At 36.8% G+C, this 72,089-nt stretch overlaps 2 protein-coding genes across 2 annotated transcripts in view; both read right to left on the reverse strand.

The window, feature by feature from the left end:
- LOC149068706 (protein obstructor-E-like) overlaps positions 1 to 3,951 on the reverse strand; it is a 4,652-nt gene extending 701 nt beyond the window's left edge. Inside the window, exons 1-4 of the mRNA XM_089251202.1 lie at positions 3,849 to 3,951; positions 3,649 to 3,705; positions 2,587 to 2,769; positions 960 to 1,145 (exon numbers count right to left, since the gene is read on the reverse strand). Coding sequence (XP_089107328.1) covers positions 960 to 1,145; positions 2,587 to 2,769; positions 3,649 to 3,705; positions 3,849 to 3,951 — 529 coding nt within the window. The remainder of the gene's footprint in view (positions 1 to 959; positions 1,146 to 2,586; positions 2,770 to 3,648; positions 3,706 to 3,848) is intronic.
- An 11,360-nt stretch (positions 3,952 to 15,311) lies between these two features.
- LOC149068707 (uncharacterized) lies at positions 15,312 to 44,527 on the reverse strand. The gene is made up of 6 exons (XM_089251107.1): positions 44,462 to 44,527; positions 39,580 to 39,651; positions 28,075 to 28,104; positions 24,939 to 25,172; positions 22,435 to 22,599; positions 15,312 to 16,322 (listed from the first exon to the last, which is right to left on the reverse strand). The coding sequence occupies exons 2-6, from the start codon at positions 39,614 to 39,616 to the stop codon at positions 15,745 to 15,747; spliced, it is 1,044 nt and encodes a 347-aa protein (XP_089107233.1). The 5' UTR covers positions 39,617 to 39,651; positions 44,462 to 44,527; the 3' UTR covers positions 15,312 to 15,744.
- Between the last annotated feature and the right edge of the window lie 27,562 nt (positions 44,528 to 72,089).

A 72,089-nucleotide genomic window follows, 5' to 3' on the forward strand; every position in this document is an offset into this window, starting at 1 on the left:
AGAAAGGCCCGTGCTAAAATCCCAAGCTGGGGACACGCCAAAGATTCGAGCCTATCCCTTTCAGATCCTGCATGCACAAATGTGGGAGTTGCTTTTTCTCTCAAGAATTTTTTTTTTAGCCTCAGCGAGTTAAGCCCTGACTTAAAGGATTGTTTAAGTTTTGAGTTAGATGTGTGGTGAATATGAACTTTGGGGTTCTCATCAGTGCGCAGCACTTAATGTTGAACTTTGAGGGTTTTCATAAGAGGGCAGCTCTTAAATTTGAACTTTGGTGGGGGGAGGGGTTTAAGATGGCTTCGAGGGAAAAGTGTGATTGTTTTTGCATGAAATTTAGGAATTGAATTCTGAAAAAAATTGTGTGAGAAGATGAATGTACCTTGCATCATTTTGGCTGAAAAAGTTTGAAAGAAGTGAATTATTTCTTCACAAAATAAATAAATAAAAATTGAAAAATTAGAAAGAGATTAAGATTAGCTGACATTTATGTTTTTAATATATTTTTTAAGCATCAAAAATGCAAAATATCTTGAAAATTCCAGGAAAAAAATATGAATGTTCAAGTCTGAAAGGGCTATGAAGGGCAGCTTGAGACATCTATTCTCAGTTCCTCTGGCGTATAAGCCACAACAGGAAAATTCGTGGATTTATACACAAAAAATCATAAATTTTCCGTTAATTATTCCATTTAATAAGTTGGAATATTTTACAGAACCCTTTGATGGAATAATTAACATGCAATAATTACATGGAATAATTACATTCTTTCCCAATTTTGTTTGCAATTGTTATTTTTTATTCACCCCTGATTTGGTGCCTCTCCTAAAATAGTTCCCCGTAGGGTCGCACGTGTCGCACAGCCCTAGAGCCGCTCTCGTTTGAACTTATTATTATCCGAAATTCAAATATTTTCCAAGAGGAAATGATAGGCCGTGTATCGACAATATACTATGTAAACTCACCCGGGCAGTTGACATTCTCTGGATATTCGCATCGTTTGCGTTTCAAGTCAAAGGACAACTTGAGTGGACATTCATATTTGAATGGCCGGCCGTTTCTGCATAAGTAGAAAACGCTGCAGTCCGTCGGGTTGCGGAAAACTCCATTGCGTTCTGGACAAACGAGGACGTTAACGGCACCTGGAGATGCTGATTTTAAACATCAAAACAAATTATTTCAGAATTTAATACAGGCTGTCCCAAATTGTTTGTAATTCGGATATTTCTGCAACCTTGTGTGAATTAAAAAATATATTTACAAAAAGTGTCTTAAATTTCCCAAAGCGTGATATACATAAAAAAATCATAGAAAAATAGATTTTCTATGTAGACCCTGTGTGCAAAAATTTCTAATTAGTAAATACGGCTCTGTCTGTGTGTGTGTGTGAAAAGTCAATTTTATAAAAATCTTTCATATTTTTAACGTCAAAGATTGAGGGTGCGGTTTACAAATTGTGAAACGTAAATTAAATTCAAAGTTATAAAAATTCTGCAATTTTGGTCAAAATAATTGTGGAAAAATGCAATTGTTATTTATTAAGTGTAAAAAAAATTAAATGGTTGAGTATAGTCCTTAAAACTGGCAACTTTTGAGCAAACAAAAACTCACCAGCACAGTGATAAGTTGCCAAAACATAGTGATTTTATACATTTAATATACGTATATATCTCGATAAATATTCTAATAACATTTTTTTGCGAATGTCTTTTTCGGTTCGGGATTTGTATTTAAAAAATTATTAATTTTAGCACACGGGGAGTGTAAAAGTTAATTTCTTTATTTTCGTGCATACGATCCCTCAAAGAAACCAATTTTGAGATTTTAAGTAATCACACGTTATTTGAAAATTTTTTGTAATTGTAAATGAATATTTCTAAAATCAACGGTTGTAGTGATACCTGTGGTGCGAACAATTTCGCACATCCTGTACACACATACACGATGCAGATTTCATCAACAAAATTTCAATAATCATTATTGTATTCAATTCCCCATCGAGAAATACTGGTCTTGAATTTAAGCGACTGCCCTCTTTCAAATGATGAATTTCGTCAAATTTGTTCATTCGAAAAAAACAGCAGTTATATTGGAATTTAAAACAGTGTCATTTTCATCTCTACAATAACTAGAAGCGAAGTCATTGCTAATTAAATAAAACGAAATTAGTGCTCTTAATCTTTGAAATAAAATCTTTGAATGCGTTTCCTGAAGATTTGTGTTTTTTGCTTTTTCATTTCACGAAAAAAATCTTGATTTCTCAAGAATTTGTCAAAACATATCCATGAAACTTTACCTGTATCTTAAACGGTTCTGACTGTGCAGAGAACTGAAAACTAAGAAATACGTTCACAACTTTTGATTTACGTTATTTTGAATTAAGAATATCAAGTATGTTTTTTAACAACAAATGTGTATTTTTTCCCGTATGTAATCATATCCCAAAATGTTTTCATACTATTCTGAAACGTTTAGTTCATTACACAGAAAAATGGCATAGCAGTAATCTGTGAAAAACATATTGATACAAGCAGAAGTTTTTAGTGTACAATGTTGCTTCAAAATAAATCCATTAAAAAAAAATTTACTTACGATCACATCCAACTATATGAGGAAAATCACATCGATTCGAATCCTGGTCGAAAACCAACCCCGGCGGACATTCCTGCATAATTGGTTGACCACCGACGCAGAACAAGAACGTGCTGCAGTTTTTAGCATTTTTGAAGACTCCGTGGAATTTCGGGCAGAGGCGATTCTTTTTTTGCTCCTCATCTGTCGGGAAATATAACGACGAAAAAATTCATAATTAGACAGATTCAGAGATCTCAGTTAAAACCGTAATTAATAGCCAAATATTATCATGCCAGTGTTTCTCAACATATGATCCGTGGACCAGAGGTGGTCCACGGTGGACCGCAAGCAGACTTGATAAAATTATTCACCCGTTGTGTAATTGATATTAGTAATATCCTTATCGGTTCAAATAAAATTATACCTTCATAGTAGGGTTCACCTTACTTCATTGGGGAGAATGCAGGAAAATCCCGATCCTAAATACGGGATGCCACCAAATTTTGCAAAAAATTGCAATTTATTGCCTTAAATGATTTTTCTAATTACTGCTAAAATTGCCGATGGATGGGGAAATAAATGGGCTGCTAAAAATAGCAGTAAACATAAATGTATTTCGCGAAAAAGAATATTCAAATGATTTGATGACCATATTTCATTGACAAAGATAGAGTAATCAGATCTTAAATAATAATCCGTAAAACACGGGACATCGCCAACTGTCATCAAAAACCTTGTGAGAAGTAGGCACAATCATCAGTCATTATGGAAATTCCAAAAAAATTGAGGACAAAACGTTAAACCTGACAAATAACTATTTATAATTATTGCCGTAATTGTCATAAAAAATATATATTATGAAAATGATTTTTATGAATGTGTATTTACGACTGGTAGATGTTACATATACAAATAAGTATCATTGAATAAACGGAACAAATGTATAAAAAAAATTCGAACGAAAATTGTAGGATGATGTCCCGTAATACGGGACATCAGTGATCCGTCAAATTATATCAGACATTTTACTGGTCCTTGTTTTCAGAAAGATTGAGGAACACTGTATTATACGACTCTTACCTTTGGCTGAACTTTCTGAAGATAAAGAATTGGATTTAATGCCTTTTCCTTTATTTTCTAAGGGAGGGAAAAAACAGCTAATTTTACGATAACTAAAAACACACCTAAAAAAAAGATAATTTCAGGCAGAATATTGCATTTATGAAATTGAATTAGTTTTTTTGCATGAATTGCGAAATCAAATCACTAATTTTACTCACTCAAGCAACCAGCCAAGTGCGGGAAATTACATCTTTTCACTCTCTTGTCGAAATGCAGTTCTCCTGGACATTCCTGGACTTTATACTCTCCACCAATGCACATGTAGAAAGTACTACAGTTATATGAATGAGGGAATATTCCATACGCCGTCGGACATTGCCTCGTCGGTACGTACGCTGCAAAACAAAATTCCAAACAACATCATGTAACTCATATAAATAACTCACAATAAATAAATAAATTATTCATCTCATTTTCAATAAATTTCAATCAATGATAACTTATAAATAACTTATTTTTAATTAATAATAACTCATAAATAACTCATTTTTGAAGAAATAACTAATTTTTAAAGTAAAAACTTGTATTCAATAGATAACTCATAATAAATAATTATTTCATGAATTGCTTATAATAAATAAATGACTCATTAAATTGCTAAATAAATAACTCACGAAATCACTAAATAACTAACTCATGAAATCACTAAATAACTAACTCATTAAATCCTTAAATAAATGACACTAAATCACTGAATAAATGACTCATTTAAATCACTAAACGAATAATTCATCAATAACTCATAATTCTCAAAACATAAATAAATCTCTCATAAAAAAATCTCACAATCAATAAATAAATTATTAATCTCATTTTCAATAAATTTTAATCAATGATAACTTATAAATAACTTAATTTTAATTAATAATAACTCATAAATAACTAATTTTTAATCAATAATAACAACTCAAATAACTCATTTTTAATCAATAATAACTCATAAATAACTCACAATGAATAAATATATAAATCAAAAATAACTGAAGATAAAAAAATAACTGATTTTTAAAGAAATAACTAATTTTTAAAGTAAAAACTTGTATTCACAACAGATAACTCATAATAAATAATTATTTCATGAATAGCGTATAATAAATAAATGGCTCGTTAAATTGGTAAATAAATAACTCATTAAGTCACTAAATAAATAACTCATTAAGTCACTAAATAAATAACTCATTAAATTTTAAATAAATAACTCATTAAATTTTAAATAAATAACTCATTAAATTTTAAATAAATAACTCATTAAATTTTAAATAAATAACTCATTAAATTTTAAATAAATAACTCATTAAATTTTAAATAAATAACTCATTAAATTTTAAATAAATGACACTAAATCACTAAATAAATGACTCATTAAATCACTAAATAAATGACTCACTAAATCACTAAATAAATAACTCATTAAATCACTAAATGAATAATTCATCAATAACTCATAATTCTCAAAACATAAATAAATCTCATAAAAAACTCATAATAAATAAATAATTCATAATAAATAAATAATTCATAATAAATAAATTACTAATCATAATTAATCTCATCATATTTAATCATTCATTCAAGTAAAATTTTCGTGGTTCATAACATCCAAAGTATTATTTTAATTTCCAAAAAATGAAATAAATAACGCGAAACAATTAATATAAAATTCATAATAAAAACAAAACTAATAATTTATCTTGAAATAAATATAAATTTCCACCGCAAATAATTTATGGAAGAGACTTTGAACCTCATAAATTTTTAATACATTTTATATGGTACGCGTTTTTTTTATTCTGTGTTTAATAATGGAAACATGCGCATGGCCGGGAAGTGTTCATGTTGTTTCTTTCCGCATTTAATCCTACATTCGTGTAGTTTTTCCGAGACTTCCTTAGAATGGCTGCCGAGGGAATAATGCTACTTTATTTATTTATTTTCCTCTTTTTTTGTTTTTAATGCTCATGAGTAACTTGTTGCTCCGGGAAACGTGCTCAGTCGAAATCCCGCTACCCCGGGGAAACATCCCGGAGAAAAAAAAACATAAAATTTTTATCCGTTTTTCTAAAAAATAAAATTATGAAAAACAAAGAGGAAAAATCTTTTATTTTCTTAAATCCCCGAGGATTCAATGCTCATAAATTTTTATATAATTTTTTGGAATAAGTATAATCTGAATAGAAATTCTATTGATTTGAGAATTGAAGGAATTGTTTTTTGAGAGGATCGTAATTGCAATAAGATAAATTTTTTGAATAAGTTATAGAATTTAGATTGACGATATTTATTAATAAATATAGCATTTATATGTATTGGTGTAAATTAGGGGTCTTCAACGCATGGTCCACGGGCCACGTTTGACCCTCTGAGCTTTTAGTTGTGGCCCAATGATCATTTTCAAAAAATGTGTAAAAATATTAAAAAATAATAATATTGAAAAACAATTAATTTTTTTTCTAGAATTGATGAAAGAAATAACTTTGGAATTTTTGATTAAAGAAATAATTCTAGAAAATTATTTCTTTTCGAAATACAGAGAGTGACCGAGCTGGTCAAAGGAGAAAGTGGGTTAACGAGAGGCTAGCTGAGTGAGCGAGTCAGAAAGTCAGTGAGTGAGGGGTTGAGCTAGCCAGTGAATGAACAAGTAAATGAGAAATCAGGAGAGTGAGCAGTGAGTCTTAAAACAAGTGAGTGAGTAGGTGAGAAAACGCTTGAACAATTAAGTGAGAGAGCGAGAAAGTGAGTGAACAAGTGAGGAATTGAGATAGCAAGTAATTTAGAAACTGAGCGAGCGAGTAAGTGAAGGTGTTTGAGAGAGTGAGAAAATAAGTGAGCAAGTGAGGCATTGAGAGAGCGAAAAAGTTAAGCATTGGGATAGCAAGTTAGAAATTGCGCGAGCGAGTAAAAGAGTGAGCAGTGAGTCGTAAGCAAGTGAGTGAGTGGGTGAGAAAACGAGTGAACAAGTAAGTGAGAGAGCGAACAAGTGAGAAATTCAGCGAGCGACAAAATGAGTGAGCAAGTGTGGAATTGAGAGAGAGAGAATGAGAACGTTAAGAATTGAGAGAGCTAGTTAGTGGAGAAATTTAACGAGTGAGCAGTGAGTCGTCAGTGAGAGAGTGAACAGTGAGTTGGTGAGCAAGTGAATGATAGTAAGAGAACAAATGCGTGAACAAGTAAGTTAGGAACTGAAAGGCCGAGAAAGAGTTAATGAGCGAGAGAGAGAGAGAAATCGAAAGAGTAGGAAAGAGCGTTAAAAAATCACCCTGTACCAGTTTTGAGAGGGAAAATACAATGTGTCACAAAATAAAAAAAATCTAAATTTTTATACGGTCCACATCTTGTCCTTTAACTTCCAATTAGAAAGTTTTTGCCCTGTCTCTTCCGAGTCCAAGAGAAAAAAATTCTATGTGTCTGAGCGAAATATTCGTTAAGATATTTTTGAATTCAAAAATCAGAGAAAAATTGTGAAACAGCAGTAAAAAATAACGGACAACGCTCCTTTCTTTCATTTATGCTGTACTTCCCCCCCCTTTTTGTTCTCCTATTTTTAAATTCGAATATCTCAGCGAATATTGCAGTTAAACACATGTAATTTCTTTCTTTTCTTAGGCTCAGAAGAGACAGGAGGCAATAACTTTCTAATTGGAATTTAGTGAGTACAAAAAGTGAGGTAAAAATTAAACTGTTGAAATTCCACTCTATTTTCCACTTTTAAAACTGCTACAGAGTAATTTTTTGAACATTTCGAGCATTTTTTTTAAAATTGAAACTAAATGTATATGGTTGACGAAGTCAGCATTAGCGCTTAGTGAGTGAGTGGCGAGAAAACGAGTGAACAAGTAAGTGAGAAATTTAATGAGTGAACAGTGAGTAAGTGAATGCATGAACAAGTAAGTTAGGAACTGAGAGGCCGAGAAAGAGTGAATGAGAGAGAGAGAGGAATCGAGAGAGTAAGAAAGAGTAAGTCAGAATTGTGTAAATAAGAAAGTGACTGACTCACTACTTCACCAAACACCACCTCTAGCGATATCGCTATACTGCAGTTTACTGCCATTAGTGAGATGGGTGGAAAGTGAAGGCGCTGTCTATCGGTGGTCGCCTTGAGTTCGTTAGGGAAAATATCTTACCATATCCTACCTTGGGTTCGAACCCGGGACCCTGACAACAACCTTCACGATGGTAGACGAGCATCTTACCATCATACCACTCGGGCACCAATCACTAGCTCACTGACTTGCGCACTTGAACACTGACTCCCTGACTCAGTCACTTATTCGGTCACTCGATATCCCGGTAGTTTCATATGTAATTATCGCTTCATTAATGCTTTAATATAAATATAATGTAATAATTTATTCTCTACGGCAGGTAATCTAGCTCTATCTCCATAACCTGTTGTAACATATGGAATAAATACTCATATAGGTTCGTACAAACAGTACAGTGTCCCGTACGTAAATACCAAACAGACTGAGAATTATTGCGGTAGAATTTATGGGCTATTAAAATTATTTCGCATATTGTCTAGTTATACATCATACTGATGTCGTCGTAAATGTTATTAATAATTATGAACTACTATCCGGTAGTTTTCCAGGTGATTTACTTCAATCCAGGATTTCTTGGACAAACGCGTACATTATTGCATTAACAATCGGGTTATTAGAATTAAATTTTAAATTCACCAATACACTAATTCTGCGCTTCGGGAATTCTCATATAAAACTAATCAAATCTCTATTTTATTAGAACTAATAATAACTTACTTATCTCATAAGCTCGGTTGAATTTAACGTTACCCTGGAAAGAATGTCGAGCCTAATTAAATAATAGGCGTTGTGTTAATTTTATTTATAGGGGGTGATAATTATAATTGGATATACAGGGTGTCCTATAAGTGCTAATGCAGCCTTTATCTGGTCACTCGTCGGTCGTAGAGTTTCAATTTAAGAAATGCTCAAAAGCGTCAAAAATTACCGTGTACCAGTTTTGAGAGTCAAAATACACCGTGCAAAGGTTTTTAACAGTTGGCTGATACGAAGATATATTTTGAAAAGAGAGAAAGTCAACTGCCCCTGCGGGGAATCGAACCCATGCCTTTGACCACTAGACTACAGAGGCAACGGATATCGCAATCTGTCCTTGGAGCTCGTGTGCACTGAACGAGACCGTACATGGACGGTCCGACCTAATTCAGGCAAAGCTCACAATTGCCGATAATGCCACCAGATGGAGACTTATCCGAAGATGATGTCACTCTCCGCTATCCATACAAAGGTTTATAACAACTGGCTGATGCGAAGATATATTTTGGAAAGAGAGAAAATTCAACTGCCCACTGCGGCGTGGAAAGTGAAAAGACGTGGGTTCGATTTCTCACAGGGGCAGTTGAATTTTCTCTCTTTACGAAATATATCTTTGCATCAGCCAGCTGTCACAAACCTTTGTATGGAAAGCGGTGTGTCACAATATAAAAAAAGTCAAATTTTTTTACGGTTCCTCCCCGTTTCCTATCTTCCAATTAGAAAGCTGTTGCACTGTCTCAACTAAGGTCAACAAAAAAGAGTCAAAGTTTCTGATACAATATTCGCTGAGATATACGAATACAAAAATAGGAGAAAAGTTGGGAAAAGACAGCATAAATGCTGTTGCCGTTCTTTCATAAATTTTTTCTCTGGTTTTCAAATTCAAAAATATCTTTGCGAATATTGCACGTAGGAACATGGAATTTTTTTCTGTTGCCCTCAGGAGAGACAGCGCAACAATTTTCTAATTGGACGTTTGGGGACCGTATAAAAATTTAGGTTTCTTTTATTCTGTGACACTGTATTTTTTCTCAAAACTGGTACAGGGTAATTTTTGAACTCGTTTTTGAGAATTTTTTAAACTGGAATCATACCTCTACAATGAATGGTTGATAAGATAAAAGCCGCTGTCCGCGTGGCCAGATGAGGTACCTGAGAAACCGGGATAAATCCCGGAATTCCTAATTGAAAACTGGGACAAAACACGGATCTATTAATAATAACCGAGACATTTTAGAAACTTTTCTCTGGGAGACATTGGAGTATAAAATTGCAATGTATTATCACACTACTTCGATACAAAGGTGCCGAAATGAGTGAAACATCATCGACAGGGCTATGAATATCAGACGTCCCGTATATACGGGATTGAAACGCGTACGCGGAGGGGGGGGGATTTTTTTTTTATAGCATCCAAAACTTTTAATTAGTTGTACAAATAAAAATCTTTCATTTTCGCGATCTTTTTCCAAAATTTCAAGATATTTCATGAAACTGACATTTATACAGATTTTGTGAGATTTTTACTTTTATTGAAAATGTTAGCTCCCTCTATATCAGTGATTCCCAACCAGTGGTGCGGGAGAGCATTATTGGGGGGTGCGAGATAGAAAAAAAAAATTACAACACGTTGATTGATTTTTCAGGAAAATTAACATAATGACGAAAATTGAATTTTTCAATTCCTAAAAAAAATATGAATTTACCAATATTTTGAAGCTTCATCTTCCGACTTCTAATACAAATACAAATACAACGCTACAACAGGCAAAATGCCCAGCGAAGTGGTGAAATGTGGTGAAAGCGATCATACTCGCTTTCCGTTTCGGTTGAGAAAAATATCTTTTACCTGAACTATTTCGTGGTTCTGTTTATACATTGACACCTCGTGTTATTAGCATGTTGCACTTAGAATACTTAGAATAAGTTGTATCCATACTTAGGATAAGACAACCATAAATACATTTTATGGCCATTGCATAATATTTTATCACGTGTATATATTGTTTATATTTGTTAATTGCATTTTTAATTGGGTTGCTGTATTTTTGAAATATATGACATCCATATTTTCATGGGCATCTTTTTCTCAGCCACCTCGTTGGGCATTTTGTCTGTTGTGGCGTTGTATTTGTATTTGAAACAGTCGTGAACGCACACTACTCAGGAAACACGTCAGAAAATTCAGTAAAGTGTCAAAGAGACATTAATGTATAGTTGTTGTGGCCAGGGGCGGATCTAGAGCTCGCTTTTGAGAAAGGCGATTTCATAAATTGTAGTGACCCTACGTCCCGTATTTTGTCCCGTATTTTAGGGGAAATTTCAACTTTTTTTTCTCCATCCCGAATTTTCCCAATTTTTTCCTCGAAGTTTTCTTCAATTCATTATTTAATCAAAAATGTTGATGCGGATAGTTTTTCAACGGATTGATTGAATACAATATTATGGTATAGAAGTTGCGAAAACTTCATGAATTTCGAGCATTTTCCGGCATTGGAGCAATATTGCATATTTCGATTGGTGGCGCTCGCCCTTGCCCCCATAGAGTCAAGAACTATTTAATGAATATTTTTTACAAATCTCAGAAAATGTTGAAAAATAGTAACTTTATTTTAGTTTCGTTTTTGAATTAATTTTCTAAAAAATGAATCCAGAGTTAATACTGTATTTTAAATATTAGTCATAGCCGAAAAAGACATTAAACAATAAGTAAAAGAATTCATAGAAATTAATTATTAGATAATTAATGTAATTGAATCAATTACAGAAAAAAAACCTGAATTTTCTAACAGATAAAATACGTATTATCCGCCGACAGTAAGCTAAATAACGAAAAATCGGGACGTCTGGTCACCCTGTTGATGTCTCTTATTTTTGAATTTATGGATCTTATTCGAATTTTCAGCAAGTGCACAAAGTGAGGGGTATAGAGAAAAGCATTCCAATGGGAAAAATAAACATTACAAAATATCTGGACTTGTCAATACTAAAATAACATGCTTTTAAGGAAGCGAGATACCTAGTCAATGCCGTTATGAGATGGCTAGAGTAGAATTAAGAAGTCGAGCGCTCTTTCAGACTATTGGAAAGGAACACTGTCGAACAGTTTTAGGATTTTATCTAAAAATCTTCCAAAGGTTCGGCGCATACTTGCGATACGGCTATTCAGGCAAAATTCAGATACTATTAGCCGATTTTTCGTTCTCGCGGCGCTTTTGATGTAGTTATTTCCTCTAGAAATTATGGTGGTTTGTAAGCTGTAAATTTTAAGTTTGTGATAAATATCATATAATTACACACAAAGCACACAGATGAGTAGGAAAAAAAGCGCAGTTTATTCAATCATACAAATCATATTGATATCCTGAAAACAAGTTAAAAACAATTTCAAACACGAATTTTAAATTTAATATTAATATTTGGAAATAGTGACAAGACACATAAAAGTACTATTAACCAGGTTGAAGGAAATCGCGACTCGTCGTCAAACACGACAGAAAATATCGATAAAAAAACATCCATACATTCATAATTTTCAATGGATATATTTTCGTGAATAACGGTAAGACTTAAACATAAAAAGGCTATTAAATATTTTCCCTCCATGAAAAACCGAACATTCTACAAATGCATCAAAATCATTGAATGGATATAAGAAATTTTAAAGCAAAAAACGAACTTATTTAGTCAGAAAAATAAATGAGAAAATAGTGTCTTCATCCGTCATTGTCAGGATGTTGTAGCGATTGAATAGATACCGACGGGAATAAAAAGCACGTATAACATTTTAAAATTGACAGAAAAGTCGAGAAAATTTATAAGAAAAAATTATAAAGAAGGAAAATAAAATTAGTTTTTTTTTTTTTTTTCCCTATAAGAAGTTTTTCAATTTGAAATTATGGAACGGAGACGATTCAAATGCACGAAGAAGCACTTAAAATGAACGTTTAATGACAGAATAAGATAGACGTCTTATATATGAAATTTTCATTATAAATAAAAGTATAGCTAGGTCTGTATGTATGCTAAATTAGCTATTTATGTAGAGATACACATTTTTGAGAAGAAAAATTCACCTCTGCCTTTACGGGTACTTGAACCCACCACCTTCTCGAATTTTGGATGAGTGGGCTGCCACTACACTATAGAACCAGATAGAATATTTCTTCCTTCTAGGGTATAGTTGGTGTATATACTATATATATACACCACCATATTGGTATATATACTATACGGTATCGTGAAATGATTTCGAAAGGGTTGCCAAACGAAATGTTCTATATATAACTTACCCTCCTCCAATAAACCCTATAGAGCAGGGTTTCTTTTACCAGGAGGTTCATTAATTCAATGGGAAGATTTTATTGAGTCCATAAGCTTGTATGAGAGGAAAAAATTAGCTCATTTGTTACTGAATATTATATTTAAATTGCGGTAGGTAGCATGTGTTTTGATGGCATAATAGGTCCGTGGGAAATCCATAGCTTTCATTTCATAGGCATAATGGGTCCGTGGACTGATAGGCAGGTGTCAGGGCCTTTATTTTGTTGGCAAAAGAGGTCTGCGGCTCTGCTTTTATAGGCAGAAAAAGTCGGTGCCTTTTTGTTATTGCTGCAAGGGCCCGAGCAACACAAGGGGGGGGGGGGTAATAACCCCTGCTATAATGATTAATGAGGACCATGACAAAATTAACTTCAATTAATATGACAAGTTTAAGTAAAATGAGAGATTCTCAATTTCTTTTGAGAAGCTTGTATTACAAAACACGAGAAGAAAAATTAGAATCCATAAAATGTCTAGAGAATGTACAACAGGTAGTTGCGTTTAAACATTAATTTTTTTAATTGGAACATCCCCCCCCCCCCCCGTCTTCCTTTCTAAGAAAATGTAGATAGATAGGAACCTCATATGATCTATGGAAATGTTTTCTTGCAGATTTGAGAAGATGACCAAAGCAATTTCAAATGCACAATTGAGTAAAACAGAATACACAGGGTGTCCGGTAAATTGTAATGCGGACTTTATCTCATGAACCGTCCGTCGTAGAAGTATTGTTTCAGTTTAAAAAGTGCTCAAAAGGCGTTCTAAAATTACCCTGTATCAGTTTCGGGAGTAAAATACAGTGTGTAACAAAATAAAAAAAAATCTAAATTTTTATACGATCCCCCGTGCTCTAACTTCCAGTCAGAAAGTTGTTGCCTCCTGTCTCTTCTGAGAAAAAAAAAACACACCCACGTATTTAACCGCAATAATCGCTGAGATATTCGCATTCTAAAATCGGAGAAAAGTTGAAAAAGGACATAATAAATGAAGGACATAACTTTTCTCCGATTTTTAAATTGAAGCATCTTATCGAATACTGAAATTTCAAACATGGAATTTTTCTATCGGCGCCCCAGGAGATACAGGGCAAACAGTTCCCAATAAGAAGTTAGAGGATAAAGGGACGGTATAAAAGTTAAATTTTTTTACTTTGTTACACACTTATATTTTCACTCTGAAAACTGGTACAAGGTGGTTTTTGAACGCCATTTGAGCATTTTTTAAATTGAAACTATACTTCTACGATTGATAGTTATGAGATAAAGGCCGCATTAGCACTTACTGGACACCCTGTATACCACGCTGAAATAATTAAATAATCACGATTCTGACGTATTTTTAAAATTTATACTCGAAAAAAAAGAAAAGTAACGGGAAATATTACGAATGATGCTGAATTTCTCTGTTTAAATATTCAGCCAAGAAAGGAAAATACTTGATTCTTTCAGAAGTGGATCGAATAATTTTTGTTCAAGTAAATAACAGGATATTATAGAAATATATATAATCCAATAATAACGGGACAAACGATCGCGTGTTTTCCGTTAATCCATAAGAATCCATGTTTGTTCGACTTGCGATTCTTCTTTTTTATTAGGGAAAATGGCTTTCTTCGACTCCATTCTATCGAGCTCTGTTTTTGAAAATAAGACACGGATTTGCTGAACATTTGTTTTTCTTTCCAACGACAAGTAAATTTAATGAAATTCTTGCTCATTGGAGCCAGAGTAATTTCTTAATTATCCTGCACACGCTCTCACAATAAGTCTGCAACGAACAAATTGCGTCTAACCGAAGTAAATTAAGTCAATAAATTACCAACAGTTGCTGTTAACGTTCTTAAATTGGACAGTATATCAACGGTGGTGGTGGTGGTGGGGGGGGGGAAGGTGAATTATCCAGCAAATTATAGGAAATTCAACTTTGAGTGTGAGAAATTATGTAATTTTTTTTATGGTTACCGTCATTATAAATTATCTGAAAGATGAATAATATGCATAGTATATGGATGAATATTACCAAATCTTACAAGGTGTCTTAGAATTCTACCACCAAAATGAGAGGGATGGTAGAAAAAGTCAAGACTAACAATTTTCCCAATGGAACCCAGGGTGCTTGACCCTAACGAGAAAAAAGTCTTTGCTCCTGACCAATCAGTAGAGTTATTTTTTCTGAATGTTCTGTTAGAAATGTGCTACCATCAGTGTCCATCATATGGTACTATCTAAAGTTCTGAAATTTTGAGAAAAAATCTTCTCCCACTATCAACATTTTCTAGTGGTAATTATGAAATATTATTTTCTGAGAAGACTAATATTTGAGACAAGACAGACCACCAACTATGCCAATCAGAAATTGTACGAAACAGTAGCTTACTAAGGCTCCCTTTTCTCCTCCTTGAGGTCTAGTCCAAGGGTCATAGTCCGCTTATATGGGAGATATGAGAATTTTCCCCCTTCATCAGTCGCCAAAAATGGCAACCTTACACAGAAGGTGAGGGTTCACAGTTATATTGCTTCCAGTTATAGGCAGTTATGGAGGAAACCTTTTCTCTCCAACGAAATTATGTAAGTGGGCATGAAAATTTTTTTTTCCCCTTTACTCTCAGAATTACTTTGGAGATTTTTCCCTCTCTTTGTTGGTGCCAATGGCTTAAATTCCATGTTGAAATACGTTGAATTTACGACCTTAAGTTCCATTGCAAATTAATTATGTCTTGAGTATCTATCTTACCTCTCATTTCGACTGTAGAGTTCTGAAACACTCTAAGTATATATAGTATGATGATATGACGACAATAAATGTACACTGCGCTTTCTCCTATGCACCTGTATGCTTGTGATCGAAGAGTTATCGAATTCCAATCTTTTCGATGGCCTTCATTCGGAATAGTTCAGAATTGTAATATTTTGCTTAAAAACATTTATAGAAGCTAGAAATCCTCTGGCAAACTTCGATCCCCGCAGAAAACCTCACTGTGATGGACGCACCTCGATTCTTCGGTATCAAATAACAGTCCGTTTGGACATTTTTTCAACAACACTTCCTCGTCGTAACATTGAAAAAATGCATTACAGAGTTCTTTGTGGGGGAAAAGTCCCCGAGACTTTGGACAAACGGACCTCAGATTCGCTTCGAAACTCTCCTGCGAGTCGCCGTGGCGTCCAGAACTGTCCAAGACAGTGTACGGACTGCCAGGCCCACCAGAGTATTTCTGGCCCGGTTTAATAGGCTTCGATGAAGAGCCCTTTTTCTTATTACTCATGGAATAACCCACTTCCTCAGACCCTTCGCCGTGTTTTACAAACACGTATGCTTCGTGGTGGCCATCGTCGTCATCGTGGTCTTTTTTGTAACTGCCATCGTCGTCATGGCCGTGATCGTCGTCGTCATCGTCGTGATTTCTCTTCTTCTTTCTCCTGTTCTTCTTCCTACGTTTCTTATTTTTGTATTTACCTTTTGAGTGGCTGTCGTGGTCATCGTCGTCATCGTGGTACTTCCTGCTTCCGGCTGTTCACGGAAAAAGACAAAATAAGCAAATTAAGATAAAATTCGATTTTCACTTAAAAGAGAACAACAAAACGAAGATGCTGTAAAAAATGAAAAATAGATATGTTTTAATTTCTCTCTCTAATAAATACAGAAAGAAATTTGAATTTTGAATTAGTGACTTAATCACTTTTGAAATAGAGGTTTTCACTCCAAACTACGCGGGTGTATAGCAGGAGATTATAGCAGACAACTTCAACCCAGTGGAACGAATGGGGCTTGCCAATTAATTCCATCCAACCCACGAAAAATGTTCCACTAGAAAATTGTCAATACGTACACACAACAACAACACGATATATACCTAGGTTGACCATATTACATCGATAAAAATACGAGAAATCGGGATTCCTTATTATGTGGCAAATGAAATTGCCATCTAGAAAGAAATTTTTTATATCTGGAACCAAAAGGTAGAGAGCCTCCATCCAGAAAAGTCTTTCCATTGGTCTCTATGTTTTGGTCCCAACGGCTGAAGACTCTGCTTGGAAAATGCAGATTGCATCGGCAATGTTCATCGAACATAAGGGGCCGTTCAAGTATTACGTAAGCAGATTTTTAGCCATTTTTGCCCCCCCCCCCCTCCCTGTCAGCAAAATTTCGTCAGCAGCTTAGAATGCTTCATATCTTCAAAAAGGGTGGTTGATGACGTAAGCAACCTTCAAACTCCCCCTCCTCCCTTGTCATCAAAGTCAGCAAATCCGAAACCCCCTCCCTCCCCCCCCGATGCTGACGTAATACTTGAATGACCCCTAATGAATATATCGGTGGTACTTGGAGGGAGGGGGGGTGTTTCGTGATATCTGATGATTGCATCTGATACTGATCTTATCAAAAGAGATTGTGAAGCCGAGCTGAAAAAAAAGAAAGGCTGATCAAACCAGCTTCTGTCGAAATAGCGATCAACTGATGGTTCAGGTCCAATCAAGATCTGTGCCGGAGAATTATCAATTGATAAGTCTTGATGCATAAGATGCATTGCCAAGAAAAAAGATGGCCATAGAATACAATGCATTCGTACGATATCAGCACGCGTTTTCACATATCGCCCAAGCAAATACGCATGTGATTTTGCGATTGCAGACACGTCCCGTTTTCCTACCCGTAATACGAGAATTGAACTGTTCTACGTTTAAATAAATCAAAAAAGGCATACAATACTTATTCAATCAGGTTGATGTAAATTTGCATGAAAATATGCATGTAATAATCCGTTTTAAGTCGGATATTCTAATTTTTTGAAACACAGAGGAAAACGTAATTTGACTCTTAAAGAAACATTCAATATACTTTATGCAATTTTTTTGGCGCCGATGTGTTCAAGAAAACCACAAAGTAGATGGAAATGAAAATTTCAGCCATACTGTAATTTTGACTTTCTAACGTTCATTTCATGAACTACGGTCGTAAATTTCTGGGATGTTCTAATTATTTGAAAAAATCGTGTATACCAGTTTCCGGTTAGCCAGTGGTAGCAATATGACATATCTGGCCCGTGGACTGAAAAGGTTGTGTGCACCCCTGGTCTATAGCCACTTTTATGATCCACAAACAAGTTATTACGATTACAAAAATTGCAAATTATGCTACTTCTATCTCCATGGTTAGGAAAGATGACAGTTCTTCGAAAACATAACACCACATCAACACATCTCAGATTTTGTCAATATCTCAAGCCATTGGTTCCCAACCCTTAGTAATTAAACTATTCACAACTACTCATAAGAAAGAGTAAATGACAGGCGTGTCCCCGTTCAGGGCTGTTTGAACGAGTTAAAGAGTCCACAAAGGGGAAGGGTCCTTTTAAGCGGTTGTCCGATTGCTCTCACGATGAATAGTTTGAGTGAAAAAAAATGAGTTGATTGTCCTAACCCTAATGTCGGAAACATAGGCCGTTTGCTTTAATCCCCCGATTTCTGAGCATTGCAGGCAAATTTTATATCTAAATCAATTCTGTGCTCAGATGGCAAAATGTAATGTCACTTTTTCAAAATTTCACGAGAGCAAATTTGTAAACAATATTTTGAATGCGATACTGTGTCTTTTTGATTTATTGCAATTTGCCTCCGTTGGTTCCTCGTGAACCGGAAGAGATGGAAGAAATTTTGTCACTTTCCAAAATTTTGACGATCGATATACCAGAATGCGAACAACTCAATTTTTTGGGAAAAGTGACTTGTGACATTTTGCCATCTGACCACAGAATTGTTAGTAAGCAGATTAGAACTTCTCTTATTCTGAAATTTCCTGATTCTGAAACGTTTTGCAAAAAAAAGTATACCCGGTCAAAATTCTTACATGCCCTGAGTATGTCGGACAATAGATTTGTTCAGCCCATGTTCCAACCTTCAAAACAATACGAAATACATTGCAACGGCCATCAAGTTTTAAAATGCTATTTCATTGGTTCAGGCACATGAAGTCCAAAGAAACATCTTATTAACCGATATTTCACTATATACGATTTTGAAAAAAAACAAAAACGAAAGGTAATTCCTGTAAAATATTGAAGTGAAATATGGCTAACAGAATTTTAAACTGCTGCTATCTGCACAAATCGCTAATTCCAAGTCACAAGATTAATCGTGGCTAGTATTATCACGCAAATACAAGATTTTTGCTGATCAAGATTCAGATGCCAAGGAAGCCGTAGAAGAAAAGACGGACATAGTAGAATCCGTGTTGCGTCTTGTCAAGCCGCTATCTGCTGATGCCGTCATCATCTCGGACATTCCACAAACAAGAAGAACATGCAGGGACGATCTACTGTTCAGGAGGGCCTTCGAGATTCCAAGTCACATGAAGAACCTGGAGACATCCAAGGATAAGGAAAGGCTCTCTGATTATGTCTTTGAGAGCTTCCTGACTCTAACGACTGTCTGCCATGAGGACTCATGTAACATCGTCCGGAAGAAGAATCCGAAAATGAAGACGTAACCTGTTAAAAAATTTCTGCGATTTTTTCTCCAGTCCCGTTTTCTTCGCCAGGAGCAATTGAAGCAAGTGAAAGCGATCTAACCATCCCTCTTCAGCCTCTGGAACAGCCTGCAGTGGTACCAGATCAAGTTGCGGCGAAGAGTGACGAAAAAATCGCTGATCCAATTCCCTCGGCCGTGATAAATCGAGGTCAAAGAAGGAAGATACCCCAGTTCACATCTCCAGTCAGGGAAATTGGAGAAGAATTTCCAAAGACTTGGATGCCATATGCCCCTCTGGTTTTCAAGCAAAGATCGTGAACAGCAGAGTCACGGTAATTCCAGGGTGTGCTAATGATCACCGCCTCATTACCCGTTACTGTGAGGCAAATAACATTGTCTTTCACACATATCTCTTGGATTGTGACAAACCTGACTCATACGTCATCAAGGGCCTGGAAATTGACTCCTCTAACGAGGATATTTTGCTCTCATTACAGGACTTAAATTTTCAGGTATCCAAGGTCCAGCAGCTGAGACGACGTCGTGACGGGAGGAAGCTACCCATTTGGAAGTTGGACCTTCCCCAAGTCCCGGAGTCGGCGAGGATCCTGGACCTAAAGGTCATAGATCATCACATATAAGGGTCGAGAAGTTCAAGAACAGAAATGCACAGAAGAATATCATCTGCTACCGCTGTCAAAGATGGGGGCACCACAGCTCTGGATGTGAGGCGCCGGAGAGATGCGTAAAGTGTATTCTCCCACACCCGTCCCGTCTGTGCCCCAATGCACGCGGATAGGATACACCCCAGTGCACGAACTGCTTACTGTTCCATACGGCGAATTACAGAAAATGTAGGTTCTCACCGTACAGCAGGCAGTACAAGCAAGCCGAAAAAGAAGCCCTTATCTTAGTCTAATCAGGGACCTTCTAACAAGCCTAAGGTACGTATTCAAGACAGAGCGGCCGCAACCCCAACCCATGTGGGAAAAAAAATTGAAAAGGAGCGTAACTGCTCAAAGAAAAATGCATCTCCTAGTTACTCACCGGGTACAAGCTTGGACAGCGTCGTCGATCCAATTGACGAACTGGCTACAGATATTCAGCCCTTCATTATGAAGTTTATGAGGGCCAACAGCGAGCTAAGCCTAACCGAACTCGTTCAGCGGTTGCAAGCCAGCGTTGGGAAAGCGGTTTCGGTCATCGAGAAGTCGTTGTCAATGATCAAGAAGGACTAATTTTCAAGAACTTTGGGGTTTTTTGCGTTACAGCCCGCAAGAGCTGGTGTTTTTTCCCCAATTTCCACCCTGAACAATCGATAATTTCGACTAGTATCATGTTTTTCAAGTGAAAGTGCTCCTCAGCCAATGGGGAGCAAGCTGCAGTTTGGACCAATGGGGGAACTCCTGCTGTGACGTCACAGACTTAAAGAAGTGTTGTGGCGGCATTTTTCGTGTCTCCGACCAAAATTTCACCAATTTCTACCGGATTAGACAAAATTTTTTCTTTTTCTCACTTACACGCACGCATTTACTGACATCCACTTTTTTCCCTTCTTCATAGGCTCGTCTTGGGCCCGTTCTTAATCCCACTATCAGCCTCTCCTTGAGCTGGGCATGGGGGTAAAAATTTGATTCTGGTCTGGATATCCGTTTTGTCTTATAAGATGCACAATTTATGAAAATGATCAAGTATTCTGTAACTTGTGGAGAAATTGATTCCTCGAATAAAAGAAACGATAGAAAGTGAAAAAACAGTGACCGGATTTCATACGCATGTAAAAATACAAAGTAATATTCAAAGTCAAAGATAGATGTCGCTAAAAACAAAACTAGTCTATTCTGACACGCAAAATCACCGAAACCAAAACTGAACAAAATTCGCTCACCAGAACAGAACTAAAAAAAAAAAATTATTATTAATCGATATTTGAGTGCATGAAATATTTCTAAAATTAAGCCCATCTGTAATAAATTTTATGAAAAAGACAACTCGCAATATAAATTCCTCCACAAAAAAAGATGAAAACATTAAAAGCATTGCTAAAATACGCATCTGTTTAAAAATTAGTGTCACCATCAGATGACGCTAGTAACAATTTTTTCCGCAATGTGTTTTGATACCCTTCCATGTAGCTTGATGAATTTGGTTACACGTTTGCAAAAAAATTTGTGTAAGCACTACAGTTTTAAGGGGAAAACACCCTGTAATGGTGGATGTCTGAACTGATTGAAGAGATCAATAAGGTTTTCTCAAAATGCTACGTAGACAAGAACCAAACGATTTTCAGAATTGTGTGGAGTTCCTTCCTCTCTAGAGAAAGGCAACATCATTGGCGTACGCAAAACACAGGGGAGGAGGTTGGGATTCTAACCACCCCCCCCCCCCACTTGAGCTGAGATTATAGTGTTATTTTGCAGGAAAAAATGTAACACCCCCCTCCCTTCATAAGGGGAAAAATTTAACCCCCCAGAAAATGCTGCGTACACCTTTACACAACATTAAAAATGAAATACGAAAACACTTTCTATTCACATATATATACAGTAAATTCTCGGTAAGTCGTCACTCCGGTTAAGAGTTGGCATTTTTCTTCTATCCCATCTAACTTCATTAGACAAAAATGTTATTAAACCCTCGTTTACTCGTCGATAATTTCGGTTAACTCTGCACTACAGAAAGAATTGAGAGAGAAAGGAACAGATGATTTTTCTATGGCTCCCTAAAGAAAGCTTGATAACATCAAAACGTAACATGTTCAAAAGCGACCACAAAAAACTTTTGTATCTGCTGTGATCTATTTCGTTAGTAACTAACTAACCCATTTATTTAGTTTGGATCCTATGAAAGAATATTTATATTATGTATTTATACCCCGTGTACTGGTATGTAGTACGACTGTATATAGTTTGTGCCGCATAAGATCAACTGGAAACAAAACACCTCAATGTAAATGCACGAGCCCCTTTGCAGAATGTAAGAGTGTACCCACCATACTTTCCTATGAATAACTGACCACCAGAAACATTTCTGTTTCTTTTAGCCAAAACTAACAGCTCTCGAGGTTTTATTTGCCACAGCTCGTATTGTGTTCACGTATTTATTTATGCGTCGCCATAAATTTATGGTGCAGGAAGTATATAGTTTATACTTACGCAATGTACATATGACGGCATCTTTGTAGTTGCAGACTTGCAGATTAGCATCGAAGTAGAGTCCTTTCTTGCAGCGGTATTTCTTCGCCTTATTATTATTGCAGAGAACGAACTCGTCACAGCGGTGCTGACTTGGAAAGAGACCATCTCTACCTCTACAGGGGCCTAGAATAAAATAAAATATATAAATATTATGTCGCATTCACATACAATAAAAATAATACATAATCAACTGCATTTTGATAAATTTGGAAAACCATTTTTTTAAAGACACTATTTTGCCAAAAAAAAAGGTTTAAACAGAAACTATCTTCGCAATCGTTGATTCAAGAAACACGCTTTCGATTACAAAACGTTTCCAAATGGTTTATTTAAAATTTCACGAATTTCTCAACGGGTCGTATAGGAGAAAGAAATAAGAAAACATAACTTTTATTAATATTTCTACGCGTTAAATCTTCAATTAGTAGATATAAGTGGTACTGGCAGAAGTTATTTACGAAAAATTCCATGTTTTTGAATTAATTTTTCACCGAGATATTGCATATGTAAAACTACGAATTTTTGAAAACTTCTATGAGGACTGTATTTTATTTTGCTTAGTAAGTTTTTTCGGTTCCTTCGTTCCAATTTCGCGTGATGTTTGGGTTGCCATCCACATGAAGCTCTCATATAATACTTTAAGTTTAAACTCAAATTATACTGCATATATACATAAAAGTTATACACTACAGTTTTTTTTTTTTTTTCAAGAATCATGTAGAAAGTCCATTTTTTGAAAAAATTAGTTTTGGACTTTCACACGTCGATGCACATGCTACTACATATCATATGCCAAAAAAGAAATTGCTCTGTTTTGTAAAAGATAATAAAAGATATTTCATAGCTAAAGTTTCAAAATTTACGCAGAAGAGGTACATTTTGGACAGTTTTTTCTTTTGCTGCTGTTTTCCAGAAAATAGTTTTTATGAATAATTTTTGAATGAAACGATTCGTTATTGTGTTCAATACTCTCGTTATCTGCGACGAAATTATTTCGAGTTGAATGACACATACACCAATAATCGTTATAAATCATTTGATAGTGAAATTATGACAATTAATTTTATATTTCACTCTGTATTTAATTGGACTTAATTCAATGCATTTAATTAGCCGTAATTTAATGCATTTTTGGTATTAGTTGAATGCATTAAATTCGTAATGTATGAAGCATACCCTCAATAATCTATGATAAATACTTAAAACTTGGCAAATGATTAATGAAAACTTGAATCTAATATCTCGGTGAATTATAATTCGAAGGTTTTTAACAACTGACTGTTGCGAAGATTAATTTTAGGAAAGAGAGAAGATTCAACTACCCTTGCGGGGAATCGAATCCAGGTCCTTTCCCTTTCCGGGTAATCACTTTCCCATCTTCGTAACAGGCAGTTGTTAAAAGCCTTCATTTGGTTGCGGAGAATGACGTCATCCTTTCATAAGTCACCATCTGGTGGCAGCGCCAGCAGTTGTGAGCTTGGCCCGAGTCAGGTCCGGCCGTCCATGTACGGTACCTTTCAGTGTATAAGAGCTCCAAGGAATGATTGAGAGATTCGTTGCCTTCGTAGTTTAGTGGTCTAGGGCGTTCACCCGGAAAGTGAAAGGACGTGGGTTTGGTTCCCCGCAAAGGCAGTTGAATTTTCTCTCTTTCCTAAAATTAATCTTCGCAACAGCCACTTGTTAAAAACCTTCGTTTGGTTGCGGAGAGTGACGTCATCCTTTCCTAACATTATAATTGTAAAATATATGGTTTCGTTTCTTAAATGACTTTTTTTAGTCATAAAAAGTGAACAGGAGCCCATTTGATTAATAGGAAGATGTAGTACGCACAAGTCCCTGTTTCATTGTTTTGAGTGTTTGTTTGTATTCAAAAATTGTTTTGAATACGTTATTTGCAAATAAGTGCAAATCTTGTAGTTATGAGCCGCTATGCGATTGCGTGGGCATCATGCTGGACTCTCATCGTGAGGATCTAAGTTCGAACCCCGTTGACGCACTGTGGTGGCTAGAGCGAGCCTCTCCAGCATGGACCAACTCAGCTAAATAAATGTCTTATATCCCTAGCGGGACAAAGCCAGGACCCTGCCTGGTACTTCAGTGGTGACTAGCTGCAGTTGTTTTTCCTCGGTTTTCGAACTTCAAGGCGCGAATGCGCGAGCCCGTTTGAAAAAGTCCGTAGAGAACAGGCGGACCTTCAACATGATACTTACATAACATTAAAACTCGAAATGCATATACATACACTCACACAACACGTTCCGACATGCGCCGATTCGTTTGAAATTTCTCAGAGGAATGTGTACGAGGTGCATGTTCGGTCAAAAGAAGAGGGAGAAGTTGGAAATATGTTTCTCAAGTGAACGGCTCGCGGTTCAAACAGTTTGGGGGCAGCCCGTATAACTGATACAATCGAATTTGCTTAATACCAGTCATAACAATTTTCTACTTGTCTCACAACTTACTATGACATTTAACCTGCCCGGGGAAGTTGCACATTTTCTTTTTGGGATCGAAGAGTAGTCCCGGAGCGCAAGCCATCACGTTCGGTGTTCCGTCCACGCATTGGTAATAAGACGTGCAGTCGTTCGGGTTCGGGAACATCCCGTTCTTCTTCGGGCAATAATCCGGTTGGCCGTCATCGTCGTAATCATCTTCTTTGCTGTGGTCATCGTCGTCATCGTCATGGTCATGGTGGTCTAGAAAAAAGACCCATCAAAGTGATTATTGTGTGAACATTCGCAAATAACGGCTGGTCATTTATTTCATTCTACAAATTTTGAATACTATAGTTACAGGAGGAATTGAACGAAAAAAAGGCAAACAAAAGGAAAAATTATGAAATTCCCAACGCGTTACGACACAAACAATGGGTGCGGTCTTCAGAAAATAAATATAACCACGACCCTGCCGACCGAGGATCCCACTTAAGGCGGTTACCAAAATTCTCACTCCCATTTGCTTTGCGAAAAAATACGACTGTTCAAGTCAAACTACGTGTGGTCAGAATGGAGCTGAGGGTCTGCATGAAATCAAAAGCAAAGCTCTGATTTTGTGCTTTAATATTATATACAGGCACTCAACTTCATTCTGACCACACGACGTTTGACTGAACGGACGTATGTTTCAGCTGTGCAACCTGGAGTGCGAATTTGGCAACCAAACCCAAGTGGTATCGTCGGCCAGCGTGATTGTGGTTTCATTCTTCTGAAGACGTTACCCATTGTTTGTGTCCAAACGCGTTAGCATTTGATTTATTTTTTCCCTTCGTTGAATTCCTTCAGTGATTATATCAGGCAAAGAATAATTCATAATCTTCCTTAATAGCCACGAGGGGACCGTTCAAGTAGTACGTCAGCAGATTTTAATTTCTAACCCCCCCCCCCCCCCCACTGGCAGCAAAATTCCGTCAGCACTTCCCCCACCTCCTAACGAATATTGGGATCAGAGACGTACACGGAGGGGGGAGGGGGCACGAGTTTCGCTATGCCACAACCTTCCCCCCCGCCCCCGATGATAAACAAATTTTTTAGAAACAAATTAAAATTTCGGAAGGAAATACCTTCCGAATACTTAAGCGGTCTGAGGCACATTTAGACACGCGCTTTTTGTGGCACAGTTTTGGAGCACTTAAACGGCCCGCAGTGCAGTTCCGAACCACTCAAGTTATCCGCGGGACATTCCCAGGTTATTTATGTGATCAACGGCATACTTACAGATCATTTGAGTGACGCGCGGCACAGTTCCATTGTCCTTCGAGCAGCCCGGACGCATTTTTAAATCACTTGAAGTATCAGCGAGGCATTAACGGCCGTATTCACCAACACAGTTTCAACTGAAATTGCAGGTGGAAGGATTGAAGATCGAAACGGATTGGTTAAATTAAGGATTTTAACCAATCCGTGTCGATCGCTGATCGTTTAACCTGCGATTGCAGTTGAAACTGTGTTGGTGAATACAGCCGTTAGAGATCACTAAAGTGGTTCTATAGAGGACTTATTAATAGAAAGAATGTTAGTTGAGATGCTCACAAACAATAGCGGAAGGTTCTCGTTTTTGGTACATCCAGTAAGATGCCATTAAGAAAAACTCATATTTTTATAAAGGGTGGTTGATGACCTAAGCATCATATTCAAACCCCCCTCCCATCTTGTCATTAGAAGTCAGGAAAGGGGTCATTCAAGTATTACGTCGGCGTCGATGGAGGGAGGAGGGTTTTCCGATTTGCTGACTTTTGGTGAAAAGGGGTGGTGGGGGGGGGGCTTTGGATAATGCTTACGTCATCGACCATCCTTTATGAATATATGAAATATTCTTAATGGCATCTTATCGGTGTCCAAAAACGGAAAAAAAACCCTTTCAATAGTTATTGGGCACCCCTGAACTAACATACTCCCTATTGATAAGTCCCCTACAGAGCCACTTTAATGATCTCTAAATGTTTCACGGATACTTCAAGTGTCCTGGAAATGTGTCCGGGCCACTTAAGTGCTCTGGAACTGCGCCACGTGTCACTCAAGTGATCCGTAATTATGCCACGGATCACTTAAGTCATCTGAGAATGTTCCGCGGGTAACTTGAGTGATGCAGCACCACACTGGAGGTCGCTTAAGTGCTCTAAAATTGTGCCACAGGGTTTTCTAAATGTGCCACGGATCGTCTAAGTGTTCTGGAACTGTGCCGTGGGTTACTTAAGTGATCTTTGGCTGTAAAAGTGACCTTAGAGGACTACTTCAGTGATCTGAAAATGTGCCACGAGCCACTTAAATGCTCTGGAAGGTGTGACACGGGTCATTTAAGGGATTTGTAAATGTGCCGCTTAGTTCAGTTTTACAAAATTAGGTTTAGGGGGAGCCACATCAGATAACCTTCAGGCCCACATTCACCATGCGGGTGGGTCGCAATGAATTTCTTAAAGATAAATTTTGAGTTCTTACCCTTTAAATAGCATTGAAATTGACAGAAATCGATTATAATAACATATAACGGCATTTTCTTTCGAAATTTTAATTTTTTTTTTTTAAATTTGCATTAAAAATATTTTTTTTTCGTCTGAGGGGGATCGCACGAGCCCCCATGCCCCCTTCAGCGTACGTTTCTGATCCCACCAACATGCGTTAGGGGCCATTCAAGTATTACGCAAGCAGATTTTCAGCCATTTTTTACCCTCCTTCCCGCCCCCCCCCCCCGTAAGCAAAATTTCGTCAGCAGCTTAGAATATTTCATATCTTCAAAAAGGGGGGGGGGGGTTGATGACGTAAGCAACTTTCACACCCCCTCCCCCACCTGCCATCAAAAGTCAGCAAATTCGTCACCCCCCTCGATGCTGACGTAATATTTGAATGGCCCCTTAGGAGGTGGGGGCAGTGCTGACGAAATTTTGCTGACAAGGGGATGGGGGTCAAAATGGCTAAAAATTTGCTGACGTATTACTTGAACGACCCCAAACCCGGAAACCCCGCTCCCCGCCATCGACGCTGACGTAATATTTGAATGACCCCTAATTATCGGTTCACCATATTGCACAACCTGGTAAATGAGCTAAGTAACGTCGTATTTATTACAACAAATAAAGATGAATTGGTGTTCGTATTATCTTACCTCTCCCACTAGATACACGATGCAAGATACCTGAAAATATAAAGAAAAATAGTATGACAAAAAATCAAAACTGGCAAAATCCTATGATTTTCCTTTTTAAAATCAAATTACATTCTCAAACCACTTAATTAAATTCATTATAACTTATAGTCTATAATATATAGACTATAAGTTATACTTATAGTCTATATATTATAGCCAATATAAGTTATACTTATAGTCTATATATTATAGCCAATATAAGTTATACTTATAGTCTATATATTATAGACAACAACTATAGTCTTTACTTATAGTCTATAGTTGTTTGCATACATAATATATATTTTTCTATACAGGGTGTCTAATAAATTCGTGAATAGTTGAAATATCTACATCGATATATCGATGTTTTCTCTATTTCTCCGCATATATATATGTTTTGGTACATGTCCTGAATCCGGTTAATATAGATAACCGCTTTTCATGCATAATCACCCAGGATTTTGGTAAATTTGATAAATTTCCCTAAATTGATCTTGGCCGGCGATCATGGACAGTACCCAAGTGTCATTGGTAAATTTAATTTTTAGGTGCCAAGAAATTTTCAATTTTACCGGTGATCATGCATAATCGCGTATTTGGTAAACATGATAAATAGTACTATGTGGTATATTATATTCATGATAATTAATACAAATACAAGGCCACAATAGGCAAAATGCCCAACGAGGTGGCTGAGAAAAAGATGGATGTCATATATTATAAACATATTATACAGCAACCCAATTAAAATGCAATTATAAAAATCATGTATTGTATAAAAAATCACCTTCATACATGTATTGTGTCGTTATATCGGGGTACGACATTAAATTTGTTATCATTATATACGGGTCCGACTATATTCATCACACATAATAGACTCATTTGGAGTTTTATCATATTTATCAAATTCGCCAATTACATTAGGGCATTATGTATAATCACAAATAAAGGCGATAAATTTCAAGTATTTATCAAATTCACCAACGACACTTGTATGGTTATTACGCATAATCGCCGGTAAAAGGTAATATTTTCAATTTTTTTATTATATTAATATTTTTTATTTTATATTATATTGTATTTATTTATATATTGTGTAATATTTTCAACTTTTTTTATCGAATTTGCCAACGACATTTGTAGGTATTATGCATAATCACCAGTGAAAGTGATAATTTTCTATAATATTTATCAAATTTACCGACAACACTTAAATGTCATGCATAATCACCGGTAAAAGCGGTTGATAATACTAAAAAAATACTTTTTAGCATTCATCAAAATTACCAATGACATTCGGGTATTATTCATAATCACCTCCTCCTCCAACTCTTAAGCAGATCATGGCCCGCCGCTCTGTCTCAATAAAGAGATTTCAACAGGCGGTCGAAGAAGACCTGGACCATGCTGGAAGCTGTGCATGTATGTATTGTGAACCTGACGTGAAGACTCTTTCTGTGTAATGATTTTTATGCGAAGTGCTGCCATCCGCCGCCAATTTTTCTAACTGTGAGTGAAGTGTAATGATTGAATAATTGTATCGTTGTAGGACTGTTGCTCTCTGTGGCGAGACTTTCCAACGGAAAGATTGGCTCGCATTCACGCTTCGAAGTTCGTAAACCACATAAGCATAATCACCGGTGAAAGTAATAATTTTTTCAGTATTTATGAAATTTAGCTACGGCACTTGTGTATTATGCATAATCACCGATGAAAGTGGCAATTTTTAGCATTTATCAATTCGACCAACGATGCTTGGATATTATGCATAATCACCGGTAAATGCGATAACGTTTTCAGTATTTAGTAATTTTACGAACGACGTTTGGGTATTATGCATGATTGCCGGTAAAAGCGATAATATTTTTAGTATTTATCAAATCTACCAAAGACGCTTGTGTATTATGCATGATCACCATTAAGTAAAGTGATAATGTTTTCAGTATTTATCAAATCTACCAACGACGCTTGGGTATTATGCATGATTGCCGGTAAAAGCGATAATATTTTTAGTATTTATCAAATCTACCAAAGACGCTTGTGTATTATGCATGATCACCATTAAGTAAAGTGATAATGTTTTCAGTATTTATCAAATCTACCAACGACGCTTGGGTATTATGCATGATTGCCGGTAAAAGCGATAATATTTTTAGTATTTATCAAATCTACCAAAGACGCTTGTGTATTATGCATGATCACCATTAAGTAAAGTGATAATGTTTTCAGTATTTATCAAATCTACCAACGACGCTTGGGTATTATGCATGATTGCCGGTAAAAGCGATAATATTTTTAGTATTTATCAAATCTACCAAAGACGCTTGTGTATTATGCATGATCACCATTAAGTAAAGTGATAATGTTTTCAGTATTTATCAAATCTACCAACGACGCTTGGGTATTATGCATGATCACCAGAAAATTGGTAATATTTTCAGTATTTATCAACTCTACCAACGACGCTTGGGTATTATGCATGATCGCCGGTAAAAGCGATAATATTTTCAGTATTTATCAAATCTACCAAAGACGTTTGTGTATTATGCATGATCACCAGTAAGTAAAGTGATAATGTTTTCAGTATTTATCAAATCTACCAACGACGCTTGGGTATTATGCATGATCACCAGTAAAGTGATAATATATGTTTTCAGTATTTATCAAATTTAACGACGACGCTTGTGGATATTGTGCAGATTCGCCGGTAAAAGTGATACATTTATCAAACTTATCAAGATGATTGGTAAGTATGCATAATAACCGGACATTTATGTATAATAACCGATTTATCACATAACATTTACCGTAATATATATATATATATATATATATATATATATGTATATATTGCATATACTTTGCATGGAGGATGAATTCTAGTCACTGAAGGAAGATGTGCTATTAAAATGTCATTTTTTCCCTTTTTTTCGGTAATGTCAGTGCCACGCTCGACAATGCACCGAAATCGATTGTTATTTTCCGTTTTTTTCCCTGTATTTTATTTGTATGCTTTAGATAGTTTTTTTACTTCCAACTGTGTTTATACGTATCAAACATTTCTATGAGTATATTTGTACGTATCAAACGCTCGAACGATTTTCCAATTTACGAAACTCATCCACCGTGAGAAAATTGCACAGATCCGTGTGGGTATAATTCCGTGGTACTATGGGATAGAAAATTGTATTCCAAAAAAAATATACGTATATGTATTTGTTTATATAATACGGTTTCCTCTTTCCGTATAAAAATCTTTTGAGAAATCTTTGCATTCGGATGCAATTATCAACTCTTGGGTCGTAGCGAACGAATTTAAAGGCATTTATTTTCGCAGTTTCTTTTGAGAAATATAGAGGTTCGTGATACACTACTTCAACCTTTTACGAAGCGCGGAGCCACTTCACTGGCTTGGGAACGCCCACCGGGCCGCTTGAGTTATCGTAAAATGCTCCTCGAGCCACTCAGGTGATCTCAAAAGGGGCCGCAGGTTGCTAGTTTTCCCCTGAAATGCGCCGTGAGTCGTCCATGTGATTTGGAAGTGTGCCACGGGTCATTTGAGTCATTCTAGAAATGTGCCCTGGTCATTTGAGTCATCTGAAAATGCGCCACGAACCACTTGAGTAATTTGCAAATATTACACGAGCTAATCAGGTGATCTCAAAAAAGGGCTGCAGGTTGCTAGAGTCATCTGGAAATGCGAATCGAGTCACCCAGGTGATCCGAAAGTGTGTCACGGGTCACTTGAGTCCTTTTTTTTTAAATGTGCCTTGGTCACTTGAGTCATCTGGAAATGTGCCTTGAGCCATCCGGGTGATCTGAAAGTGTGCCTGGGGTCACTTGAGTCATTCTCGAAATGTGTCCTGGCCACTTCAGTTACCGGGAAATGTGCCTTGAGCCACACGGGTGATCTGGAACACGCGCCACTTGAGTTATTTGGAAATGTGCATCGAGCTAATCAGGTGATATCAAAATGAGCCGCGGGGCACCTGAGTGATATGTGTTGGAAATGTGCCAAGAGTCGCTTAAATTATCAATAAAAATGCAGCAGGCCGCTTAAGCAAACTGTTCTTGAGCCCCTTGAGCGATCTTCATACGTCCCGCGGGCCACTCGAGTGATCAAGTAAATATACCACATGCCACTTGAGTGAGCTAGAGGTGTGCCGCAGGTCACTTTAGTGATATGGAAATGCACTTGTGGTCGCTTTAGTGATCTGAATTTGCACCATTGGCAGCTTAAATGTTCTGGAAATGTGCAGCGAGCCACTGAAGTAATCTGAAAATGTACCAAGGGCTAATTGTGTGATCTCTATAGTCTTTCGTTGGCCACTTGAGTGGTTTGGTTATTTGTCGCGGGCCACATCAGATGACTTCGAGGGCTACATTTGGAACGTAAGCCGGGGAGAGGGTTGAACATCTATGCTCTACTACAAGTGTGCAAAACCAATTTTGTCCGCGTGCCAAACATGCGGTATTTCTGCCGCTCTCGGGCCAGATACATGGATATAAAGAGTGTCCATATGACCCGTATTTCACAGTATATTCCCATCTGAACTTTTTTGTTTCATAAAATGTCACGTTTTTTCCTATATTTTTAACAAGACTTAGTAGAATCTTTGAAATCAAGAAAATTGAGATTATTTTCATGACTTATAAATTATATTATGATGATTATGAATCTATCAAAAATTAATTATGTATATATGTATATATAGTCAAATAAATATATTCATCTCACATATTTGTCGAACATACAATGGAACCACATTTTGACTTCCGGTAACCATTATTTTCCCCGATTGGTGGATTTTTAGCAATTTTAGAGGAAGTTGGCAATTTTACTTGGATTTGACAGTTTCTTCTGTTGTAAATGACAACTTTACTTGAATTTGAAAAATAAGTTTCTGTAGTAAATGGCAACTTTACTTGAATGTGAAAGAAATTTCAGTAGTAAATGGCAACTTTACTTTCCTTTGACAATTTTTTAGGGTGTAATTGACAACTTTACTTGCCTCAACACAATTTTTTGGCGATATCCCGTAGTTCGGTGAAAGAAATATGGTTAGCGTAGGTATTAAACGTGTTTGGATACTTTTCTACCTTCGGGATTTACTTTTACAGGCTGGACGGGAACGCCCTTGGCGGGCCGGAGGTTGTCCACCTCTACTCTAAGGAATTTCATATATTTTCCCAGAATTTTTAAATACAGTCGAATCCAGTTATACAGAATTCCCAGAGACGGGAGAAATCACTTCGTTACAACGAAATTTCATTACAAAGAAATTCCAGTTTTTTCAATTATTCCTATGCAAAAATATCTATGGGGATTAGAAAAGCGTTCGTTAAAACTAGATTTTTTTGCTATAACGGTATCAGCGTTAAAATCGGGATTTCGACTGTATATTTTATCGGACATTTTTGAAGTTTCATCGTAGGTCTTAAGGCATAAATTTCATCTATGTGTGTTTTGACAGAATCATTTCAGCGATGGATTTCCCACATAAAGAGGGGAATATTTTATGGGAGCGTAACAAAAATGAAAGTGAGATGGTGCGAATTCCGGTCAGTGTATGATGGATGCGATAAAATACTATATCTTGGGCTGCTTCTCATGGAAGTTTTTCCAGTGACCAAAGGAGAATGAGAGCATTAAAAATGGATCTTCTTTTTGGGGCACTTCAGAGAAGCATGTCATCTACACTGGATATAAATCTACGCAGTTTTCCGCAACGAAAATTATATTTTAAAATAAATTATAAATTTTTGTACGCTTACTCTTTTGAACGGTCAGTTTTTGTGGTTCTCTGATTTGCATCTTTAAGACATTGCCGGCCTTATCATACTAAATGTTGATGGATCTAAACACTGTTGGTTCGTGTAAAGTAGTGGTTCTCAAAGTGTACGCCATGGCTCCCAAAGGGCGTCGTGCCAAGTCGAGTGTATTAATGAGTGCCAATATAATGATTAGTAGGGTAGGAATCAGGCTTTACTCCTCATTTTACCCGACTTTCATGAATATATGACTGTTGGGCGGAATAACTCGCAGGCAAATGACCATTAGAGAGAGAGTGTGTGTGAGTGAGCGAGAGAGAGGGCGGGAGCCGCAGTTAAATGTTTTCCAAGTAAGAAAAGGAAGCAAGTGGTAAATTATGACGGTCATCATTTGCATGCTATCGGTAAAGTGATGGCTGTTTAACGCCCGTGGTAAGTGATGACTAAGTAAGAGGCAGCGGTCCACGATGGTTGAGTACAGCCACTGGCAAACGATGGCCGAGTACGACCGCTGATAAACGATAGCCAATTAAAACCACTAGCAAACGGCTGGTATGTAAAACAGCTAATGAACACACTGGGTGAGTAAAGCCAGTTGTAAACAATAACCAAATAACGTTGCTAACAAACGATGTCCAATTAACGCCATGGTAAACGATGACAGTGTGAAGCAGCTGATAAACGATTACTGGATAACACTGCTTCTAAACAATAGCCGAGTACCGCTGCTTGTATACAATGACTGACTAAGGCAGCTGATAAACTAAGCTCTAGTTAAACCGCTGACAAAGTTAAGTAAGTAAGGCCACTGGTAAACGATGGGCGAGTGCAGCGGCGAGTAACTAATGCAACAGATATGGAAAATTGGATAAATAAAGAGATATCGGCGTTTCAGGGGGAGGAAAATTCATCTCTGCCCTCACGGGAACCCAAACGCCGGTCTCTAAATCAATTATCGAGTTACGGCATTTCCAAACAATGGTTAAGTAAGGCCGCTGACAAACGATGGCTATGCAAGGTCACTGGTAAACGATTACTAATACTACTACTAAACCATACATGCACCTCGTCCATATTCCTTTGCGGAACTTCTAACGAATTGGTACATGTTGGAATGTGCGTGTCCGTGTCGTGAACTTAATGTGAAGCTCGTTTCTGTGTAATGCTTGTGTTGCCATCTGCCTCCTATTTTTCGAACTATAAGTGAAGTGTAATGATTGCAGATATTACTGTTGTAGGCCTATTGCTCTCTGTGTCGGGACTTTTTTAACGGGGAGACCGGCTTGCATTCCCACCTAGGTAAACGATGACTGAGTAACGCCACTTGTGAACAATGGCTGAGTAATAAGGCAGCTGGTAAACGATAGCTATACAAATCCACTGGGAAATGACGGCTGAATGAGGGCACTGGTAAATTATATCTAGCTCAAAACAGGCACGGGCAAACAATCACGAGGATGCGGGAACAACTACTAAATGATCACCAGGGCAAGAAAACCAGGGGAGGGAGATGGGGAGGGGCAAAAGAGTCTGAGACCCACTGAATTGTAAAGCATCATTTCCAGGCTTCATGAATAATTCATACAAACTTGCTCAGCATTATCTCCATTAAAAACAAAATACAGTAACAGCATAAACAGCCATATTGAACACACCCCGCGAAAATATTCACAGTTAAACCTGAAGATGTTCAAAACTAGACCCGATCTCTCTCAGTGGAATTTCAAATTTCCCCCGCGTCGCTGCAAAGTATTCATTCCAATATAAACAGCAGCTCTACGAAACATGCATGTACAAATAATAACCAGAAATATCGGCACAAATCTAATAAAATACAGATTAGGGAATGATTTTACAAGAAAAGAGCAAAAAAAAAAAAATAAAATGAAATTACATGGAGTATTGAAACATTATAAGGGATGAAATTTTTGCACACTCTTCACCGTCACTGCCAAATGCCTATTTATTCTCTTAGGGCGAGATTAAGACGAGAATGAATTCCTTGTTTCCAAATTCCGGAAAAGAATTAAGGTTTCGAAATTCCATGTTCATGTACGCAAACACTATTTTCAAATAGATCTGAGAAACGCGAAAGCTATTTCTTTAGTGAATACATAATGTGTAATGTACATACATGCGTCTTTTACGGAAATAGATCCATTTCCCCTAGTCAATGAATTCCAAAAAACAACTTATTTTACGTGAAATGGTTGGTCTCTGGAGAAATTCCGGAAAATTTGTGCTCCGGGTTTAAAGAAAAACCTGTTCAACATTTCTTAGAAACTGAGTGCGTTTCGATTCCTGGCTTCTTTATAAGATGCATATTAGGGTGGATCGAAAAGTATAGGAATTTTTTTTTTCGAAATTACTTTTGGCTTGGGGTTGGGAAGTTGTGTCTTGGGTGTATTAGTTTACATAATTTTTTTTTATTGAAATCCATTCATATCTTCCGGTGCCCCAAGCGCCCCAAAAATAGTTAAAAATTTAAATTTTATTTAAAAAAAAAATTTCGAAATTACTTTTCGCTTGGGGTGGGAAAGTTGTGTCTTTAATATATTAGTTGGCGTAATTTTTTTTCTTAATTGAAATCCATTCATATCTTCCAGTGCCCCAATCACCCCAAAAATAGATAAAAATTGACATTTTGATAAAAATTTATAAAAAAAGAATTTTTTCGAAATTACTTATGGCTTGGGGTGAGAAAGTTGTGTCTTGGATATATATATATGTGTTGCATAATTTTTTTAATGAAATCCACTCATATCTTCTGGTGACCAAGTGCTCCACAACTAGTTAAAAATTGACATTTTCATGAACATTTATAAAAAATTGTATATTAATGAAATTTTTTTTATAAATTTTGCAGAACATTCAGGTATTAAACTATAAACTTCTAAATAATAATAATTTTATAATATAATACATGAAGTATAAATTTAAAAATCAAAGCAATAAATCATGAAATTTATAAAAATTTAACTTATATAATGACTTTTTTAATTGTATTAATATGAAGATTTACATATTTCTAAATGTTGTAATGCTTTTTGGTATTAAAATGTTTGTTGTGGCTTCCTGATTTTATCCTATTCAATATGAAGCCGTGTCTCTTCTTTCTCCGCACGCACTTTCAGACGCCTCAGACACTAGGCGAATGCATCTTTCAACTGCTTGGGTATGGGATGAATATTTTCACACATTCCATTCAACTTTTACTATACTAAATAATTTTATACATTTAATAATAAACGATAAATAATTTTTTATTCTCTGCCTATACTATTTTCGATTATTTAACTCTTTTTTTCAATTCAAAATTTTTATAAAAATCGACTTTTGTCTAATATTTAAGTGTCTTGGGGCACCGGAAGAAATTAATTCAAATTGAAAAAATTTGACATTGATGCTAGTATACTTAAAAGACAATTTTTGCACCCCAAGCCGATTCTTTTATCCATATTTCGATTTTTTCGATCCACCTTAATGTATATGTTACGGTGGATGTGATAAATTCCCCTAAGTTTATCACTTTTACCAGCGATTATTCATAATAACCAAGCACCGTTGATAATTTTGATAGATACCAAATTTTTTTTTTCATATTTACCAGTGAATATGCCAATACCCAAGAATACCAAGAGTTGTTGGCATACATGGTACATCGGAATATAAATTCATCGCATTTGCTGGTTGTTATGCATAATAGCCATTTCGTATTGGTAAATATGATAAATCGGTCCTATTGTCGTGATAAGATTTGTTACTCAGATGACCGTACTTGTGAGTCTGAGTCTGAACCGGACATAATGAACTCTGATTTAACGAATTTTTCTGAACACCCCCCAAATAACTCCTATTTCACGAATCTTGAAACAGGATCTCGATATAACGAATTCTTATTAAGCAAATTTACCGGTCATGCCCCGGTATAATGAATTATCATCTGAAAACATTTTACGCTTACTTTACAATATAGTAAACTTCTATTTATCAAATGATTTCAATTTTTATCCCGATATAACGAACTCCCATATTTAACAAATTCTTCGATGTAATGAATTTTTAATCATGAAATCACGGTTTTAATTGTTAAATCACGAAATTCATAAAATGGAAGTTCATTACATCGGGGTCCAACTATATACATCAAACATAAAAGACTAATTTAGGAATTGTTCCCATATTTATCAAATTCACCAGTTAAACTAGGGTATCATGCATAATAATTGGTGAAAGGGGTAATTTCAAGTATTTATCAAATTTACATGCCTAATTATCGGTAAAAGAGATATTTTTTAGCATTTATCAAATCTACCAACGACACTTCGGTATTATACATAATCACCGGTATCAAAGTGATAAATTTATCCAACTTACTGCGACGATAAGTGATTATGCACAATAACTGACGATCAAATGTAATAAGCGATTGATCACATTTACCGTAACAGATATACAGTGTGTCCTGCAAGTCCTTTGATTAGGCCTTTATGTCATCAACCATTCGTCGTATAGAAATATTTTTCCAATTTAAAAATTTTCATTATGTGTTCAAGAATCACTCTGTACTAGTTTTCGAGAGTGAAAATACAGTGTGTCATTAAATAAGAAATCTGAATCTCTATATTGCCTTCTCTTTTCTAATTTGCAATTGGAAAAAGTTGTTGCCTTTTCTCTTCTCAGGCCGGAGAAAAAAAATCGGGAAAGCACAGCATATACTGACGGGCAGCGTTCCCACCCTTTTAAGCTGTTCTTTCCCAACTTTTCTTCAATTTTTGAATTCAAATATCGCTATTTTTTTATGTTGGCCTCAGGAAAGACATGGAAAAACTTTTTAATTGGAAATTAGAGGACAGGGAAGACGGTATAAATTTTTTTATTTTATGAGACTCTGTATTTTTTCATTCTTGATACTGGTACCGTGTGATTTTTGAACACATTTTAAGCATTTTCTAAATTAGAACCATACTTCTATGACGAACGGTTGATGAGATAATGTCTGAATTAGGACTTACAGGACACCCTACATATACAAAGGTTTTTTTTAACAGCTGACTGATGCGAAGACATATTTTGGAAAGGGAGAAAAGTCAGCTGCCCCTGCGGGGAATCGAACCCACGTCCTTTCATTTTCCGGGTGAACGCCCTAGACCACTAGACTTCAGAGGCAACGAATATCTCAAGCTTTCCTTGGAGCTCGTGTGCGCTGAACGGGACCGTACATGGACGGTCGGACCTAACTCAGGCCAAAGCTCACAACTACCGACAATGCCACCAGATGGCGACTTATCCGAGGATGACGTCTCTCTCCGGTGTCGGCAATTGTGAGCTTTGGCCTGAGTTAGGTCTGACTGTCCCGTTCAGCGCACACGAGCTCCAAGGAAAGATTGAGATATTCGTTGCCTCTGTAGTCTAGTGCGTTCAGCCGGAAAATGGAAGGACGTGGGTTCGATTCCATGCAGGGGCACAGCTGACTTTTCTTCCCTTCCAGAATATACCTTCGCATCAGCCAGCTGTTGAAAAACCGATAGCGGAGAGTGGCATCATCCTCGGATATGCGTATATGCACATACAAAAAAAAACTACACTCAATACCCGGATGTAGTAGCAACAATAAATTATTCACTTAGAATCCTGATATTAGATCCGTAGCGAGGGAAAAACTACCGCATGTGAATTGATAACAGTCAAAATCGATCTGTTTACCTGTGAGTAGTAAAAAGACTAGAATTTTCTGTTTCATCCTTCAATATCGAACGTTCAATTTCACTTCATTTGCTGAAAAAGAAAAATTGAACAAAGAAGAAATTGAATAAATTCTCAGGAAAAATAGTTTACATACAATTTCTCAAAAGAATTTCTCCTATAAAATAATTTAGGAAAGAATGATTTAAAAAATTATTGGAGATATAAAAATCATGCCAAGAAATAAAATAACTAATATAATGCTACAGTAGAGGTGCCGTAAGATTCATTATGGCAGTGGGGTCTTGCCCAGGTGGTCCATGGACTCCTTGAGTGTCCTAGGAGAGGTTTCGTGGGTCCGAGAGCTGTATGGGATTGTATGATAAAACAATTAACTTTTTGTTTCTCTACATTATTATGTGGTGATCATACTTCTGTGAAGGGTCGTGCCTTCGCCTTTTTGGCACAAGAGGTTCGTAGAAAACAAAAGGTGAAGAACTGCTGCTTTAGTGATAAAAATACGTGAGCAGTGATTCTCAGTGTGCAGTTTCTAAGGACATCATGTCTTCTTTTTCTTCTCTCTAAGGCTTTATGCAACTATAAGGTCATCCCTTGCATATTTGACTAATAATTCTAAACAATATGAGCAATACTAAATAAATACTTATAGATAAATTCATAAAATAGGACAAAAACATACGCTGGTAGCAAAATAATTCAAGACGATAGAATGAAGACAAGGTACGTTTAGTATTAACCGGGGTGCACCACGAGTAGAAGCCTTCCAACCTACACCCCTGATGTCATGTCAAGATGAAACTATTGATATGTGAGGAGAATCGTGTAGACTGGAGTGCAATGAATGACTGGGGAACTGTTGAGAATTGACATTACTGCAAACGGATGCGCAGTAAAGGTCTGTGTCGTGAAGCGTCCAAATGTCTGTAAATATGTTTTTTATGTAATTATTTATTGTTTTGATTTATAATGATGCTGCGGAAGGGGCGGGTTGAGTTCGGTCACGGGGCGTGGTGTGGGGTTTTCGGATGGTCCCGTAGCGGCTGTTGTGAGACTTGGCTAAAGATGTTTAGTTGGGGTTGGGGACGCGAACGTCCTGGTAGTGCCGGGCGGCGATGCTGGGTTATTGTTGGGTTGGGAATGGGATGGAGACATGGGGGCGATGACGTGCTCGGTTCATTCCGTATTCTGTTAAAAAAATCAGGGTATGGGACAGCGATTGGCTATATCGATAACACTGACGTCACGATTGCGCTCAAAAATAGCGAATGACTCAGTCTAAGATTGAAAATACAAATACAAAGGCAGCAACAGACAAAATGCCCAACGAGGTGGCTGGAAAAAGATGCCGATAAGAAATATGGATGTCGAATATAGATCTAAAAACTATATCAAAAATACAGCAACACCCAATGGGAGCAAGGACCCATAGACAAAAACATGACAACCACTGTGTTGTTGGATCAAACCTGGGTCCTCTGCAATGTACTTAGTATTGTTATTCAATCCCAAAGGACGATGCGAGCTTGAAAAAAAAAATCGGGATAAAAGATTAAAAAATACATAGCGTCTAAGGCCGGCATTACACTATAAAAGTTTGATAAAAGTACTTTTAGAAAAGTTGAAAAATGCAACCAATAAGAGCATTGGTAACATTCTAGCAAATGCAATCGATCAACTTATTGGTTGTATTTTTCGAGTTTTATAAATGAAATTCTATGAAACTTTTATAATGTAATCCCAGTCTAAAATTAATGGTAAGAAAAAGAAAAATTTACAAAAAAAGTGCGAGAAAACATTTTTTTGTGCATGTGGTGATTCGGAAATACAAAATTGCCAAGTATTCGCGTGCTACATACAAACACGAACAAAAACTAAAATACATTTAACAGTGGAAAAAGCAGAATATATAACATCTCGTTATTAAGTCCCAAAATTCAATCAAAGTAGTGCTATATAAATAATAAATTAAAAATACATTATATATATAATATATATATATATATATACGCTACTGCGAAGTGATAACTGACGTTAAAAATTTGCAAGAAATTATCACACGCGATCCAATATCACAAAGTCTGCTAATTTGATTATGCTTCAAATATCAATTTACCAGATAGCAAATGGATCTTTACTGATTTGTATACGTATTAATTATAATTACCATAATTCAATCATACGCTTTGGATTCTTCCAGATGCATTAAACTTGGTATATCGATCGTGATTTTCGTGCAATATCATAAAAAGTTGAGACATATAAGTAGAAGGGGGTATCGGAGGAAATGTCAACATTCATTTGCATATCCGATGGGCAAAGGAACCAAAATACCGAGTTCCAAAATTTCATCGAATGGTATGAAATCAATATCATGTACGCATCGCCACCCTCATAGGCGAGGCTACCGAAACTGGGATCCAAGGCAGTTCTTATGACAGCTCTCAACTAATCAATCAATATTAATTAAAGCTTACTGAAAAAAATCTAATTATATGAACTTTAATTTCTGATACCATACATGAATACCCGTGTAATATTTAAGTCTCTGTTATTATTAAAATGTTTAAAATATTTGATTTTCTTATCATAATTTTAATTCCGACTACCCTAAAAATAACACTGCTAAACACTGATTTTGTTTTATCAAAGATATTTTAGTATGATTTTGGGGCGCTGATTCCGAACTTGTATTGGTTTTGTCAAGCCTTCTTCGCAGATTAACTCTAGTTTTTGAGATAAAGGGAAAATTGAATTTCAAAGTAATATATAAGAAGCATGTAAATCACATTGAAACTGTGCGAAATCCGTAAATCAATCAATAATAAACCTAATATCACTAAATAACGATCACTGATGGTGATAAAAATGTAATAGTGTATTGAAGGGAATAGGAAAGTAAACAAATAATTGAAGCAAAAATTATTGGCTGCAGACTATAACAATGTTGGGAGTATGCATTATCTAAAAAATTAGAGCTAATTCGGCAAAACCAACACCGGTTTCAAAATCAGTAGCTCCCAATATACCCTAAAACCGTTAAATATCTTTGAGAACATGAAATTTTTTTTCATGTGTAATAAATTACGGCAGTGTAATAAATTATTTTAAGCAGAGGTTGCGAACTTGTCCGTGGCAAAAAAGCCTATTAACTACGTAGATCAGAGGTTCCCAACTTGTAATGCGCTCACACCTAGGAGGACGGGGATGGTCAGTTGTATGAAAAAAATTCACCTCACTTTATGCAAGCATCTTATAAATTTTCAGGCATACGCAAGCATCCTATGAATTTCTAGACGTACGCATGCTTCCTATGCTTTTTCAAGGGGTACGCGTGGATTTTAACTTTCCCGAGGGACAAGCAAGCTTTCTTCGCATTTTCTGGTGGTATTTGGAGCATTAAACGTTGGAAAATATCGAATAAGATGTAAATTAGGCATGAGCCATATTGGGACCGTATTCTGGGTGCCAAAACACGAGCTGGGAAAAGAATAACTCTAACAGATGACCTTTCATTGCACACAGGGTCTTTACTCTTTAAATTGTATTTAATCTTTCACTGTCCAGAGGCACTTCGTTGGCAGAATTCGTATTTTGTATTATTTATATCGCATTTTTATATTTTCAATGAGGAAGACTCCTGGATGTTTGTCCCATTGCAGTTTTTGTATAGTTCTGCTTCATTTAAGAGTTCTGCTGAGACGCCAAATTCACGGGGGCCTTCCTGTTATCGTAAGTGGGGCCGTTGTAACAATGAAGTAAAGTATTGTGGTTTTCTGATGCGGTCCTATGTGGAGTCCACCCCAACATCGGACTGCAAAAGGTTAAAATTCAAAAGTATAATAATTTTAGAAATTGAAGGTCCAATTACATTATAGGCAGCAGTCTGTATACTGAGGTTGTATCTAGCCCCGTTTGCAACCATTGTTTTGGAACATAATTTCTGTAGTTTTAACCATTTTATACAGCATGTGTAGAATATTCTATAGAAGTGATTATTTTCCAGACAGTGAACTGTGACAACTCAGGAAACAGCAAAAAAATTTTCGAAATTATTATTTTAAATCTTGATAAAATTGTCCGAAAAATAATGGCAGTGATAATGTGACTTCGAAATATTCATTTCCAATTTTTACAAATTTATTTTATGAATCATTTAAAACTTCATTTCTTACAAATATATTTTGTTAAAACGTTCAGCTACATTTTTAAAAAATTAATTTTATAAAAAATATAAATTTTTTTTTTCAGAAATTTATTCTATTCTTTACAAATTTATTCTTAAAAATGTTAATTATATATTTTTCACAAACTTTTTTCGAAATATTTAATTATATTTTTTACAAATTTCTTTTTTCAAATATTTAATTATACTTTTTTAAAAATTTATTCTTCAAAGTATTCAATTCTAATATTTACAATTTAATATTGAAATTTATTTGTAAATATTTTCAATAATAAACAATAAATTCAATAACTATATTTGAAGTCTTTAATTCTATTTGTTACAAATTTATTTATTATAATATTTTATTCCATTTTTTTATAACTTTATTTTGTAAAATATTTATTTTTCCATTTCGACACTCCGAATATAGCTACACATAATTCCCAGCATCATATAACCAATACTAAGAAATTCAGAAGTTTTTTCACTAATCCGCAAGTACGCGTAGAAAATTAAATACGAATCAGTGTAACAAAATTCAAATTAAAATACTAAATTTTCAACAAAAATATATCCAATTTAAAACTCTCATTCATAAGGTATTTCTAATAGCAATTGCTGGTAATAGAATTTCTCATTCAAATAAATTAACCTATGTGAATTCAATAATGATTTATCAGATATTAAATACGAGTTAGAAATTATTGGTATACCGACCTTTCTATCCATAACCAAACTCTAATCAATACTAATACACACTTTTGTGCTTGACGGGTAATCCGGAAGTATTATGGGATATATAAACAGGGTCTCGCGATCTGAACACAGAGTTATATACGAAAGTATCAAGTATTTTTTTAATTATTTATTTATTGGTTTTTTCTTTTTAAATTTTCGATAGCGTTCGATCTATTTCGATCAACTTGTTTTTTTTCCTTTGGTCATCAGAGTAATGTTAAACCGATGCTTGACCACTCGACACAGTCTACTTAACATTCGGCAGCATCGTACGGGAAAGTATCTTTATACATTATGGGTTTTAGAGAAAAAATAATGTATTCTCTTTCCTCGTCCTTTAAAAAAACAACAACAAAAGACATATGTCATTTAGACTAAATTTTATATTTTATTGTTATATGTGAATGTATTTATTATACAGACTTTTATCGCGAATTTCTGATAAGAAGAATAAAATGCCAATTGGAAATTAATTGCGAGTCTTTTTACGGAAGGAAGTGATCGATACGGAACGGAAATAATTGATTTGTTATATATTTTTTTAAAAACTTTTTAATTTGGACATTAATAAAGCTTGAATTTTCCCAGAAATGACCCTCATTTTGATCAAAACTTTACTTGTCTTTCCTGAATTGAATCAGCCATTCTATTTTGCAATTCGCTCTAATTTAGTTCTATATTTTGCCGCTGAGCTGCTCTAGGGTTATTTATTATCTGTGAGCACTTCCCGATACGGTAGAGGTGAATATATTAAAGGTGCTACTTTTGCACCCAAAGACTTTGCATCCAAGGAGCCTAGGAAAAAGAACGAATTCATTTTCCTTCATCTATGACAGCGGTTCTCAACCGGTGCTCCGTGTGCACTCCCTAGTGGCCCCGCGGCCGCTCGAGGAAAAAAAAAAACCAACAAAAAACAGTGAAATTGAAAAAAATAATAATAATAAATATTTTTAAATAATAAAAATAAATCCGTAATTTCGATGAATAAATAAAAAATAGGCCTACGAGGCTCCGCCATAGAAATTATAGACCTGAAAGGGCTCCGCGAGTCAAAAAAGTTTAGGAACCGCTGCGAACAAGAAAGTAGTTTTTTTTCTTTCAATTTCAATTTTATTCCAGTTCAAGATATTTCATAAATTGCCGCACTAAGTGACGGTCTAATTGTTGAAAAAAAAACAGGATAAGGCATAAGCGGAAATAGACTTCAAATGGCTGAGGAGGGAGGGCAAGATAATGATCATGTTAATGCATATTTGTGCACATACATTAGATCAGTCAGCTCAGTCATTGATGCTGGGCATATAAATGGGGAAAATAATTTGCGGAAAAAAATGAAGAGAAATTTCCTAACCTTCTGACTTATATCATATTTCATATTTTTATACTTTCCGCAATTATAAATACGAGAAATCACTTCAAGCTAGGCTTTCAAGCTATCCCCTGCTGTCGCATATTGAATAAAATCAAAACCATTTGTTATAATTCGCAAATTAAAATGGTTGTTGGAAGGATTGTTGTATTATTTGTTCGATAAAAAAAATGAAAAAGACGTGGTTTGAAAATATATAAATTTTTTTATTTTCATTCTGCATATCGGTGTGAATTTTATGTGCCAAAATACCGGTTACTACGTTTTTTAATGTTTACAAAAAGTAATTTATTAGCTAACATAAAAACATATATATAAAACCGGTATTTTTACGCATAATATTTACACCGATATATATAGCTTAAAAAAGATATTACGTATAATATCGTAACTCATTTTGTACGTTTTCATGCTGCATACCGGTTTGAAACCAACAGCTCTAACTTTATTTAAAAAACTACAACAGATAGTTTAGTTTTTATCTGATAGGTGGCATCAGAAATCTCATTCTTGTGATTGATATTTTTGCAATACTTTTGTGTAGAAAAGAGAGAGAGAGAGAGAGAGAGAGATGCGCATGCATATTAAAAAAAAAATTAGAATCGGTAGCACGCACGCACGCACACAGAATGTTTACCCCTTTCGGACTTTTCATATGCTGTACAATAGGGCCATACATCATATATATTTTTAGAAAAATATATTTATATGTTGTCACGCAAACTAAAATACGGGAAATAAAAAATGAGTTAGCCATTAACTTCCCTGATGATTTCCATAAAAATCACTTATTTTTGTTTGCTTCATCGCAACATTTTGATGAATATAAGATAACATTTCACGTCAATCTCGCTTGTCTGAAATATGTTCAGGGTGGCGGAACGCCGCTGGGGAACCACTTGCCGTAGACGCGATCTTTTGCTGGTCCTTGATTAGAGGACTCAACGTAATTTTATGAATCCCATACTTTATGGCAATTTCTGTCTTCGTAAGTGTTTGCACATTAATTTCTTTCAAAATATTTTGTTTTTCACCCACTCTCAAGCACAATCTTTTCCGCTTTGTTGACCCTTCGAAGAGGTAAGTAGACAAACAGCATTCAGCTGAAATAGAGTTCGATCCAGTCTCGATTTAGAAATGGCCTATCAACAATTTAATTTAATGCCATTTCCGAAACCACCAGTTTAGCCAATCATAATTCACAAAGAATGAATTACTTTGTAAACGAACTTCAATTCATGGTCACTCCCGTCAACAATCGAACCCTCCTTCCTGGCACGTGTTTCCAAGTATGTTGGGCGATAGCAAATTTGTGAACTCTCTATACCAGTGGTTCTCAACCTTTGGGAGCTCGCAGCCCGGTTAATTTCCTTAATGGGAGTGGAACGCCCGGTCATACACACGATTAATGTGAAATAAATGGGTAAAAATGAAACGGTGAACCTTTCGCGGCCCGGTTTGACTGATGTCAGGGTTTGGCGGTTGAGAAACGCTACTATAGGGCAGTGGTTCTCAACTTCTGGAAGCCCTCGGCCCGGTAAATCTCTTTTGCGTAAGTGACAGGCCAGGTCATACACACACAACTAACGAGAAATTAATGGGAAAAATTAAACTGCGAATCACTTACAGCCCGGTGTGACTAGCGTTAGGGCCTGGTACTGGGCCGCGGCCCGGCGGTTGAGAAACACTGCTCTATACCTTCCCTTTCTTCCTCTATTTTCCCTCTTAAGACACGCAAAACGTCCAAATTAAAGTATACTTTTGATTACCACGAACTCGGAGGGAGCTGAGAGAATAATATAATCGAAGAAAAACGAAGTTCGTAAAATAGGGAGTTGATAGAAATGAGAGTTCGTAAAAAAAGAGCGCATTTTAACATTATCTCTATGGATTGCGGTTCGGGACAGAGAACCGATTCGTAAAAAAGAGTGGGCTCGTAAATTTGAGGTTCGTAAAATCGAGCTTGTATATCATAGCATACAGTGCTATTTCGCTAGAAGTGATGTTTTCCGTCCGTATATCAGGACTCGTGACCGCATTGGGCTGCTAAATATTCGAAAAGAGTGGAAATAGATCAAAATACGTTGACACTTGCATCATGGCTGCTAAGGGGCCGTATTCACCGACATGGGTTAAACCTGTAGTTACAATTTTTGGATAAGAGATCAACATAGATTGGTTAAAACCTTGAATTTAACCAATCCGTGTCGATCTCTTATCAAAAAATTGTGACTATAGCTTAAACCATGTCGGTGAATACCGTCCTTAAGAAAGCATTTCTATGAAATTTCACGCATAAGTGTGAAAATTAAAAAAAAAGGAAAGTGTTAAAATTTTATATGTACTCGTCGGGCACGTGGGCGAAAAAAATACATGCCCAGTGGACAATTTTACATGCCCCTGGCACGTCGGGCATCAGATTGGTTCAGCCTTATTGATATCCTAATTATATCCATGTTACTAAGCTAATAGATCAGCCAATCATTAACCAATTCAATGTTGAACGTCACATGATATAAAATAGTAACAACTAATAATATTCTTCCTCATGAAAAAAAAACCCCACATAATAGCAATGGAAGACAAAAAATTCCGAATATTTCCCAGTCAGAGATAAATATGGCTGCCATCTTGTAAAACTTCCTTATTAATGTTAGAGAATCATATTTCCTCGTGATTTATTTGTAAAAATATGACTATTTTTTTTCTTCGGTGCTATAATGTAGTTTTTTCCCCCTTTCATGTAATAGATAAATTATCGTTTTTGTGTATCAGGAAATGATGTCCATGAAACTGCACGCTCCAGCGATAACAAAAGTCCTGTCAAGTTGTTATAAAAATCGGACATTGAAGCTAATGCATTTCTGTATCTACATAATCGTATCATTGTTGAAAGTGAATGAATTCGTTCTGTCGATTTTTAGAAAAGAATGCGCGTTGCAATCATCTGAAGGGTTTATTATGATTTCTAGACGCTAACTCTTTTGTCCATATCCATTCATTCGTGATTTTCTTAGATAGATATTTCGCAATATACAGGGTGCCAAAGCGTGTGTTTTACGCACAAAACCAACGATTTACACAAAAAAACAAGGCTCCCCGCTCTGTCCCCCCATGAAGGCTATAAGCTGGCAACCCCAAGGGTTGTGAGCCATTTTGGTGCTACGGTAAAAGCCCAAAGACTGGTAAAACATGGGTTTTACAGGAAAGACCTAAGTTTTACCAAGGCGAGTTTGTAAAAGAGCGAAATGCGCTTGCAAACGTTTCCATTTTAGACTTTTGATGAATCAATTAACCATCATGAACTTATATTTTCCCGATGCTAACTAACTAAGTAGTAATTTCATGCATGCATTAATTAATTGATTTAATGTTCAGGCTGTTCAGAATAAATTAATTGAATACATTTACTCTGAACACTAAAAGCCCGTTTATAATCAATTGAACATCATGAATTTCCTGACACTTTTAGTTAATATTTTTAGGAATTATAATTGATGGTTAATTGCTTAATTAAAAATTTTTTTAATTGATTAATAATTAACTAAATAATCAATCAACCACCATGAACTTGCAATGTCCTGATGCTTGATTAGCGTCATAAACTAATAAATTCATAGTGGTTAATTAACTAATTTGTTTATCATTAAGTAATTCTAATAGTAAAAAATAATTATAATTATTTATTAATTACTAGCACAGGAACCAACAAGTTGATTATGGCAAATCGATTCATTAAAAACGGGCTTTGACTCGGTAAAAGTCCGAAATGAAAACGTGTATTTCGGGCTTTCACTAGTTCACCTTGGTAAAACCTACGTCTTACCAGTGAATCCTAGGTTTTACCAGACTCTCTTTCTTCGGGCTTTTACCATAACAGTAAAGACCGGCACAAACAAAATCCATCGAGATGAAACCCATTGAACAAAAATATAACGCGACAATTCCAGGGAACTTGTTGATGGTCCATACACCCAAATCAACACGTGAGGGTAATATTGCATTCTACAAAATAACTACAGCAACGTGAACAATTAAGAACATCATCGTGCGTGGCAAAATCAAATCAAAGTAAGGAAAATTCACCGACAACATTTCACCGTTGGAACATTCCCCCACAACAACTGACTGCCAAAAAATTCATCCCTATAAAAATTCTTTGTAACTCAATTTTCCGATAGAAAAATTCCTCGACAAAAACCGACGTAAAATTTACTGTAGGAAAAATTCACCGACAACAGTTCGTCACCAGTGAGTCAGCGACCCAGTGATTGAGCAAGTGAGTGATTATGTCAGTGATTGAGTGACCGAATGAATAGGTAAATAATCTAGCGAAAAAGCTGTTGAGTGAATGAGTAACAGTATGAGTAAAAAACGAGTGAGTGAGCAACCGCATGATTGACAGGAGTGGGCATGGGCGGAGATACGCCAACCCCCCTCCACATCAAAGTGGAGTGGGCAGATCTAATGTATGTGTATGTATATGAATTGACATCATCATCATCGTGCCCCCCAGCAATAATGACTTTGCTCCCACAAACTTCCAAGTCTATCTCCGTCCATGGGAGTGGGTGAAAAATTTAGTGGGTAAGGGAGTGACTGCGTGACCGTGTGAGTGAACCGTTGAATGGGTGAGCGACTGTGTGAGTTAGGCAATGATTAAGTGAGTGGGTGGGTGACAGAGTGAGTGAGTAACCGCATGAGGGGTTCGCTCACTTAATTGCTCATCTTTTGCTTCTCATTAACTTCCTGACTCAGTTGATCAATCACTCACTTGCTCACTCACCTGACCATTCACTCACTCACTATGTCCCTTTGTCAATGACTTAATTGTGGGTGAATTTTCCCAGTGATAAATTTTCTTTTCGATAAATAGCGTGACGGTGGAATTGTTGGTGATCAGTTTTTCGCACCCGTAAACCAAAACTAGCTGTAGTAGCTATGTCTACTGCAGCAGGTGTCGAAACCGACAGAGTTTTGATTGAAAAATTGATTTTTATGCACTTTCCTCATCAGGAAACCCGTGATTCCAGTAAAGGTAAAGCTTGAAAGACAAAAAGGCTTACAAAATAAAGAATAAAACATTCTTCAGATTTTATTAAATGCATAAGATAAGGAGTTGTTTATTCTCGATGAATGAATTAAATCGGTCTAAATTACACTAGTCCCCGAAATAATTGTGTGGATGACTTCTCACGTATAATTCTTAGTAAAAACTGTGCCTGAACTTTAATTATCGGTAATCCGCGATCTGTTTTGGTCGTAAAGTGGATTTCGTTTGAATTTTAACATGCCAATGCGTGAATTTTATCCTATGAGATATAAATTATGGGAGTCTGGGATAGTTCAAGGTGTCCTATAAATTCGTAAATAGTTTAGAAATTGATAAAAATTGAAGGAATTGATATATTTGAATGAAATTTTTTGGGAAACGTTATTCTCACAAATATGGAATTTTGTTTTTTATACAGAAATTAAGTTTAGTTTGAATTTTATTTTCGTAGAAAGCGCTACGCGAAACAAAATCAAAAGTCACCGCCAATATGCAAATCAGAATCCTATAAAATGCAGGGTGTACGATTAACAGCTGATTTCTGAATTTTCCTGTTATTGGCGCTTGCATAAGGATTTCATTCTGATGTTCACCTTGGTGGATAAAGCAGTATTGGTAAAGTTCTTTTACCTCAGCGGCTGAAGCTATACGAACACGAACGTTTTCGACGCAAAAGAAATTAAAAAAAAGAAGGTTCATGTCCAGTCATTCCTGCTGGACTTCCGTGCAGCACCATCTACAGACAAAAATCTTCACAATTATTTTTCTGATCAAAAATATTTTTCTTTTGTAAGAGTAGTTTTTTCACAAATATTTGAATATACCAATTTTTTAACTTTTATAAATTTTTACATTATTTATAAATTTATAGGACAAACTGTATTATTAATTGATTTATTGACAAGTATAAAGCGAATTTAAAAAATGATTCTCAGGGAAAGTGCTAATGAATTGTTGGGGCCAGTCGCACAGATATTCAGGAGTAGTGTTGCTGAGGGTATCGTCCCGAGAGATTGGAAACTGGCTAACGTTGTTCCGATATTTAAGAAGGGTAGTAGAGAGGTGGTGTCTAATTATCGTCCAGTGAGTTTGACGAGCTCCCTCTCGAAAATTTTGGAAATTATCATCAAAAGGCAGTTTGTGAAGTGGATAGACGAGAATAATGTATTGTCGGATAATCAGCATGGGTTCAGGAAGGGGAAGTCATGTGTAACTAACCTCCTTTGCTTCTATGATTACGTGACTAAGGCTTTGGGTAAGAGCAAAAATGTCGACGTTGTTTACCTTGATTTCCAGAAGGCATTCGATCGGGTCCAACATGGCAAACTCTTGAAGCGTTTACACGAGATTGGAATAGGGGGCAACTTGCTGAATTGGATAGAATCGTGGTTAAGAGATAGGTCGCAACGAGTTATGGTGAACGGGGAATTCTCTGGTTGGACAGACGTCACAAGTGGAGTTCCTCAGGGAAGTGTCCTTGGCCCCATACTTTTTTCACTTTTTATCGACAAACTCGATCAGGGTATCGATGGAATTACTAGCAAATTCGCAGATGATGTGAAGCTAATGGGGGTAATCGGTAATGAAAGCGATAGGGAGTTGCTCCAGACCAACTTAAACAAGATTGCAGCATGGGCAAATGAATGGGGCATGACGTTTAGCGTAGATAAGTGCATGGTCGCTCATTTTGGTTCGAACAACCCATGGTTATCTTACGAGTTGAATGGTGTCACTATCCCGGATGCAACAAGAGTCACCGATTTGGGAATTCTCATTGACGAGCGACTTAAGTTTTCTGAACATTGTTCAGCGGTTGTCAAAAAAGCGAATAGAGTGCTTGGTCCCATTTTCAAAAAGGTCTCTTCGCGTTCTCCTAAAGTCATTCTTCCGCTTTTTCGAGGCTTAGTTCGTCCTGGACTGGAGTATGCTGTAAGGTTTTGGAGACCATACCTACAGAGGGACATAGACTTGATTGAAGGGGTGCAGAGAAGAGCTACGCGTGTCCTTATTGGCACACAGGCCTTGAGTTATGAAGAGAGACTTCATTTTTTGAATATGTTTACATTGGATGAACGCAGGAGTCGAGGAGATATGATCGAAGTGTTCAAAATTTTCAATGGGATGGATAGGATGGACCATGAACTTTTAGTACACCGCCAATCAACTGCTTTTACAAGGGGACACCAGTATCGATTGGTGAGGGACAATGCAAGGTTATGGTGTCGCAGGGAATTTTTCTCTAATAGGGTTGTTAATAAATGGAATAGCTTACCCCCGGAGGTAGTAAATTGTAACACAATTGACACGTTTAAAAAGAAATACGATAAACATGTTGGGGCAAATCGAGAAGCTATCCATTCTTAGAATAAGACAACCATAAGTATTCTTTATGGGCATTGTATAATATTTTATCATGTGTATATATTGTTTATAATTTGTGTTAATTGCATTTTTAATGGGGTTGCTGTATTTTTGAAACATATGACATCCATATTTTTATGGGCATCTTTTTATCAGCCACCTCGTTGGGCATTTTGCCTGTTGTGGCGTTGTATTTGTATTTGTATTTGTATATTGAAGTTAGTTGATCTATCAATATTGTTGAAATCACTCAAGATCATCAAAATTTGTAACATGACAAGTTATATGCCAGGAAGAATACTTCCATGTAGGGAAGAGTAACAGGAGGTGACGTGACCAGCGCGTCCGTTGAGAAAGCATGGGAATCAGGGTTGCCAGATGAAGCCAGTGATCGCTCTATTAAAGGGACCAAGTAAGCCCAAACAAACTGTGGCTTCCCATGCTTTCCTATGAGAAACATCCCCGTTTTTAAAAATCATTTAAAAATTTACTATTCACTTTAGGAACTCGATTTTCCCCCCGAATTCTGTGGATATATTTATACAATTGAACGAGAGATTTTGCAATTTTAGTTGTTATTTGTTTTCGAATACTAACTTCAACAACATGGAACCTTTTGCAAAAATAACCAAAATTTACCCATATCTTGCGCCACAAAATTTCTTCTCGGCATTTTAATTTAAAAAAGAAATTATGCCAAAGCATGTAACACCTCAGTGCTGAGAGAGAGACAATGTTTAAAGACAAAATCTGACTTTTTTCCGAAAAACATTATATACGCAAAACATTAGCACTTATAATGCCTTTCGGCTGTTTATATTAAAATATTGTAAAAATATTCCCATACCAGGTAGAACAAAAACTCGAACACAGACAATTTTAGATTTCAAATTCAATTCGAAACTGTTTTTTTTTTGTCAAATTTTCGTGCATATACCACTTTAAAAGCAAAGTAATAGGTACAAAATGAAGAGGAAAAAAATCCTAGCTACGGTCCTGCCAGAAGGTGCTCGAGCACCTCAGAATTGAATCAGAAATTAAAATTCCAAAATTCCTCATATAAAGCTTAAGACGAGAGCCCACGGGCTTGAAACAATTTCGAAATGTCCCGGTTCTATAATAATGATGAACGAAACAAAAAAGGCAAAATAAACTGTTAAAAGTAAAAATTATGAAAATTGCATTTTATTGGAGCTTCATGGTATTTTAATCAATCATATTCCCATAGACATTAACGTGATGCATCAAATTTTTAAAATAAATTGAAGCACTGATCTAAAAATTTATGACGAGTCGAGAGTGAAAAGTGATTTCTTCCCCTTTCAAAAATAAATTAAAAATTTAACAAACCCTTATATAAGGATAAGATTTTATTTTTCCCATTATCGGATCGTGTAGATTACCCGAAGACGCATTAAACAGTCATGTTGCTTAAATTTATTTAGTTATTGATAGTTTAAAATTATTCGATCCGGCAAATCACATGTTAAGTATAGGGAAAAGAGCAGTTTGTTTGGGCTTACTTGTTAGCCCATAGGGTTGCCACAACGGCTTCAATTTTCGTGCCTGATGTCACCTCCTTGTATTTTTCCTAAATGTACCTATTTGTTCTAAGGAAATAGCAAATATTGTTGACATTGATGATCTCCCAATAGAGATTGAGCGCTACAAGAACAGATTCCCGCTGCAATGCCAGAACTGTCTCCTCTTTGGACATACGTTCTATTATTGTTATAACTCCCAAGATGTGCATTACGCTCTCTAGGACATAGTACTAGAGCAGCGGTTCTCAACATTTTTTGACTCATGGAGCCCTTTTTAATAAAATGCTTCTATCGCGGAGCCCCGTGGGCTTATTTTCTATTTATTTGTCAGAGATACTGATTTATTTTTATGATTTAAAAATATTTATATATATTTTTTTAATTCAGTCTTTTTTATTTTCCTCGAACGGCCGTGCAGCCCCTGGAGAGTGCACTCGTAGCCACAAGGGCTCCGCGTAGCACCTCTTGAGAACCACTGGTATATACCATGGTTTTCCGTTTTGTTCCATCGTTCCCGTCTTTGGAAATTTTTCTCTCTCGTCGCCAACTCAAGTGAATCCATAGGATTGTATGTTAAATCCGCAGGTTCCATCGCCCCCGGACCATTACATCACTCACCAAGGGAATTAAATCATCAACCATGCCCACTTTGGGAAACACTGGTACAGACCATCAGTTCTCAATTTCTTTGCCTTCCTCCTTTCCCACGACTGGTGGTACCAGGGAGGCGAGACCACCATTCTAACATCCTCGGTAAATCTTGGCCTTAGTGTGCAGTTGTCTATTATTTGTTGTCGATTTATCGTAGTTATTCGTTGTTTTTGCTGTTTATTCAATTTTCATTTGCTGTCTTCGTGTTTTTTTCTTTTTTCTCCAGCTATAAATTCACTATTCAAGAGCCAGTATGAATTAGATGTGTTGTTCCACTCAATATTGTGTATCAGTATAGGGCATAATATACAAATCGCCAAATTTTACAAAAAGTTTTTTCATACGGCTTTTACGGCTGACTTGCAGCGAAAAGGTGTTTCGAAAGAAAATTCTATCCCGAGTCATTCCTGTGCGAATGTATCGGCAGAGCTGTCATATCAACCACGGTCTAAGCCCCCTCTCAGAATTCCCCCGGACTCCTTCCCATGAGTACCTCAGACTGCCGCTCAGAGTGCTCGAAACCGTACCGCAATACGAATACCTCAAAGCTATCTCGGCGGTGGAGTGTTGCTCCGGGTCGGGGACCTAGGGCGAAAACATCATCAAGGAGAGAATACTCGTCAATGTGCAAATACGTCGCGCCCAGTGACGCACCCCATACCACACATTCGTAAACTTTGGGCTTCCGTTCCCATCGTTTAGTGACCGACGTCAAAATTCTAGACAAATTCACGCGAGTGCCCCAGAAGCAGCCCGGAGGGCCACTTCTGGTCCGAAATATATTCGGTGGCGAACGAGATACTACTACTTAGGATCCTATTCACATACATCGGCTTCGTCCTGGCGGAAAAATGCCGACCGGTTTGCACCTCCGGTCATTGTTTTTTGTTACTCACTCCTTGCGCGTATCGACGAAACGTACCACACATCGTCGGCTGCACCAACCAGCGCAAACGGACGGAAAATCCCCATCCTTTGTAAAAAAATTCCCCCATTATTTCTTCACTTGACTTCCCCCCGCCCCCCTCCTTTACAATTCGGAAAACAGACAGCCGGCATTTCTCCGTCCGGACATAACCGGTGCGTGCGTGCGTGCGTGCGTGTGTGTGTGTGTGTGTGTGTGTGTGTGAAAGAGGCCTAACCGTACATGCCACTCCACATTCCCCTGCAGAAGTTCTAACGAATCGGTACACACCGCATCATGTATGAGTATGTGACATCAACGTATTTATTATGCCATTATGCTTGTTTTGTGATCTGCTAATGCTGCCATCTGCCTTTCATATTGCAAAGTGAAGATGGTGAATGCTTGAATTTTAATGTTATGTAAGTACCGTGTTGAAGGGCTGCTTGCTCTCAAACGATGTGATTCTGGAAATTTAGTTCGCAGCCAGATTTTTCAAACATTGTTGATGAGCGTGAGCACGCACGCACGCACACACACACAGGACCATCTTATTCTTTTGACGGCATGGCGAGATATCTCACCTCCTCAACTCTTTAAGCGGCACAACAGAAATCATTAAACTCCCCAGTAAAATGGCGTATCTCTTTTTAATGAAGTGGGATTTCTTCTGATTTTGAGTATAGATCAGAAGAGGGGCCGCAATCAACTGCCAACGTTCTTGCGGACCTTCGAAGGACCATTAAAAGCTAGCGGTCAGACACGAGGTGACATTTTGCTTGAGGATAACGCAAAGCCACATACTGAAATGCTGGATCATCCACCCTACTTGACGGGATATATCGCCTTGCGATTTCCACGAGGTTCGGTCGTTATAGAAGGTCCTCAAAGGTTAACGCTTCACCTGCAATCAAGCGGTGCGTGATGCTGTGGAAGAGAGTGGTTCCATCATCAATTTTCGTCCTTCACGGAAGGTATTGAAAAACGTGGACCAAGTTGGGACATTTGCTATGGGCGAAGATACAGGGAGGGGGGCGGGGGGGGGGAACATTACCTCTCCCAGCGTCAAAGGTGAAGTTGACTGATCTAATGTATATATGCATATATGAATTGACATCATCATGATCGTGCCCCCCCCCCCCAGACTTCCAAGTCTATCGCCGCCTATGGTGTTGATCAGTAACGAACAGACAATTGTTAGGGTTTGTTTTCCTACGAAGATCATCTAGAGGTTTTTATTTCCCCTCACCAAACTGCGTGATTGTTATTGGGCTCATGTGTTTGGAGATTGCTTATGTTGTAATGGCCATGTTGACTCTGTGCAAAGAGCTTACTGAAAATATAATTGTCTCTTTTTCCCGGACTTTATAATATGTTCTTTTTCCCTTTTTTTCTTTTAAACACACACACTTCTCTACCCACAATTTTTACCCTTCACACCCGTTTACTATCACTTCCTAAGCGTGGCAATGGAGTCTTCTTCGGTGCTACCGACAAACCGTGATATTCAGATTCAGATACAAAAGTTATTTTATTTCGTTTTAAACAATCAATTCGCTTACAAGACTTGGGATAAGCATTCATATACGAATGTAAATTCAGGGGAAAAATTACTTTTGACTCATTACTGGTTCTCAAGGATGAGTGTGTGTGTGTATGGTGCCCGTTTCTAAGAAACTCTCTTATACCATCTTGTATCACGATTGTACTTTATACCCATCGATTTTTACTCATTTTACGTTATTCTAAATCTGTTCACGGAACCACAAAACGCCAGTGTTTCCCCTCGGTATATATAAGCTATAAAAACGAGATTTCTTTACGACATATATCAATATACGTGTCAGTGCTACAGTTGAACCTCCCAACGTGGAATAGCGGCTTTAATGTAGTTCCCTCCCCGTTGGCGGACACTCGATTGCAGACAGTACAATTAGGCAAAATCTAATTTTTTTTTCCAAACACTAACTTATTAATTTCTTGTCACAAACCGATAATTTATGATATTCGTCTAAGATTACGTATATATTTATCATATTTACAAAGTTCGTGTTGGTAAATATGATAAATCGTCAAAAATTATTTAATTAGCTGAACGTAACATGGTACAGTGAAGTCGGATGGTAATGTTGGTTTTGCTTGTTGATACGTGTGAAGAAATCCAACATTACAAGACTGTTGTGACCCATGCATACAAAAATTGACACGCTTTTAAGACAAATAAAATTTAATTGGTCGAATGGTCACGAAATTTTATTTGCCTAAAAAACGTGTCAATTTTTGTATAAATTAAAAACAGGCAAAGTTCTAATTTTTGTGATAATTACAAGACTGATAATGTTATGGATGTTTTTATCTTCTTGTAGTGCTAATATCATGTACGGGTGAAAATAATTAATTGTTTCAATGAAGAGAAGAAAGGTTATACATTTTTTCAATGTTTATAAAACTTTCCATTTATATTTGGGAATTATGCATAATCGCCGGTAAAAGTTGCATAAATGTAGTGAAATTCAATCAAACTTTCTTCATCGAGTCGATTGGTGATTATGCCTAGTAACTGGTGTATCACACAGTAACATTCATTTTGACATTAAAATGCATAGGAATCGATTGCGACCGAGACCACACGTCGTATAAGTGGGAACGTCGTATAAATGAGGTTCCACTGCATATCGTACTTCCCCGTTACCGGACAGTTTTTGGTCACATGGGTTCCGTTATCGAGAGGTCCTACTGTACTTTTGTTTTAAAACCTTCAAAGACCTATCTGAAAATAAGTAGTTTTATCCAAATGCTCAAGTAAATGTGATATTAACATATGATGGAGTTATAATTGCTTAATTATGCTGATATTAACATATCGCCTCTTGCGGTCCTGGGATAATCTAATTTCACCCCACTGGTTAAAATCACATGAAAGAGGACCCACAAGTGTTGAAGGGGGCCACAGAGAGAGATGTGAAGAAATAAAGCTTTCGAGTAGAAATTTATTGGGACAAAATATGATAATTTTCAGAATCCAGTAGAGCTGTCCATAGAAACAGTGCCATTTTAACCCCCATGCCTCGATGTGGGGATGACTTGGGGGGGGGGGGGGTTCATTTCCATAGGGGCCCTACATGATGAGATCTGGTACTACGATTTTCGAGTGTAAGTATGTAGCTGTTACTTCCAGCTAAGTATAGTGTCCCAGAACATCACTCTTCCTTTCAAACCGAGCACAACTCAGGTCTATCACCATGGGCAATTTACTACTTACCAAGTTGTGCCAGAAGTGAAAGTGTGCCTAACACTCTGAGTTTGTACCGAGGTTTGTGAATGATTTCTCGGTGTTGCTATCTATATTTCAGAAGTAAAGTGAGGGAAATATAATGATAGAACGTCAGTCTGCCCAGGGAAGCAGGATGGTAACATGACCTTGCATATAACACCCCCCCCCCCACATACACACAAGAAGGAAGGAGCCCTGGGTAAAACGGGGCGGGCCAAGACAGGAAAATATGGTCCAAAAGGAGAAATGGGCTAAAAAGGGTTGAGAAATAATGCTCCAGACAATCCTAAGAATACACAAGTTTGCTGCGAATAATTCGGAAGGGGGGGGGGGGGGGTCCCAGGCTGGGTATTCCAACTTTTTGAAAAAGAAATTAAAGTTCATCTCTAAATCTCGCTTCCCTTCTGCCTCTTGTATTTTATGAGCGGAATGACGGAAAAACGGAAGAGAAAACAGTGTAGCAGTACATACATTTCACAAAATGCATTTTGAATATACGTATTATACGGACGAATCCCGTTTTAACAAATACCGTTATAGAAAAATTCTCGTTTTAACGAACATTTTTCTAATCCTCCAAATAAGTTTAAATAGGAACAATGCTAGGTAACATGGAATAACTTTATAATGAAATTTCGTAATTAGGAAGTGATTCTTCCGGTCTCTTGGCGTTCGTTATAACGGGATTCGACTGTACGTATAGTGCATATTGACACGCATACTTATTCAATGTTTCCAATTTTTTAACTTCAGTTTCCGAACTCATTTTTATTATAAATTTAATAAAATCAAATTCTTCGTCTTATCGAGGGAAATGTATCGTTATAAGAAAATACGTAAGCAACATGTTGACGTGTCTGTCACGCATGTGAGAATTGGTACCATAACAATTCGGTTCCATAACAATCTAGAAGAAATTATGTTGGAGATTTTTCAAACGTCACAAAAAATCATTGTGAAGAGAAAATTGTTTCCATTTTGTTATTTTATTCCTTTGTTGAAATTGATTCCGTGAAAGAATTTTTTGTGCGTGACGTTTAAACTAATGGGAATTTCATGGAGGTGCGAATGATCCTGCGAAACTCGAGAAACACCTGCGCCTAAACACACAGTGCATATGAAACTGAACGATTGACCTCAAATTCACGGTTTTGGATTGAAGAAATTGTTTTAGTTCGTCTTCAAAGAATAAATAAATTTAGTTTATATGTTTGCTCCGTTGATTAAATCGATGAATTTAATTACGGTTATAGACACAGGGGCGCATGAGCAGGATCGAACTTTGGAGGGAGGGGCCACAAAAATTTTCTTCCCGAGAAATTTCGAGTTACCACCCTTTGAAAAAGCATTAAAATTGGCAGAAATTTGTTAAAATAGACATATATAAGGGGTATTTTCTTTCGATATTTTTTTTTTATCGAAATACAGTAAAATCCTCCTTTACGGACACCCCTCAGATGCAGCCACCCTTCTTTTACGGCCAAATAATAATTTTCACTTGTATAAAGTGGCAACAGGAATGGAATTGATAAACAAAAAAATTTGGCATTTAGCACCGTATGCAAGATAAAAGATGATTACATTACAATATCAAACAGATAATTTAAATCTTCTTGAGTTAACAACCACGATTTTGAATTGACAAAAAAAATGTACATGAAGATTGTTCTTTTATTAACTGAGGAAGTAAATTAAATATTTTGGGAGCTAAATAAAGGAAAAAGTTTTGGAAACGAGTTTTATTTGCCCTCGGTACCTGTATAGTATGACGTCTAAATTGCATTCCAGACTTATTGATCGTTGATCATTTTTGTCGCACCACGGTCATTTTCTGCACACGAGGGCTAATTAGACCGGGACCTACAATTTATTGCCGATTCCGAACGGCAGGCTTGTTTTTCATACTCATCGAGAGGTTGGTGCGCTAACCCCTCGATGGGGGACTCCCTGCGGTAGTAATTTTTGCTGCGATCAAGTCGCCGTTTTTTGTTGTACCCCTGTGTCAGGAAAGTTTTCTGACAAGGACGAACTGGGTATCGAACTCGCGACACCTCTAAACATCCTTTGGTACTTTAGGCGAGCATCTTATCGACCGGGCTACCGCGCCCCATTCCAGACTTATGTAATTTCAGATTGAGATGACCACTTCTTTTATAAAACATTTTTAAACTTTTATAAACGTACAAGTGTTGCAGAGGGAGTAGCTTTAATTGATTGAAAAGTGGAAATGTATGCGTGAGTGTATTTTTACTCAGAATGATACGGATGAAGGACTTCCGTGTGACAAAAAGTGAAGAAAGATTGCTGAAGTATGTCCCACCAAGGGCGTAGCGGGGGGGGGGGGGACTTGGGGGTCTGGTCCCCCCCCCCGAAATGTGAGAAAATGACCGAAAAAAGGGAAAAAGATGGCCAAATCCATTGTTCTGTCACTTTGGTCCCCCCCCCCCAAAATGAAAGTGGTCCCCCCCGAATGAAATTTCTGGCTACGCCTCTGTGTCCCACCCCAACACGTAATGCCGTAACTCAATCTAGATTCTAGTTTTAAAATGGATTGGGAACATTTATTTAATTAATTAATGTTGCTCTCTGGGGATTTATTTAATTAATTATCACACCCTCTCTTTTACGGACAATTTTTTTTTTGTTCCAACAATGTCCGCAAAAGAGAGGTTTTACTGTATTGAACTTTTTAAACCTTTTTGTCGACTTTTGGGGGAAGGGGAGGTCACGGGACCCCGATGCCCCCTTTCCCGCTCACCCTCTAAATTTTTGTCATCTGCGGCATGTAGGGTCACCGGATTCAGAAACTCCTAAATGGGAGTACATTTGTGTCGCTTTAGTAACGACTCATTTACCTCTGTTTCCAACAGATGGCGCTACTATACTTAGAAAAAGAATAATCTGTGTCGGAACTCTGTGCCGCAGTTATTATTGTGGAAACGTCAACGTGTATGGTAAACTGAATGGAAATTAAATTGAATTGAATTTTTCGTACTAGTCAATGCTGTTACGGGGATCTTAGCTGATGTTTAGATACGTCACAATGTAGAAAAAATGTAATCCATATCCTTATTACCTGACCTACGCTCGTGTGAGTTCTCCTAACGTGATCACGTTGCCTACAGGATGATGCTTTATACATATGCCTCTTTCTTTCAAACCAATGGCAACTCCGGTCTATCGCCATGGGCGATTTACTACCGAGTTAGTTGGCCAGAAGTGCGAGTGTGTACCTGTCAATCTGAGTGCGTTGTACAGTAGCATTGTATCTGATTTTTTAGTGCTGTCATGTGTATTTCAGAAGTGAAGTGAAGAAAGCGTAATGCTTGACTATTTGTTACAACAGGCGTACAATGGTACATTCTAGGCCTGTTGCTCTCCGAGGAGAGGGGGGATAACGTGCAGATTTTTAGATACGATGAGATTGGCTCGCATTCGCCGTTAATATATGGTAGATTAATTCACCATTAAACTCGTTAATGACAGTAAATTGCAGTACAGCGATATGACCGAAGTTGGTGTGAGTTGAAGTAGTGCCTTAAGCCCCTAGGCCGCAAATTACTGGTGAACCGTTGCTTCCAGCATGGCCCAGCCGCAAGGTAATCCGCTTATATCCCGCAAGGGACAGAGCGGGGGCTATGTTTGGTGTGTTATGGCGAACCGTTGATCCTCCTAGAGCATAGTTTACCAACCTTTTTTGTTCACAATTTTTCTTCTCCCATCGCCACCAACGCAATTTAGCCCATAAGATCCTATGTTATACCCGTAGCTGATACCAACCCCCCTAGAACATTCCATCGCCCCCAAGGGGCGTTAACGCGCACGTTGGGAATCATTGTCCTAGAGGCATACTTTCGATTAAAATTCTAAATTCGATTAAATTCGCTAAATTTATCATTTTTATTGGTGATTATTCATAGTACCCAAGCGTCGTTGGTAAATTTAATAAGTACTAAAAGAAACTATCACTTTTACCGCTGATTACGCATAATACCCAAGCTTCCGTCGTTGATAAACATGTTAAATTGCACTTATATGATAAATCATACACACATGTATTGTATCATTAAATCGAGGTACGATCGTAAAATTTGCTATTATTATATCGGGGTCCGACTACATTCATCACACATACTAGACCCACTTGTCAAATTTTTCATAATTATGAAATTCACCAACTACACGACGGTATTATGCATAATCACACATAAAAGTGATAAATTTCAATTTATCAAATTTACCAACGACGCTTATGCATATTCGCCTGTAAAAATGACAAATTTATCAAACTCACCAAGACGAATAGTATGTGTAACTAATAACCGATTTATGTCATTTACCGTAACATATTCAACTGTTATGGGTTGTTTGCGGTGCAAATTAACCCATAGCCAACATTGTCAAACATGTACGTTTTTTTTTTAAGGAATTACATTTTTAACCATTGCGACTTGCATATTAGCCCTGTATTTCCCACCGTTGGCGATTTTTCAGCAGTTTTAGCGATAGATGACAATTTTACTTGCCTTCAATAATTTTCTTTGGCCGTAATTGGCAACTTTTCTTGCATTCGAGTTATCATTTGGCGCTATCCCGTATGAACTCCAATTTCTCCCCGTAAAATATGGTCAGCCTAGTCACTAGGCATTTATCGTTTTGGGTGTTTTGTTCTAGTGTTTATGTTCTTTGGATGTTTAGTTGGGGTTGGAGGCACGAAAGTGCTGGTGGTGCCGGGTGAAGATGCTAAGCTATTTTTGAGTTGGGAATGTGAAGGAGGCAGGGTGACGAGAGAGTTGGCGAGGGGCGTCCTGGGGGCTTCGCTTGGCTGATACGCCAGTAGGTTTTCCCGGCACATCCGCGGTCTTATGACCACTGTGCTTAAATTGCAATAGCGATACAGCCTGGACGTGCTCGGTTCATTCCGTATTCTGAATTCGGGTATCATTTGGCGCTATCCCGTATAAACCCCAATTTCTCCCCGTAAAATATGGTCAGCCGAGGCACTAGACATTTATCGTTTTGAATGTTTTGTTCTACCGGAACAGTTTTGCGGGCGGAGGCTGTATATATAACAATATATAACCGGAGGTTGTGCCTTATAGTTGTCCAATCAAAAGAGAACTGTTATTACAACTTTTTCAGCCTTTTTTTTTTGGAAGGGGGAGGGATACTTATGGGAGGGAACCCATAGCCAACATTGTCACAAAAAATAATAATTATAAAATATAAATAAACGAAACAAAGTAAATAAATAAGAAATAAAATAAAATGAATAGAAAAAATAAACAAATACAAGTTTAAAATAAGTAAAAATTAAATGTAAAAAATAAATTTAATGAATAAAAATGAATAAGTGAAATGAATAAAATGAATAAATGGAATGAAATGAATAAAATGAATAAAATGAATAAAATGAAATGAATAAAATGAATAAAATGAATAAAATGAAATGAATAAAATGAAATGAATAAAATGAAATGAATAAAATGAAATGAATAAAATAAATGAATAAAATAAATGAATAAATGAAATGAATAAAATAAATGAATAAATGAAATGAATAAAATAAATGAAATGAATAAAATGAAATTAATAAAATGAAATGAATAAAATGAATAAATAAAATGAATAAATAAAATGAATAAATGAAATTAATAAAATGAAATTAATAAAATGAAATTAATGAAATGAATAAATAAAATGAATAAATGAAATGAATTTTTTTTAGTCCATTTAAGTACTTTCAATACATATTTATTGCAATTTTTTGATTCTAAAATGTTCCAAAATTTTCAAAAAAAGACATTTTTTCCAGAAAATAAAAAATACAGAAAGAAAAGTAAGTCTGAAAAAAAAAACAACGATACAGTATTTACATGTACTATTATTCGTTGTGTAACTTGATGAATGATAATTCCCCCGATAATTACATTCATAAGAACGTCTAATTGGATGCTCATCTTCATTAGCTGTCAAGTTAAGAACAATTAACCATCGAGAATTTAATTCAATTTATTCACTTAATGCGAGTATAACACTGCAAATTACTGTAAAGATAATAAAGATGATCTTTGCGGGAGAAACGTAATGCCAAGAGGCATAAAAAAGTAAAGCTTTATTGATCATAACAAAACAATGGAAACCAGAATCGTGGAAAATTTGTTCCAAGGCCTACCACGAATGGAACATTTTCCATTTCTAGTGCTATTGAAACACCAAAATAATATTTCGTCGCGTCCAAGGTTTGGCCAGCTCGCGAAAGTAGTCCTTTATTTCGCGTATTTGCCAAGATGATTTCGTCCACGGTGGCCAGACGTCCCGGGTTTTCACCATTCTTTTTTTTATTATTTCACACACAATCAAAATATTTTTGTTCTTTAAGTAAACACAATATTATACAAAAAAAAAAAAAACAACAAACAAACAGGGAGAAAAATTGCCAAGAAATCGACTTGGCCCATACTGGCAATCACGACATTATAGAGTGTATAACATTTACAAAAAATTCAGCACAATTTTTCTTTCTATTCCAATTTCCTTCCACAGTTCAAGATATGCCATAAATTACAATGTATAACATATTACTAGTCGACAAGAGGCCGGGGCCTGTACAGTCGACCGTACACAATTTTTTTTTATGATCAAACTACACTGAAGTGCCAAAAGTCATGGGATACCTCTTAATTTTGCTGCACTTTGCCGGGTAAGAGGAAGCCCCACACGATATTAAGAGGTATCCCATGACTTTTGGTACTTCAGCACTGAAGACATGGGATACCTCTTATCATCGTGTGGGACCTCCTTTTACCCGGCGAAGTGCAGCAAAGTTAAGAGGTATCCCATGACTTTGGCACTTCAGTGTATAAGCAAAAGGAATGAGTAGATGCTAAATGTGTTAAAGAAAGTACATTCATATATCAAACAGTATAAATAATAATTATAAATATACGCACATTCGTAATTATATATGCAATCACAAATACATTCATTGCATTTTCAAGTACAATTCTCATATAATACATTCAAATAAATTTCATATCTGATGCTGAGTTAGATAGAATCATGGCACATACAGGCATACAAATAATAATAATTTCGCTATTGGATATGAAAATGCATGCCAATATCATCTATTGATAAGATTAATTTGAAAATGGCTTTTTTGAATTTTGTGTAGGTGGGTAAACTGGAGTATTTCTAAAGGTGAATGCATTGTAAAGTTTAAGAGTTGTTTCCGGAAAACTTCTTTATGTGATACTGCGGTATAGTAAAAATTTCAGTTGGTCGTCGCAATATGGTGCATTATTATTCACTACACAAAATGGTTTATCTCGGTATAGAGTGAGAAGAATTCGGTATATAATATTGCATCTAAAAGGTAATAAGTAAAAGGGACTGTATATTGGAGTATGAAAAGGATAGTTATAATAAATAATATCAATTGTTATAATAAATGAAAGGGGAGGGGAAAACACACACACACAAAATACTGTACATAAACTGAGAAATTTAATTTTCCGGATAGTTATGACGAAACGAATATATGGGAATAAAGTGATTTGTCTCCTACGGGAATCGAACCTGGGATACCGTTGCATACCAGGCAAGTGCGCTAACCAATACACCATAGACACCATTCTCAGTTTCTTATAACACGCATTATTAGCATGAAGCGCATCTCGGATACAAAACGCCATCTGGGGCGAAAATTGCTGTAGTTGACGGACGCTACAATATGTCTCCACTCAGCGCTTCACGCTAACAATTGAAAAATGTGCCTTTAGTGTATTGGTTAGCGCACTTGTGCCCGGGTTCGATTCCCGGAGGAGACAAATCACTTTTCTTTTAAAATATTCGTTTCGGCATAACATCCAGTAAATTCAATTTCTCAGTATGCTATATTTCGGGCCGAAAAAATACCATTTCTTAATACTATGCATATAGTTGACGGTGACACTTTCGGTGCAATATTCATTGCGGTATTCGGAAAACGGAGGAAAGTTCACGGGAAAAAATTAACCAGCTGTAAATGGGGAAAAATCTATTTAACCGCATTTAGAGCTGTTTTTCCCCTAAATTTCCTCCGTTTTCTGAATTCGAATATTTCAATGAATATTGGACTTAGGAACGTGGATTTTTTTGTTGGAATCAGGAGAGACAGGGCAACAACTTTCTGACTGGATTTTGGGGCACACAGGGACTGTTTAAATTGTTCATTTTAATAACTATGCGACCCCTTGAAACATGAATGACATACCTGAGTACTACAAGTTATTTGAAAACTTTTTTCTAATTGTAAGTATACTTTTATGATCAACGGTTCGCCAGTAAAATGTCATACGCCTTGCTACCTGTGCACCTTGTATATCAGTTCTCACAAGCGATATTTACAGATCACTTGAGTGATCCGTGGCACAGTTCCAGAGCACTTAAGTGACCACGGCACATTCGTAGACCACCTAAGTGAACTGCGGAATTATGTTTGGTCACCTAAGTGACCCGTGGCACAGCTTCAAATTACTCAGGCGACCCGCAGCACATTTCCAGATCACTTAAGGAAGTGTAGATCCGCATCAATTATGTGGCCCGCTGCACAGTTTCATATCCCTTGAGTGAAACGTGACACATTTACAGATCACTAGAGTCACCCGTGGCACAGTTACACACCACTTAATTGGCTGGCAGCACAGTTTTAGATTACTTACAGTTCCAGATCACTCAAGTGACCCGTGGCACAGTTCTAGACTACTTAATTGGCCAGCGTTTACACACCACATAAGTAACCTGCGGTGCTGATCCAGATTATATTATTAAGTGGCTCGCAGCACGTTTTTAAATCCACGAAGTGGCCCGCACTCCCTTAAAGGTCGAGCACCCTTGCTCTACGCTCAATAAATGTTCACGGGAAATTAAATTCTCTCTCTCCTCGTCGGTACTCATGTAGAGAAAAATTCGAAATTCTTGCGTTGAATGAACGAATGACGTCAGTAAATTAATTGGCTTTCGTCAAAGACAAGCGTGAAAAATGGCGTTTAGGAACGATAGCTCTCTTTCCCACGGGTCATTCATTCATCATGGGGGGGGGGGGAAAGAAACACACAAACATGTGGAATGTTACGCACGTGTGTGTGTGTAGCTGGGCATAGTAAAAGCGATTTTTATCGACAGTGACGGAGGGGTCCGAAAGATTAAACGCGTTCGGCCATTTCTCTGGGCTATTAGTCTTTATTTTACGCCGTAATTTTTCGATACAGATAACACAAAACGGCTCTGGTTATGTGCCAGAAAAGATTACACGGAATAGCCGGATACAAATCTACTCATCGGGAGCGAAAAAGAGATGAATGGCTATTGATGTGCGTGTAATATTATTCACTCTGTCCGTGGTTTTATCTATATTTATGGATTGTTCGATCGGATGTATAGTCTCAACCACATAAACCACGATCTATCGATTAGATTAGCATCGCGTAAACATTGGTAGGACGGGGCATTCCAGCTGGAAAAGAACCAAAATGACTTCCTTTCGTTCAAACCGAGCACATCTCCGGTTTATTTTGAATAATAACCCATACTTACGGAGAGACATAGATTTGGTTGAAGGGGTGCAGAAAAGAGCTACGCGTGTCCTCGTTGGCACACGTGTCTTGAGCTATGCAAGCACTATATCATGGCCCCGCTCTGTCCCTTGTGGAATATAAGCAGGCTACCTTACGGCTGGGCCATGCTGGAAAAAACTAAAGCCCCACCGGTCATCAAGACCACGGGCCGAACGCCGGCCGGCATCGCACCACCGGATCTCCGAAATACGCAAAGGACCTTTGAAGACCGGAAACAGCCCGCTTCCCATCTCGGAGAGATATCGAAGCATTCCCGAAGGATGGGTGTATCCGGAAAGTTTTATTAAAATTAAACGTAATCACCTCAGACGAAAAAATATAAAATAAAATAAATAAATAATTGATACAATTATATCTTAAAACATCAGCGATCGTCAGTCTGGAATCGTATAAGAGATAAATAAATATATAAATAATCTAAGCCAACGGGCAATCAAAATTATCAACAGGATAAAATCGAGTAAATCACACTTGTCAATACGTCCTTGTCGTCGATGATCCAATCCGTCTCTGTAGGTGAACGCGATTAGACCCTCCCATTCATCGGCCACTTCTGTTGACGCCGACGTGGTCGGAGATCATATTTCCTCAAGATCAATCACTAAGGATCTTGCAGGTTTCAAGTCATCATCACTCCCACCGCTCAGACGCGCACTGCCAGTCTTCTTAGTATGTATGTATGTGGCGTCAGTTGTTATATCAAGGAACAATATAATCCTTCGCACTCGAGCAAGGTTCATAGGGCTCTTCAAAACTCACCGTTTGAAACACAGTCGACCGTTCCCGGGGATAGCACCAAAATGAATTTTTTTTGTATATGGACAATATGTGTCAGGTAATGTCATAAAGATCCTATCTCACCAAAAGCACACTTTGGCGTTGTCCGACTTCTTGAAACGTTCTAGATATGTCGGCAATGGACCGTGCCGACGCAAAGGACCGCAACACTAACATCAAACATGGTCCCTGCTCTGAAGCAGATTACCTTGCTGCTGGGCCATGCTGAAAAAAAAGTCCCTTGATATCCGCTCCCGCAGGCATCCCCGGCCCGTAAGCCATAGGACCAAACCCCGCCGGGGACTCGATCGCCTCTGACTTGCGGCAATCACACCCTCCAAAACCCTCGGAAACCCCCGCCGGCGGCCAAGAAACAGGGCGGACTGCCCGCTGGCACCTCGCTATCGAGTCCCCAATCCACGCAAGAGACCAACGAAAACATCCCGAGCCACCTCCTTCATCACCGTAATTTGTTCCCAACCATCAGCAGGATGACTGATCTTCGACACCAACTCCTCTCGTCTTGTCCTTTGTTGGAAGGGTTTCTCCATAGACCCGGAACTGAAAATGAAAAGAAAAACAGGACACGTGTACAAATTCAGGTCCAATGAATTATAAAGGTGTAAGTGGGAATTATCGATATTGACCAAAAATTACTGGTATCAATAATATCAGAAGACTGAAGGAGCGGGGGAACTTCGTTGCCAGCTAGAGACATATTTCGATTTGGATATTAAGTCCGGAGAAATCTCAAAGTTCACTTGAATGGCTTGAGTTATGAAGAGAGACTTCATTTTTTTTTGACATTGGGTGAACGCGCACGTGCCGGGGAGATATGATCGAAGTGTTCAAAATTTTCAACAGGATGAATAGGATGAACCATGATTTATTAATTCACCGTCAATCAACTGAATTTACAAGGGGACATCAGTATCGATTGATAAGGGACAATGCGAGGTTATGGTGTCGCAGGGAAGTTTTCTCTAATAGGGTTGTCAATAAATGGAATAGCTTAACCCCGGAGGTAGTTAATTGCAACACAACTGACACATTTAAAAAGAAATACGATAAACATGTTGGGGTAAATCGAGAAGCTTTATTCATACCTAGTATAAGACAACCATAAGTATTCTTATGGGCATTGTATAGTATTTTATCATGTATATATATATATATTGTTTATAGTTTTTGTAATTGAATTTTTAATTGGGTTGTGGTATTTCAGTAATATATGACATACATATTTGTTATGGACATCTTTTTCTCAGCACCTCGTCGGACATTTTGTCTTTTGTGGCGTTTTTATATTTAGAAACAAAATTTTCTTTTCTATAAGTACGATAAAGAACAATTATGCATTCCATACATATCCTCGATATATACGTTCCTACCTCCATTATTGTTAGTTTTGTCTATATATATGCATTAATAATGATATTTACATCCTTATTTTGATATTTTATATTTCAATATATGATTTATTTAAAAAAATTCTCTCTCACATACACACTCACACGCACACAGTATGCACTTACTAAAATGAATTTAGTGAATTTTTTATGGTAAGAATTGACTATGAGGGGGAAAAAATTTTGAAAAACAATGTGCCAAGATATACGTTTCTCCTAATCATTGAATATTTATACTATTGTAGGTTTGTTGCTCTGGCCCCAGACCAAGTGATTTTACTGATGCCATACCTGGTAAATTCTTGAAAATCTCAATCGGTTCTCATTTTTGTGAGGCCAACGGTCAGTGCCCATGCGTTAAGAAGGCTTCGCCTAAAGGCCCGTTTACACGACGCAAGCGCTTTAGTTGGTAACTTAATTTTTAGTTGCCAAGTACGATACAACGTATGCAGACGATAAGGGCCGTTTACACGGCTTTAGTTGACAAGTGCGCAAGTGCAGAAGTGATTTAGTTGGTAAGTCAGATAAGAACGGTTCTATTTTTTCCGGTTAAGTAGACCTATGCGCATGCGCCAGTGGGCGTGACCTGCCACTCTGGAGGGGTCTTTTTGCTCTCTCACGGAGGGGTTTATTTTGATCTCAAGC

This window comes from Pholcus phalangioides, unplaced genomic scaffold (assembly GCF_987345545.1).
Source record: "Pholcus phalangioides strain wild (caught in Gottingen) unplaced genomic scaffold, Ppha-v1.0 ptg000024l_1, whole genome shotgun sequence".
Taxonomy (NCBI): domain Eukaryota; kingdom Metazoa; phylum Arthropoda; class Arachnida; order Araneae; family Pholcidae; genus Pholcus; species Pholcus phalangioides.

Excerpts from the sequence above, each read along its gene's own strand:
- LOC149068707 (XM_089251107.1), bottom strand. The coding sequence starts at position 39,616 with ATGAAACAGAAAATTCTAGTCTTTTTACTACTCACAG. Across the intron at positions 28,105-39,579 it reads AGTCTTTTTACTACTCACAG|GTATCTTGCATCGTGTATCT; the intron begins GTAAACAGATCG and ends TTATATTTTCAG. Across the intron at positions 22,600-24,938 it reads CGGGCAGGTTAAATGTCATA|GCCCCTGTAGAGGTAGAGAT; the intron begins GTAAGTTGTGAG and ends ATTTTATTCTAG.